General features: G+C 40.5%; 1 long non-coding RNA gene across 1 annotated transcript; it reads right to left on the reverse strand.

Annotated features, from left to right (window-relative positions):
• Nucleotides 1-22509: 22509 nt before the first annotated feature.
• On the reverse strand, nt 22510-32212 carry LOC122560057. Its single transcript, XR_006314629.1, has 3 exons — nt 32133-32212; nt 27537-27649; nt 22510-22767 (listed from the first exon to the last, which is right to left on the reverse strand). It is a non-coding gene; the product is annotated as an uncharacterized LOC122560057 (long non-coding RNA).
• Between the last annotated feature and the right edge of the window lie 39877 nt (nt 32213-72089).

Consider the following 72089-nt stretch of genomic DNA (forward strand, 5'->3'; position numbering starts at 1 on the left):
TGCCCCTCCCCCAAAAAAAACTGCAGTATATTCATTAAGGAAGATTTGCCTTTGATAAAATCTATGCTGATCTTGTCCAATCCCACTAATGGTTTCCAATGTTCTGTTATTGGATCTTTTATAATGTAATCTAACATTTTCCCTCACTTATGATGTCAGGTTAATTGGTCTGCATTTCCACATTTTCTGCCTCCACTCCCCCATCTTTTTCAGATAGTCAGTTAGACTACCCTCCAATCTTCAGGAACTACTCCCAAGTCTCCAGAATTATGGAAGATGACCACTAGTACATCCAATGTATTTAGGATTCTCAGGGACTTGACAGGACAGACACTGAAAGCTTGCTTCCCCTTGTGGAAGAGTCTAGGTCTAGATGGATTAGTCTCAGAATAAGGGGTTGCCCATTTAAGGCAGAGATAAGGAGGGATTTCTTGATTAGATTAGATTAGATTAGATTAGATTAGATTACTTACAGTGTGGAAACAGGCCCTTCGGCCCAACAAGTCCACACCGCCCCGCCGAAGCGCAACCCACCCATACCCCTACATTTACCCCTTACCTAACACTACGGACAATTTAGCATGGCCAATTCACCTGACCTACACATCTTTGGACTGTGGGAGGAAACTGGAGCACCCGGAAGAAACCCACGCAGACATGGGGAGAATGTGCAAACTCCACACAGTCAGTCGCCTGAGTCGGGAATTGAACCCGGGTCTTCTCTCAAAGAGTAGTGAATTTGTGGAATTCTTTACTACTGTGGGCTCTAGAGGCTGGGTCATTGAGATATATTCGAGGTTGAGATGGATTGATTTTTAATAAGCAAGCAAATAAAGATTGATGGTGAAAAGTCAGTGAAGTTCAATTGAAAATTGTTGGGTCAGCCATGATCTCATTGAATAGAGGAGCAGGTATGATGGTTGAATGGCCTCCTTCTGCTCCTAAATCTAATAAATCAATTAAAATTACTCATATAGCTATCCGACATCTTGTACAGCAAATCTGAAAAGTAAGATACATTCCGACATGCAAATAGTCATTGTTCGAAACAAAGAGAGGCACAGATGGTGTTAATGATAGGTCTAGCAGTGCAATTCGAATTGAAGCACCATTAATAGAAAAGGAGCATCTGTTTTAATTGGGAAGTTATCTGAAATCAATAAAACTTGAAGAATTCAACTCCCTTTTTGATTTAAAGTATTTCAGATAAAAAGATAGGGATTCATGCATTCTTGAGTGGAAATCCTAAGATATATTCATCAATTATAAACTCAGAATGGACTGGGAGCAGCATCTCATGCAGGAAACCCATGTATAATTTCAATATGTCTTCCTTTTTAATGCACACTCCTCATCATTTTACCTTTAGATGTCCCATCCATTCAGCAATAACAGGCATGATGCGGACTCTCATGACGCTATCTCAATTGCAGCATTTAAAGGAACAGTTCAAACATGAAGTTGAAAGAGTTCAATTTGGTGGTTGGATAATTGGAAGAGTTACAATGGAATGCAGATGAGTAAGCACTGTGTCCTGTTTCACCAATAGGTACCTGGATGTGTTGCTAGGGATTCTAAGGGAGATTCACTTCCTGAGCAACAGCAGGAAGTTGACGTTGGAGGCAGTGGAGGATTTCAACAACAGAAGCATGATACCACACCCCTGAATCTGGTGCAGAAAACAATGTAATACCAAAGCAGATGAATATCTTGTTCCCCAATATCTTGTTGTAGGCACACTCACACTCACATTCACAAATTCATGCTATCACATCACTCCTCATATAAAATTCCTTTACAGGAACACCCATCCTTTTGTTTCATTTCAAACACCCAGCTATCCATCCACTGCTTCGATTCAGCCTCATTCTCATGCTAAGTCTTACCTTTTCTTTCATTTCTTTCTCCCTTGGAAAAAAAATTTCTATTCATTGGATGGTTACGTGCTATCACACCCACTCTTTGGTATGTCTGTCCCTCCTTGCAAACAGGAAGACAACAGAATACTAGAGTGAGAGAGACAGAGAGACTGAAGCAAAGAGGGTCTTCCACAGATCATGTAACTCACTATTGAAGTGTTGTATAAGGTATCAGTGCTGCAAAGACTAATTTGCATGATGAAGATTGCATTAAACTCATGCATTCTGACAATATCATTGAATACTAAGTGGAGAAATCACCAGAATAGCATTGGATCTTGAAGGGGACAGAATTGTCATTTATGTTTCTAAATATTGTTAGCCCCAATAACTAATGTATCTTGCACTTATCTGCTATTGTGCAATAAAATTAATTTCATCAAGACAAGAGTCTTTCCTTGTTAAGACACCATGGCAGTTGTTCCTCTGTCACTGTTAGCCAGACAGGCTATTAGATCCAATAAAGGAAAGAGGAAGTGTGGCAGAATCCATCCAACATCAAATACAGCATGGTGATCAGTGGTGAGCATTATTGTTTGATAACACAAGGTGCAACAGTGAAACATCCATTGGACCCAGGAGAAAGACCTTCAAAGGACTGAAATCAATAGAGTTTGTGAGCAGATGCAAATACTGACAAAAAGAGTGAACTCTACCACCCACCTGATCTCTTTGAGGAATCATTAACTGAGGTCACATTGACAACAAAACAGTCTGCAGAGCAAGTTATTATTATAGATTTGAATTTGATGTTAGTGCATAAGAAAAAAATGTGTTCAAGGGGAACATTTTGATCCTTCATTTTCCAAAGCAGAATTCTCAGTTACAGTGACAGAGAGAATGCTAATTAAGCAGCAATCCTGCAGTACATTGACGGAAGATGAGAAACTATCTTGTGCGCCAGTAAAATAAAAGTGTGGGGGAAATGAAAACACCCAAACTAATCAAACAGTTGAAGCAAACAACTTACATGCTTCAACACAGATCTATTGGCAAATTGTGAATAAAGGTTTGCTGGCACAAAATTAAGATTGGCTTCCTACAACTCCATGGAAGTCAAACCAACATCCACAGATGCAAGATACAGCCAAAGAGAAGAAATTATCTGGCTCAAAAATCAAGAATGCTGCATTAAAAATGTTTGCTTCCATCAAGCAGTTGTCCTCCATGATGTATCATAGAATCATAGAATCCCTACAGTGTGAAAACAGGCCATTTGACCCAACAAGTCCACACCCACCCTCTGAAGTGTATCCCACCCAAGCCCATTCCCCTACCTCTTACTCTAGACATACCCTGACTAATGCACCTAGCCTACACATCCCTGAACACTATGGGCAATTTAACATGGCCAATTCATAACTTGCACATCTTTGGACAGTGGGAGGAAACTGGAGCACCTGGAGGAAACCATTTACACACAGGGAGAATGTGCAAACTCCAAATTCATGAGTTTCAATATCACCCAAATGATATGGGGAAAATAACTGAATTAGCAGCAAAGAGTTCGTTTGAAAAAGACAGGAAATTAAGGGCCTTCCAGATAAGTTAATCAACCAACCAGCTGGGTTGGCAAGAATAACGTCCCCACAAAGGACATCTGAGAAATAAAAGGTCCTCCATACATGGTCACGATCAGAATCAAGGGCAACATTACTCAAGCCAAAGACCTACCAATATTTCAAATCTGTACATTGGGGGAAATGAAGTTATGGTAAATTTTGTAATTTTGTATATGAATATAATAAATGGCAATGACAGGAAGGAAAAAGAACTTGGGAGGAGAACTTAGATAAATTAATGTTCTGAAAGGGTTAATGTTGGGGACTATGTTAAGTTCCACCAAATTTGATGTTGCCATATATTCTTGGGTGGGGAAATCAGATCAATAGGTATGGACCCTGAAGGGAACAAATGTGTCATTTATGCCTCCCATTACTTTTAATGACAATGTCTATCTAGCTGATATAAATTCTAGATATTCACTTCAATAAAATAAACTATACCTTGTTGAGACACAGAGTCTTGTTAAGATTGACAACTGAATATTCTTCTACCATTGTATATCAAATAGACTCTTAGACGCAGTAAGGGAACGAGGAATGTTAGCAAACTCCTTCTATCCCCAAATACCACATACTGAGGAGGAGATGTCACAAATAAGGGTTTTTATGGCATTCCTGATCATGACAGGAGGGAAAGCTCCCAACTATCCAATGAGGAAAAGAAAGAATGAATTAAAGAAACTCACATATCACATGAACTTCAATCATGTTCAGCTACTTTCAACAATGAGTAAACATTGGACATCTTGAGAACTCGAACATTCTTGCTCTGTTATGAGGCTCTGGCATTCATTGCCATCACATTACCAGTAAAGCTGTCATACATCGCAGGAATCTATCCCTACACTCCTTTTTCCTCATAACTGTCAAAAGAAATTTTTTCTATGAAAGTTTTTCTTCACTTGCATTACACAGTTCAATCGATTTCATAATCCTGCTTCCATTTCTCCCCCACCTTCACTTCCAACAGTAAGTGCAAAGATCTAAAATATTTCTTTGTCACTAAGATCAAGACCAGTAGATCAGCAATTCTGTTATATCCTTCTCTTCCACCAACCATTGTTCCAATCTTCCTTGAACTCAGTTCTTTCTCCTATCTGTCTGAGAGCTGAACTCAGATCCTTCTCTAGTTTCTCGCTATCTCTCATTGCATGCTTTCCAAGTTCATCTTACTCATGTAGACTACCTTCTGTGCCCTCAACTCTTTTTCCATTAAACTGCTAATTATCCAACTTGCTTTCTGCATCTCTATCTTGATTTCATCCTTTCAGACATTCCTGAAAACCTGTCTTTTTAATTAATCTGTCAGTCATCTGCTCTGCTTACATGGTTCACAATAATATTTTGTTTTAAAATTCTCCTGTAAAGTGCCTTGGTAGACCATAACACATGTAAGCTGCTAAAAAAAAATCATTTGCTTTTATCAGGTATAACCTCTTTCGAGTTATGCATTGCTTCAAGTTTCCTTTCTTTGACAGTTCTGTTCTTGAACTTAAGAACAAATCAAAATTTCAATATTTAAAGTCTTGTTTCTTCCACTTATTTCTTTTTCCTTTCCTCTAACTGAGCACAGACATATTGGTGAATTCAGATTTTTCAGCCTGAAGTTTTATTATTTAAGGAGAAAGTGAGGTCTGCAGATGCTGGAGATCAGAGCTGAAAATGTGTTGCTGGAAAAGCGCAGCAGGTCAGGCAGCATCCAAGGAACAGGAAAATCGACGTTTCGGGCATAAGCCCTTCTTCAGGATTCCTGAAGAAGGGCTTATGCCCGAAACATCGATTCTCCTGTTCCCTGGATGCTGCCTGACCTGCTGCGCTTTTCCAGCAACACATTTTCAGTTTTATTATTTAAGAATGATCTGACTCTCAACAAAAGAGATTGAATTTTCCTCTGGTCAAAATTGCCTTTTAATATTTTTGTTAAATTTGTTAAATGTTGTTTTAATGTTATTTTAAACATGAGAGTTGACAAATCTAAATTTAAACAGGTATTTTATCAACAGTCTTTTATAGTGATTCATACTTCAAAGATTGAAGTTAAATCATAAAATAAAGAAAACAATAATCAAATGGAAGAATAAACTAAAGCTGAGATTTACCGAGCATCTAATGTAGAATAAGAGCAGCATTTTTCCTCAGAATTATAGGATATTTGTCATGCTATTAACCGATATGAATGTAGAATATAAGTAGTTCTTCTGCAATATTAGCACACATTGCAGTGCAGCTGCTCCTCTCTCCCAGTTTGTTCCCTGCTCTTCTTGAAGTGCCAATCCATTCAGAGACACAGCTCCTAGGGTGCCAGCAACCATCTGGCACCCATTGCTAAGAATACTCTCACTGAGAAATGAGTGAATACATTTCCACAAATAGTAATGGAATCTCAAAGATGCCGGCAGGAGAGCAATTGTGTCAGAGCAGACCAGCCTTGAGAGTTGGACTGAATCATATTATGACTGCCAGCGCCCATTAGCTCTTAATAGGGGGGATGTAATGCTATCGCCCCTCTAAATATTGCCACTGCTTACATGTATCTTTACACATGCTAAACAGGTCTTATCTAACATTTAATGAAATATAATATATTAATGTTACTGAATAAATGAAATTGCATTTTTATTGAATGATATTCTGGCAGTCCTGGCAATATAATTTTAAATATTTCTGTTAATATTCATACTTCTGTAGAAAGCATACCCATATCCTTGTAAATCTAACAGCTCCATTTAATGTCTTTTTAAAGCATTAGACACATAGGAAGATGCTTCGGGATTTGAGAAATTACAGTAGTATAGAGTTACTGCGGCATCATGGGTCGAGTCTAAAAGCAGATGAACTGGGGAGAGACCAGTGTGGCTTCCTTCAGAAATGCCTGCCAAACTAGAAGCTAATCAAGCAGTGGCAGGGCCACTAGCATATCTTCACCTGGAATCAAGTTGCCAAGCACAGAGATCTTATCCACTCAGAGCTACCAGCAACAGAGGCTAGCAGATCTTGTGCTCAGCAGCACCACTGGGGACGGTAGCTGCAAGAATCCCCAGATCATGAAGCATCTTAGGCCATTGGTAATCAATGTGGGTAGCAGGGATTCATGAGTAAGAGTACAGGGAGAGGGGTGCAAAGGAAGATGTAAGGAAAGTGGCCAGCCCAATACTTTACCAGCTCAGGAACCCATTTGCCCAACTGGAGAGTCTGCCAAGATAGAAACTCCCCTTCATCAATCCCACCATAGTTTCTCCAACCTGATACATTACTGCCCCAACCCCAGGCTCCCGATCCTTCCCAATCAAAATCCCTTGTAATACCAGCAGCACCCACAACTGCATTCTGACACTGTTAGATCTATCAATATACCAACTATTCAGATAAGATGGAAGCTCTCAAAGGTCGGGCTTCCTGTCCCTGAGGTTTTGAACACCTGATGTTACTTTGTTAAGGTTACCCCGACATGTTGTTATTTCAGGGAAAGCCTTTAAAAAGTCTTTAGACTTGAGAGCAATTTTTCTCCTCGAGATGGGAGGAATATGCAGCCCAAATCCAGAAAATGTCTCCAAGGGAGTTGTTGTAAAGAGAAAGGTGGGGAAATGTATCCTGATTAACTTTGACCAGTTTGCAATAATCCTTTTTTCAATCAGACACGTTATATAGTGAGATAGACAAAGCAGACAGGAGTCAGGGAAGGGTCCAACACAACGTTATTGATCAATTAATCAAGAAAAAACAATACTTATCAGACTCTACCGTTGTACCTTAATTAAACTCTGTCAAACTATATCAATTTCTTCACAGGATTCTTCAGTAAATAGTCTTAAATCTCAAAGTAAATAGTCCGAAATGTACACTATCTATCTACTTCTGACTTGTGCTTCGAAGGATTCAAAGGACGCGTAAAAACGTTCTCTGACTTATCAATTAAAAGTCACAGCTTACAGCAGCTGCTGAAAGAAATATAAACCGATGTGCTTCATGCTTAAAGTGACTTACTGCAGGAAATGGAGAGAGGGCTCTTGGCTGGTGGAGATCTGATGGCTTCTCTGTATCTTCTTCCCAAGCTGTTCAGTTACCTGAGAACCAATCATGTGGTTGCTGCAAGGTAGGACGTCTTCGTCATGACTGGTCATTAGTCTTTAAGCCAAAAGTCTCTTGTTGCCAACCAAAAATCCATTTGTACACAACCCTTTGGCTCCAGTTCATCCACAAACATTGCTGTAACCCAAGCTACTCCACACTGAGTATCAAATGACTTGCTTTCATTACATGCAGCAATTCTTCATTGTTAAAACAGCTCTTTTCTCATTTCAGGCCTCATTCGAAAAGCACAAATATAAGTTTGATGTATAGAATTCCTACAGTGTAGGAACAGGCAAGTCCACACCGACCCTCTGAAGAGTAACCCAGCCAGACCTATTGCCCTATCCGATTTTTCTACATTTACGCCTGACTAAAACACCTTACCTCCACATCCCTGAACACTACGGGCAATTAGCATGGCCAATTCACCAAACCTGCACATCTTGGGATGGTCTTTACAGCAGTTTTTTCTCATACTCTAATTCGCCCTTCTTATTAATCTTTTTTGTTATTCTTTGCTGCCTTTTATATTCTGTATAATCTTTTGACCTACCACAATCTTTGCACAATGATATGATGTTTCTTCAAAAATAACATAACCTTTAACTTTTTTAGTTAAATAATGGAATGTGGTTTTCTCCTTGGATTTTTTGTTTCTTGTCAAAATGTATGTATTCTGTGTATTCTGAAATATCTCATGCCACTATCTGCCACTGCATATCTGCTGATACATCCCTTAGCTTTGTTGGCCAATTTATCTCAGCTACCTCGGCTTTTATGCTCTCAGTTAAGTTTAAAATATTAGACTTGGATCTACTTCACTGTTCTTCAAACTGAATGTAAAATACTACTATATTATATTGTAACCATAATTCAGTAAGTTTTAAGTTACTTATGCATGAAGATAAGACTTGTTTTCGGGTGAATAGACTAAATTGGAGGAAGGCCATAGAGTCATAGAGTCATAGAGATGTACATCATGGAAACAGACCATTCGGTCCAACTTGTCTATGTCGACCAGATATCCCAACCCAATCTAGTCCCACCTGGCAGCACCCGGCCCATATCTCTCCAAACCCTTCCTATTCATATACCCATCCAAATGCCTCTTAAATGTTGCAATTGCAGAGCACTTTAGGGAATATCTCTGGGACACTCGCACCAATGAACCACACCGCCCCGTGGCCCAACATTTCAACTCCCCCTCCCACTCTGCCGAGGACATGGAGGTCCTGGGCCTCCATCACCGCCGCTCCCTCACCACCAGACGCCTGGAGGAAGAAAGCCTCATTTTCCGCCTCGGAACACTTCAACCCCAGGGCATCAATATGGACTTCAACAGTTTCCTCATTTCCCCTTCCCCCACCTTACCCTAGTTCCAAACTTCCAGCTCAGCACTGTCCCCATAACTTGTCTGGACTTGTCTTACCTGCCTATCTCCTTTTCCACCCATCCACTCCACCCTCTCCTCCCTGATCTATCACCTTCATCCCCTCCCCCACTCACTTATTGTACTCTATGCTACTTTCTCCCCACCCCACCCTCCTCTAGCTTATCTCTCCACACTTCAGGCTCTCTGCCTTTATTCCTGACGAAGAGCTTTTGCCCGAAACGTCGATTTTGCTGCTCCTTGGATGCTGCCTGAACTGCTGTGCTCTTCCAGCACCACTAATCCAGAATCTGGTTTCCAGCATCTGCAGTCATTGTTTTTACCCCTTTGTGCATAGTCCTACTGAGCTGATCAGATACTTCATGGTGATAAGGCTTTTACACGTTACAAATACCAATACATTAACACTTAATACGTTTTACCAATAGAACAAAATGGTACCTAAAAACAAAGATCATCGTGCTTATTATAATTGTTATTATTTTAATAATTACCCAAGTTAAACTTTACTCATTTCGAAAAACATTAATGATTCCCTAGAAGAGTATAAAAGCAATAGGAGTATACTTAAGAGGCAAATCAGGAGGCCAAAAAGGGGATGTGAGATCGCCCTGGCATATAAAGTTAAGGAGAATCCAAAGGGATTCCACAAATGTGTTAAGGACAAAGGGGAAACTAAAGGAGAATAGGCCCCTTAAAGATCAGCAAGGTCACCTACGTGTGGAATGCAGGAGATGAGGGAAATACTAAACAAGTATTTTGCATCAGTGTTTACTGTGGAGAAGGGTATGAAAGGTAGAGAACGTGGGGAAATAAATAGCGACATCTTGAAAAATATCCTTATTACAGAGGAGGATGTGCTGGATGTCTTAAAACACATAAAGGTGGATAAATCCACAGGACTTGATCAGATGTACCTTAGATCTCTATGGGAAGGTAGGGAAGTGATTGCTGGGTCTTTGCTGAGATATTTGTAACACTGCCGTGGGTAAAGTGCCAGAAGACTGGAGGTTGGCTAACATGGTGCCAATATTTAAGAAAGGTGGTAAGGAAAAGCCAGGGAACCACAGACCGGTGAACCTGACATCTGTGGTGGGCAGGTTGTTAGAGGGAATCCTGAAGGACAGAGTTTACATGTATTTGGACAGACAAGGACTGATTGGGGTAGTCAACATGGCTTTGTGCATGGGAAAACATGTCTCACAAACTTGATTGAGTATGTTCGCCAAGCTGGGAATTTGTGTTGCAGACGTTTCGTCCCCTGTCTAGGTGACATCCTCAGTGTTTGGGAGCCTCCTGTGAAGCACTTCAGAGGAGGCTCCCAAGCACTGAGGATGTCACCCAGACAGGGGACGAAACGTCTGCAACACAAATTCCCAGCTCGGCTAACAGAACCACAACAACGAGCACCCGAGCTACAAATCTTCTCACAAACTTTGATTGAGTATTTTGAAGAAATAGCAAAGAGATTGATGACGGTGGACATCACCTATGTAGACCTAAGTAAGGCATTCGACAAAGTTCCTCATGGTAGACTGGTTAGCAAGATTAGATCACATGGAATACAGGGAGAACTGGCTCAAAGGTAGAAGACAGAGGATGGTGGTGGAGGGTTGTTTTTCAGACTGGAGGCCTGCGACCAGCATGTGCCTCAAGAATCGGTGCTAGGTCCACTGCCTTTCATCATTTTTATAAATGATTTGGATGTGAACATAGGAGGTATGGTTAGTAAGTTTGCAGATTACACCAAAATTGGAGGTGTAGTGGACAGTGAAGAAGGTTACCTCAGAGTACAACGGGATTTTCATCAGATAGGCCAAGTGGCAGGTGCAGTTTAATTTAGATAAATGTGAGGTGCTACAGTTTAGAAAGGCAAATCAAATCAGGACTTATACATTTAATGGTAAGGTCCTGGGGAGTGTTGTCGAACAAAGAGACCTAGGAATCCAGGCTAATAGTTCCTTGAAAGTGGAGTCACAGGTAGAGAAGATAGTGAAGAGGGAGTTGGTTATGCTTGCCTTCATTGATCAGTGCACTGAGTATAGGTATAGGAAGGTCATGTTGCAGCTGTACAGGACATTGTTTAAGCCACTTTTGGAATAATGCGTGCAATTCTGGTCTCCGTGTTATGGGAAGAAGGTTATAAAACTTGAAAGGGTTCAGAAAAGATTTACAAGGATGTTGCCATGGTTAAAGGGTTTGAGCTATGGGGAGAGGCTAAATAGACTGGGGCTATTTTCCATGGACCATCAGAGGCTAAGGGGTGACATTAGAGAGGTTTTTAAAATCATGAGGGACATGGATAGGATAAATAAATAATGTCTTTACCTCAGGCTGGGGTATTCCAAATCTAGATGCCACAGGTTTAAGTTGAGAGGAGGATTTAAAAGGGATCAAAAGGGCAACGTTTTCATGCAGAGGGTCGTGGGTGTATGAAATAAGCTGCCAGAGGAGGTACAATTACAACATTTTAAAGGCATCTGGATGGGTATATGAATAGGAAAGGTTTAGAGGGATATGAGCCAAATGCTGGCAATGTGACTAGATTTATTTAGGATATCTGGTCGGCATGGATGAGTTGGACTGAAAGGTCTGCTTCCGTACTGTATACCTCTATAATTTCTTTTTATCACCTTATTTTCTCTCTTTCTGAAAGTTTGAATAGATTCTCTACATTTGAACATGACAGGATGATAAACACCTGAAGAAGGGCTTATGCCCAAAACGTCGATTCTCCTGTTCCTTGGATGCCGCCTGACCTGCTGCGCTTTTCCAGCAACACATTTTCAGCTCTGATCTCCGGCATCTGCAGCCCTCACTTTCTCCAGGATGATAAACACCTCCAATTATGTGACTGAGACCAAAATGATTGAAACAAACGTCTGTTGATTTATTTTTTTTTTACTTAAAAGCTGCTACTCAGGGCTCATCACTCAACAAATCCCACACAATATTTGAATTTGATTCAAAAGAACCTTCCGCTAGCTGGCACAGGAAACATACTTTATTCAAAAAATAACATGGAACAATAAAGGATAAAGCCAGAAGCTTAACAAAGCTGCATCAAAAGCAGATGTCACTTTTAGCTTATTACTGCCTTCTGCTGCAGATCCTTAAAGAAAATGAGAATGGCAAAGTATCAATAGTGCAACGTAGTGATATTTCTTCAGACATCTGGACACTTCTCCATCTCCTCCACTTCAATGCCCTTGCATATGTTAAAAAGAACCAGCTTAAAACCACTGGTAGTCCTTCAGTGCCAACTCAGCAAAAAACCTGAGATAATTTTAGAATCAAGGCAAAGTCTTGATTTTTTTTGCCACCTTTATCTCATTCCTGCAGCACAAGGCAATGGCAAAGCATTTTTTACTGTCCTAGCAAGTATACTATATGCAATATAAAATGAAATATATAAACGGAATGGCTGCCAAGAACATGACAAATCTTTTCTGAGATGGGGGTAAATCAGCAACCAGGAGAAAGTGAGGTCTGCAGATGCTGGAGATCAGAGCTGAAAATGTGTTGCTGGAAAAGCGCAGCAGGTCAGGCAGCATCCAGGGAACAGGAGAATCGACGTTTCGGGCATAAGCCCTTCTTCAGGGTTCCTGAAGAAGGGCTTATGCCCGAAACGTCGATTCTCCTGTTCCCTGGATGCTGCCTGACCTGCTGCGCTTTTCCAGCAACACATTTTCAGCTCTAAATCAGCAACCAAGCTAGAGGGCAAATGATTGTGCTCCGCATGGGAAGTGGATTGATGAGACAGGTCAAGAGAGAATACAATTATGTGGCATAGGTTGGGAACATGGGGAAGTAGCAGATGAAAGCAACACAAGAATTTTGACAGGGTTGGCGCTATGGTGAACAATGCAACCTACCATGGAGATAGAAATCAAGACCCAAGAATTTCAGAAACCATGAGGAAAATGTTGCAGAGAGTGTGCATTATGTTCAGGACACTTGAAAAACATTAATGGTTATCCTGATAAATCTCACTGAAGCTGAATTATTTTGTTCTGAAGGCAAATTTTTAATATGTGTATCTTGACATTAACAGATTTCATCTTTAAGGACTGCATGTGCTCTGTGCATACAATATTGGAACTCTGCCTGAACAGACTGCTTTGGGTTTTCAAACTGCACACATAGAAATCAGTTAGTTCTGCTTAATGACTTGTAACATATTTTATTGCTTTCAATAAGCTAATCAATGAAGTCAATTTCTGGTAAGTGATGGATCGTCAAAGTATTATCATGACCTGACATGGTGGACAACAATGGAAAGTTCATGCTGTTGAGGCCTATCATGCTTGCATAGTCAGTAAGCAAAAAGTAAGTAAAAAATATGGTCAACAGTCTTAGATCAGGCTGAAGTGCATGAGACAACCTGTGATGTCTCCATTTGTCTCTGTGTCCGACAGTGGTGAAAATGTAACTTGCTGGTAAGCAGATAAGTCCTAATTGAGTGCCCAGTTTAACTCACTTGAGAAAGTAAAGCACTCAGGGTGCGTGCCGGATCAATGCAAACAAAGGAATGTTGAAAGTAGATTGTCTGAAACTGCATAAAATGTCCTAATTTTAATCGGGACATCAGAGATTTTCAAAGAAAATTTAACATATTTAAACAATGTACAAAGTTATTGTTTATAGCTTCAGGTGTGTCCAATGCAGATAGACAAGCCATTAAGAATTGCTTAGCAAATGGGGACAAAGGTCCTCACAGACTTAGAATATCAGGATCAATAGCTAAAGAGCTAAGAACTCTCCAAAAAATATGGACCAGATGAATAATTCAGAGACAGTTTAGTAGACTGTTATGATATAGTGGTAGCGTCCCTACCTCTGGACCAGATGGACTGGATTCAAGCCCTATCTGCTTTGAAGATGCTTCAAACTTGTCTGAACAAGTGATCAAAAAAAACTAAACTTCTGTATTCAGTAACTACAATTCATGTCATTTAGGCAGCAGCCCATAGAATCCATAAACAACTCCAGATGCAGAGTTCATTTTGTGATTTTAATGCTTGGCTGAAAAGGCCACTAATATTTTAAAACTCGTGAACTTCCATTTTTAAATTATTTTCCTTTGAACTATTATGCCATTTGGATGCTGCTTTCTAGCTAGAAAGGCCATGATTAGTCTTCCATGTTCAAAAGCACACCCACTATCCAATGGCCATTGTGTGAAATTCACGTTGAATGACTGTTTCTAAAATAACGCAAACTTCTAACATATATTTGAGACAAATAATGGGGTCCACAAGCTTTTAGGGACATTTTACCCTTAAAACTTGTTCTAACTGTGCAATTGGAGTGTTTTGAGTGGTTTAAAGCAGTGTCATAATTTCTTCTAGTTGTGTTACTTGAGGACTGATTGTTGGCTAGGAGTTTGGGACAATTCCCTGTGGATATTTTGTAGAAACATTGCAGGAGAAAGGCGAATATTGGCAGAAAGCATGACATCCCAACTCTTATACTCAAAGGTCCGAGAAATCAGTTTAGAAGTTTGAAGATTCTTTTCCTTTTGATTACGAAAAAACCCAAAGCTTAAAGAAAACCTTTTTGAGTTTTATTTGGTAGTTTTGAAATAGTCTTCGCTAAAGTGAGATGTGCAAACCAGTTGCTCCTGATGAAAGGAAATGATTTAGAATTTCACGAAATAGGTTACCTCAGTATAAGGGCTTAGTTTGAAAGTCTAAGCCAGAAGTGTTTGGTTAAAACCCTGAAGCTGAGAAAATATAAGCACATTAACATGAAGGTTCACACAGGAGGCTACCAGATTCTCCTGTTTGCAATTGAAGTTACAATTAAATTAAAGCAAATAGATAGAACATAGAACATAAAAATGTACAGGACAGGAATGGGCCCTTGAGCCCATGATGTTGTGCTGAATATGAAGCCAAATTAAACTAATCCCTTCTGCCTGCCTATGGTCCATATCCCTCCATTCCTTGCATATTCATCTGCTTATCTAAAAGTCCCTTAAATGCCACTATTGCATCTGCCTCCACCACAGCACATTCCACACTCCCACCACTCTTTGTGTAAAAAATCTGTTCTTCACATCTCCTTTAAACTTTCTCCCTCACCTTAAGTGCATGTCCCCTAGTATTAGCCATTTCAACTCTGAGAAAATGATCCTGACCATCAACTCCATCTAGGCATGTCATAATTTTATAGACTTCAATCAAGATATCCCTCAGTCTCCACCACTCCAGAGAAAATAACCAGAGTTTTCTAGCCTCTCCTTTTAGCTAATACTCTCTAATCCAGGCAGCACCCTGCTAAACCTCTTCTGCAGCCTCTCCAGAGCCTCCACATCCTTCCTGTAATGTGGCATCCATAATTGAACGCAATATTCTAAGTGTGGCCAATCAAAGTCTAATAATGCTGCAACATGACGTCCTGACTCTTGTATTCAATAGATGTCAAAGAGAAGGGGAATTTTCTCTGGTATGAGTACCGTAAAGGATATTTTGGGATTGATTGGATTGTATTTACAGTTTTTTAAATTAATTTGTGTAATATGGAAACATTTTGGCTTATTACGTTTTATTTATAATTTGTGCACAACAAACTTTCATTTTGTTGCTAAAACAAAATCTGCAGCATTCTGTGCTTGTGTTTCGGTGAAAGACCACCTCATTAAAAGCAAAAAATAGGATCCAGCTAGCTAGATTTCTGTCTGGGTTCTGACTTGTTCACTATTAACATCAGCTGCGATCACTTCCCTACTTTGAAAGGACTGAAGGGGAGTAAACATAATCTAAGTACAGTAAGTGTCAATAATTGATCAAACTTTAACACATTCTAAACAATCATCCTAACAGAGCTGGCATTGTCCTTCTATGTAAATACACCCATTCTGAATGAAAATTCAGTACACCGTTTTTATCTTTTCCCATGCAAAATGTTGTAATACAACAAAGAACAAAGATAATACAGCACAGGAACAGATCTTTCAGGCCTCCAAGCCTGCACTGACACATTTTGCTCTTACATATTAAAACTGTCTTCACTTACAAGATCCATATCCCTCTATTTGCTTCCCATTTGTGTATTTGCCTGGGTACTTCTAAAATGCTGCTATTGTGTCTGCTTTCACCACCTCCTCTGGCAATATGTTTCAGGCACTCACTACCTTTTGTGTGAAAGACTTGCCTTGCACATTTCTTTTAAACTTCCCCTCCTCACACCTTGAACCTGTATCCCTTAGTAATTGGCCCCTCCATCCTGGAAAAAAGCCTCATACCTTCCACTCTCTCTATGCCATTCACAATCTTATAAACTTCTATCAGGTCGTCCCTCAATCTCCTACATTCAGTGAAAACAAGCCCAGTCTACCCAACCTTTCTTCACTGCTAAATCCCCCATACCAGGCAACATCCTGGTAAACTTTTCATGTCTCCTTTCCAAACCATCCACATCCTTCTGGTCGTGTGGTGACCAGAACTACATGCAATATTCTAAGTGTGGCCTAACTAACGTTCTATAAAACTGCAGCACAACTTGTCTATCCATATACTCAATGCCCCTTTCAATTAAGACAAGCATGGCATAGGCCTTTTTTTACTACATTATCTACCTTCGCTGGTATCTTCAGTGATCTGTGGACCTGCACACCCAGATCTCTCTGCAAATCAATACTTTTAAGGGTTCTACCATTCACTGCATAATTTTCACCTGTGCGTGACCATCCAAAATGCATCATCTCACATTTGTCCTGATTAAACTCCATCTGCCATTTTTCCACCCATGCCTCCAACTGATCTGTATCCTGTTGTATCCTCTGACAATCCTCCTTATTATCCACAACTCCACCAATCTTTGTATCATCTGCAAACTTACTAATTAGATTGGTTACATTTTCCTCCAAATTCATGACTAAACCAGTTTTGTATCCATCTTGCCTACTCACCCAATACCATGTGACTTCACCTTTTGTACCAGTCTGCCATAAGGGACCTTATCAAAAGCTTTACTAAAGTCCATGTAGACATCATCAACCACTTTTCCCTCATCAATCATCTTCATCACCTCCTCAAAAAACTCGATCAAGTTAGTGAGGCACTACCTCCCCCGTAAAAAGACTATGCTATTTATCACAATTTGCTTCTAAATGCTTATAGATCTTGTCCCTGAGAAGCTTTTCCAATAATTTCCTGACCACTGCTGTGAGATTCACGGGCCTGTAATTTCCTGGATTATCCCTGTTTTCCTTTTTTTAAACAATGAGACAACATTAGCATGGGAACCCAGATTGTAGCTTCAGGGTGCAGGGCCTGGAGTGTAGGGAGGTTAGGAACATGGCATCAATTTCCAAGGAGGGTGTCTGTAAACAGGAAAGTGGCTTGAAGTGTGTATACTTCAATGCAAGAAGTATACGAAATAAGGTAGGTGAACTTGCAGCGTGGGGTGGTACCTGGGACTTCGATGTTGTGGCTATTACGGAGACATGGGTAGAACAGGGACAGGATTGGCTGTTGCAGGTCCCAGGGTTTAAATGTTTTAGTAGGGTCAGAGGTGGAGGTAAAAGAGGGGGAGGTGTGGCATTGCTTGTCAAAGATAATATTACAGTGGTGGAAAGGACGATGAATGAGGACTTGCCATCTGAGGTAGTTTGGGCTGAGATTAGGAATAGGAAAGGTGAGCTCACCCTGTTAGGAGTTTTTTTACAGGCCTCCTAATAGTCCTAGAATCATTGAAGAAAGGATAGGGAAGGTGATGCAGGAGATGAGTGACAGTAATAGGGTGGTTGTTATGGGGGACTTTAACTTTCCTGATATTGATTGGGAAAGCTATAGCTCAAGTTCGTTAGATGGGTCAGTGTTTGTTCAATGTGTGCAGGAGAGTTTCCTGACACAATATGTAGACAGGCCAACAAGAGGTGAGGCCATACTGGATTTGGTTCTGGGTAACGAACCAGGCCAGGTGTAAGAATTAGAGGTAGGTGAGCACTTTGGGGATAGTGACCATAATTCGGTGATTTTTACACTCATGATGGAGAGGGATAAGTGTGTACTACAGGGCAAGAATTATAGCTGGGGTAAGGGAAATTATGATGCGGTGAGGCATGACTTAGGATGTGTGGCTTGGAAAAGTAGACTCCAAGGCAAGAGTGTAAATGATATGTGGAACTTGTTCAAGGGGCAACTATTGAGTGTCCTTGATAATTATGTACCTGTCAGGCAAGTAGGAAAGGGTCGTGCGAGGGAGCCGTGGTTTAATAAGGAATTGGAATCCCTTGTTAAATGGAAGAGGGCGGCCTACCTCAAGATGAGACGTGAAGGTCCAATTGGGGCGATTGAGAGTGAAAGGGTAGGCAGGAAGGACCTGAAGAGAGAGCTAAAAGCAGCAAGGAGGGGACATGAAAGGTCCTTAGTAGATAGGATTAGGGAAAACCCTAAGGCTTTCTATAGGTATGTTAGGAATAAAAGAATGACTAGGGTAGGAATAGGTCCAGTCAAGGATAGTAGGGGGAAGTTGCGTGTGGAGGCGGAAGAGATTGGGGAGACACTGAATGAATACTTTTCTTCAGTATTTACTCAGGAACAGGGCATTGTCGTCGATGTGAATACTGAGTCACAAACCAGTAGAATGGATGGCTTTGAGGTATGTAGAGAAGAGGTGTTGGAAATCCTGGAAAAGGTGAAAATAGATAAGTCCCCTGAGCCTGATGGCATTTATCCTAGGATTCTCTGGGAAGCAAGGGAGGAGATTGCAGAGCCATTGGCCTTGATTTTTATGTCCTCTTTGTCTACAGGAGTAGTCCCAGAAGACTGGAGGATAGCAAATGTGGTTCCCTTGTTCAAAAAGGGGAGTAGGGATAACCCTAGTAACTATAGGCCGGTGAGTCTCACTTCTGTTGTGGGCAAAGTCTTAGAGAGAATTGTAAGGGATAGGATTTATGCACATCTGGATAGGAATAATGTGATCAAGGATAGTCAGCATGGTTTTGTGAAGGGCAAGTCGTGCCTCACAAACCTTATTGAATTCTTTGAAAAGGTGACAAAGGAGGTTGATGAGGGGAAAGCGGTAGACGTGGTATATATGGATTTTAGTAAGGCGTTCGATAAGGTCCCCCATGGTAGGCTACTGCAGAAAATACGGAGATATGGCATTGAGGGTGAGTTGGAGGTTTGGATTAGGAATTGGCTGGATGGAAGAAGACAGAGGGTAGTAGTTGATGGCAAAGTTTCTTCATGGAGTGCCGTCACTAGCGGTGTTCCGCAAGGATCTGTTTTGGGACCATTGCTGTTTGTCATTTTTATAAATGACCTGGAAGAGGGGTTAGAAGGTTGGGTGAGCAAGTTTGCGGATGACACAAAAGTCGGAGGAGTTGTTGACAGTGAGGAAGCATGTGGCAGGTTACAGCAGGATATAGAGAAGCTGCAGAGCTGGGCAGAAAGGTGGCAAATGGAATACAATGTAGCTAAGTGTGAGGTGATTCACTTTGGGAAGAATAACAAAAAGATGGGGTACTGGGCTAATGATCGGATACTTGGTAGTGTGGATGAGCAGAGGGATCTTGGTGTCCATGTACACAGATCTCTGAAAGTTGCCACCCAGGTAAATAGTGCGGTGAGGAAGGCATATGGCGTACTGGCTTTTATTGGTAGAGGAATTGAGTTCCGGAGTCCTGAGGTCAGTGAGGAAGGATGTGGTAGGTTACAGCAGGATATAGAGAAGCTGCAGAGCTGGGCAGAAAGGTGGCAGATGGAATTCAATGTAGCTAAGTGCGAGGTGTTTCACTTTGGGAAGAATAACAAAAAGATGGGGTACTGGGTTAATGGTCGGATACTTGGTAGTGTGGATGAGCAGAGGGATCTTGGTGTCCATGTACACAGATCTCTGAAAGTTGCCACCCAGGTAGATAGTGCGGTGAGGAAGGCATATGGCGTACTGGCTTTTATTGGTAGAGGAATTGAGTTCCGGAGTCCTGAGGTCATGATGCAGTTGTATAAGATTCTGGTGCGGCCGCATCTGGAATATTGTGTGCAGTTTTGGTCGCCATACTATAGGAAGGATGTGGTGGCACTGGAACGGGTGCAGAGGAGGTTTACCAGGATGTTGCCTGGTATGGTAGGAAGATCGTATGAGGAAAGATTGAGACACTTGGGGCTGTTTTCATTAGAGAAAAGAAGGTTTAGGGGTGACTTGATTGAGGTGTACAAGATGATTAGGGGGTTAGATAGGGTTGACAGTGTGAACCTTTTCCCGCGTATGGAGTCGGGTATTACAAGGGGGCATAGCTTTAAATTAAGGGGGGGTAGATATAGGACTGAAGTTAGGGGTAGGTTCTTCACTCAGCGAGTCGTAAGTTCATGGAATGCCCTGCCAGCAGCAGTGGTGGACTCTCCCTCTTTATGGGCATTTAAGCGGGCATTGGATAGGTATATGGAGGATAGTGGGTTAGTATAGGTTAGGTGGGCTTGGATCGGCGCAACATCGAGGGCCAAAGGGCCTGTACTGCGCTGTATTCTTCTATGTTCTATTCTCCAGGCCTCTGGGACCTCACGTGTGGCCAAAGAGGATACAAAGATGTCTGTTAATGCTCCAGCAATTTGTTCTCTTGCCTCCCTCCATATTCTGGGATAGATCCCATCAGGACATGGGACTTATCTATCTTAGTACTTTTTAAGATACACCACACTTCTTCCTTTTTAATAGCAACTTGGCTTAGAAATTTGACATTCCCTTCCTGAGATCATCCTCCACCAAGTCCTTCTGTTTGGTGAATACTAATAAAAATTATTCGTCCAAGACCTCACCTACCTCTTCTGGCTCCACACATACATTCCCTCCTTTGTCCTTGAATGGGCCAACCTATTCCCTGGCTACCCTCTTGCTTTTTACATACATATATTTAAAAAGCTTGGGATTCTCCTTAATCATGTGAAAACCTATAAAGATTTTAAACCATGTTTTCCCATCTCTATATTATACAGTGCAAAACCAAGGTCATGGCAATATGAAAGCCACATCTATTACCGTTTTTATTACCAGTTTAATTCTGTGTTTTTTTTTAATGACCATCAACATTTGGAGGAAATGTACAATTAATTTCAAAATTCCTTCTGGGTCACTGACTGCAGTTATCTTTCCATAGCCAACATTGCCAGATGTCATTTTATCTTAACATCTGTGTATTTGTCAAATTTGCAGTTTAATGGGACTAATTTTCTAATTTGTCAATTTGCCATATTCCAAAACCTCATTATCAGAAAGATAATTGTGAATCAATAGTGAAGAGTTCAAAAATATTCTGCAAGCATTGTGGCAAAATAATGGTGAGTTTCATGGTGCTCATTATTCTTGTTGTGTTATTCATCCAGCAACTTGTGCACAGAAAGAGCTATGCCATAAATTATACACTGCCACAACTTTTGGATGGTTTACCTTACTACCCATTAATCTTACAAAAACAATAACTTGTCCTCCAGCTCCCTGCAAATTTGAATAAATTGCCATATTTACATGTTAATTTCCTGTTGAGGTTATCACAGAGAGAAGAGATTAACATGCCTACAATGCAGCTTAAAATGCTCAACTCAAAAAGTAACAATCGAAACTTTGGAGTCTAATTCTTCTGTGCATTAATTCTTGTAAGATTTTTCAAACAAATTCTTACTTTCATATCATTTCTTTATTCATTCTCTTGAAATTGATCCTTGCTTCCATCTAGTCAGAATTTTCAACTGATAATTCCTGGCTAAATGGTGAAACCATTACTGAGTTGGGAAACTGTTAGAATCTTCTGTGGGCTTTGCTGACCACAGTGATTGCATCCCATCTTGGAGATCCCCGTCCATTCTGGAAAGGAGTACGTTGGGGTGTGGTGGTGGCTAGGGTGGGAGGGGGAGTTGAGTGGGGGCAATGACAAACTGGATTTGTCAGAGGAGGATTTTAATGATGCCGGCATTGTCAGAACACTGATCTATACATGTTTTGTTTGAGGTAACCACAGTAATGAAGAAGAGAGCTGGGAGGGCTTCCTAAAGTCCTGCTGTGCGACCTGAGGGGCTGGACTGAGTCGATCTTTCTCAAGGATTGGAGGAAGGGGATAACATCTTCAACGAAAGGCACTGATGGAAGTATCACATGTCTCCCCACCTCCCTCTCCCACAACCTGGAAACAGCATATCACAAGGATCAAGGATCGCAGGAGGTTGGGAAGGATGAATGAACCAACACCTTTGATGGATAATCCTCACATTCTAACTCTTCCACCATCCTCCTATGCAGCATTCCTCAGAATAACACACCTTGCAACTCGACATGAGACACCTCCCATCCCTATTTCAACAATTGGCAATCATGCTTTCCCTCACACAATGTCTTCATTTACACTCATGCCTTAAAGTCACCTTCACAGCGGTGTCCTTCCTTCCTCTCCCCACAGACCATTTCTAATAATTACATGTCTCTACTTTTCTTCTGAAGGAAAAGGAGACCACTATTATTGAGAAGAGCCAGAGCCCTGTGAGGTTGGCCTCCAATTGCAGGCATCTCAGAGGGCACTGGCAGTGCATACCCAGCTGCTCCACACGGAGTAGGTCTTGCTGCAGGAGGCTGCAGATGTCAGCAGTGATCTACTGTGAGAGTCTGTACCTCCTGAGGCTTTGGAGCTTCTCAATATTAAGTGAGTTGATCCTTTACCCCAGATACTGTGTTGGAGGCCTCACCTTCTTTGTACCGGATCTCGAGTTCCTCTCCTTTGCCCCTTAAAGTGGCATTTGGCTCAGGAGAATGCAGCTGATACTAGTGTTCTGCTGGTGTTGGTGGTCCTGTTCCTTTTGGTCTTCATATGAGGTACAAGTTGGAGCTGTATAACAAAAAAAAGCATAATCTCTCTCAATGCTTCCCAATTCTTCTTGCCCTCTCTTTCACCCGACTCCTTTGATCAATAGTTTTAATGAGTTACAGTAATAAGGTTCAACCATATTTCAATATAATTTAGAAGCAGATAACGCAAGTCCGTGCTCAGATAGCTTATTTCCTTTAATGCAATTTTTATAAAACAATTCTGATAGCAAACATATTATTTTTATAAAGAACAAAGTATAACCGTTGCAGAAGAGAGGAAAGGGCTATTAATATCATAATTCCATTAAGTATGATCTGTACCTGAGCAGATAATTGCAACGTGAATGCATAACTGTATAGAGTAGAATCTGTAGAGATGTTTACTTTTGGCAGTAATTTTATAAAAACAGAAATCTTCTAATCATTTGAGGTTAGAATTTCTACAGTCCCTCTTCAAGAGCAAGATGTACATGGCAGAACCTACACCATTCATTTTGATCTTGTTGAGATAGGGTCATTTAGATTTTCAAATTGGATGTCTTCCCAACGAATTTGGATTTGTACCTGAGGTTCTCATAAATCTGAAGATTAAATGCCAGAAAAATATCTCAATTCCTTGTAGAGAACAGAAAAAGCTCATGATTTCAGCAATTCGATGCTAAGTGTGCATAAAGATAACATTTGTGCTTCTCATCAAGTACTAAACTACAATGGAATTTATATTCGGATATTAAATGGAACTCTTTGAAATTTCCAATTCAAAATGTGTTTCACCTTGCAATTGCAGTTAGGTGCTTTTTGGTTGGGCCCTGATGGGGATTTTAAATCACTTTCCTTATGCTTTAGGCTAGTCTACAATAAAGATTTGGTGATTCAATATTAGTTCACTCTGAATGTTGCAAAAGTCTTTACATCTTTTATAAACGTTCATCACCTACGCTATGTGTTATGACTTTTGCACTTCTGCAGCCACCATCATCACAACCACTTCCGCCCCCACTGATGCCACTCACCTGAACATCGCCAACAAGCCCCCTGTGGATCCCACAGTCACCACCTCCGCCCCCCTGATGCCCAGGCTGTGTGTCACTTCCATTAATGATGTCACCCCTGTTCCCCCCACTTCCACACCCACTCCAGTTACAGTGTCCTCCCCAAGTCTCAGCTCCAGCCCAAAACAATGTCCTAGCTCCCAGCCCTGCCGAGTTTCCACCAGCTCCCCAGACCTCCCAGTTCACTGAGGACAAACGATCACTCCTCAGGAAAGGCCTTACCGTCATCCCTCTCTACTCCCAGATCAATGAATTCAACGCACGTTGTGACATCAAACACTTCTTCCGCCGCCTCCGCCTCCGAACGTACTTTTTCCATCCAGACTCCCGCCCACCTTCTGAGGATCCCTTCGCCCACCTCCAACACACACCATCCACACCTCCAACATCCCGTGCCTGTCTGTTACCCGCCCTCAATCTCTTTATTTCCAAATGTCGCCGGGACATTGACCACCTCAACCTGTCCACTCCTATCACCCACTCCAACCTCTCACCCTCACAACGCGCAGCCCTCCACTCCCTCCGCTCCAACCTCAACCTCACCATCAAACCAGAGGACAAGGGGGATGCACTGGTAGTTTTGCGCAATGACCTCTACACTGCTGAAGCCAGGCGCCAACTTGAAGTCACCTTTTCCTACCACCCCTCGACCACGACCTCACCTCCTATCACCAAACCATCATCTCCCAGACCATACACAACTTTATTAAGTCAGGGGATCTCCCACCCACAGCTTCCAACCTCATAGTTCAGGAACCCCGCACTGCCCGGTTCGACCTCCTATGCAAGATCCATAAGTCTGACTGCCCCAGCCGACCCGTTGTCTCAGCCTGCTCCTGCCCCAACCAAACTCATCTCCACATACCTCGATACTATTCTATCCCCCAGGTCTAGGAACTCTCCACATACGTTCAGGACACCACTCATGCTCTCCACCTCCTCCAAGACTTTAGTTTCCCTGGGACCCAGCGCCTCATCTTCACCATGGATATCCAGTCCCTGTACATCTCCATCCACCATGACCAGGGCCTCCAAGCCCTCTGTTTCTTCCTCTCCTGATGTCCCAACCAGTATCCTTCCACTGAAACTCTCATAAGCTTGGCTGAACTGGTCCTCACTCTCAATAATTTCTCCTTTGAATCCTCCCACTTCCTCCAGATGAAAGGGATAGCCATGGACACCCGCATGGAACCAGCTATGCTTGTGTCTTTGTTGGCTACGTGGAACAGTCTATCTTCCACAGTTACACCGGCACCATGCCCCACCTTTTCCTCCTTTACATTGATGACTGCATCGGCGCTACCTCGTGCTCCCATGAAGAGGTTGAACAGTTTATCAAATTCACCAATACATTCTATTCCAACCTTAAATTTACCTGGACCATCTCAGACAACTCTCTCCCATTCCTGGACCTCTCCATCTCCATCAACGGCGACCGACTCAACATTGACATTTTCTACAAACCCACCGACTCCCACAACTACCTGGATTACACCTCCTCCTACTCTGTCTCCTGTAAAAGTGCTATCCTTATTCCCAAATCCTCCACCTCCGCCGCATCTGCTCCCAGGAAGACCAGTTCTACCACAGAACACACCATACGGCCTCCTTCTTTAAAGACTGCAATTTCACCTCCCACTTGGTTGATGTTGCACCTCCACCCTCAAACTCCACCCCTCCAACTGCAACAAGGACAGAATGCCCCCGTCTTCACCTTCCAGCCCCACCAACCTTCATATATATCGCATCATACTCTGCCATTTCTGCCAACTACAAACAGACCTCACCACCAGAGATATATTTCCTTCCCCACCCCAACCGCTTTCCACAAAGACCATTCCCTCCGCAACTACCTCATCAGGTCCAAGGCCCCCACAACCCACCCTCCACGTCCGGGATCTTCCCCTGCCACTGCAGGAATTGCAAAACTAGTGCCCACACCTCCTCTCTCACTTCCTTCAAAGGCCCCAAAGGAGTCTTCCACATCCATCAAAGTTTCATCTGCACTTCCACACGTCATTTACTATATCCGTTGCTCCTAACGCGGTCTCCTCTACACTGGGGAGACAGGATGCCTACTCGCAAAGCGCTTCAGAGAACATCTCCAGGATCCCTGCACAAACCAACCCCACCACCCCGTGGCTGAACACTTCAACTCTCCCTCTCACTCTGCCGAAAACATGCAGGTCCTGGGCCTCCTCCATCGCCGCTCCCTCACCACCTGACACCTGGAGGAAGAAAGCCTCATTTTTGCCTTGGGACCTTCTAACCCCATAACATCAATGTGGATTTCACCAGTTTCCTCATTTCCCATCCCCCCACCTTAAACCAGTTCCAATCTTCCAGCTCAGCACTGCCCTCATGACCCATTCTATCTGTCCATCTTCCTTCCCACCCATCCGCTCCACCCTCCCCTCCAACCTATCGCCTTTACCCCCACCTCCATCCACCTATCGCACTCTCAGCTACCTTCCCCCCCAGCCCCACCCCCTCCCATTTATCTCTCCACCCCCGAGGCTCCCAGCCTCATTCCTGATGAAGGGCTTTTACCCAAAATGTTAATTTTCCTGCTCCTTGGATGCTGCCTTTTCAGTACCACACTTTCGACAAAAATCTTTACATGCTATGACATTGTGAAGTTTAAGTATGTTAATCATTATAAATGCAACTCTTCAGGTGTCTGAAAAGTCTTCTGAAAAAAGACAAGTTGTCATAGATAGCACACTTGCTCATTACTCTTCATTTTTGTGTAAGAAATAGCGTCACTTTTCCAAACTTTACAAATGTTCGCAAGAACAAAGAAAGAAAGAACATATAATAATGCAACAACTTTCATCATCTTGAGATGTCCAAAGCTCCTCAGAAATAGGTAGGTACCTTTGAAGGATAGTCCTTGTTGTATGCATAGACATTCCACATTTCAACAAAAGATAAAGCACCCAATGTGAATAGTCAGATCAATACAATACCAATGTAATCATAAGTCAGAACCTGCACCAATAACCAGAAAGAATCAAGGCATTAGCTAACATTTCTATTCTGGTCTCTAGCTTTTATCTATGCCCAAATAACACCTCATTAAGTGGCAGTTTTCTTCAACATTCACTTTCATGTATAAATGGGCTCTCATATGCAGAAAAGTAGTGAAACAATAGAATGCTGATGAATAACTGCCTTGCTCTTCTCCACATCGCTGGGATATTATCGTGCAATGACCTTTTGAACCTTCTTTCAACAGCAATGCAATTATCCTGGTGGCTTCTCTGAACAAATAGCTGGATTGAAGCAGTTTATCAACTCAACGTGAATAGAAATGCTATCTTTGTCAGCGATCTGCCAATGTGAGAGGATTCTCATAGTATATATATATTATTAGCCCAGAATGTCTCATCAAACTTTCCCAGCATTTCACTATATTACCTTTCAGGCACAGTTGAAAGTAAGCCTGTTTAATGGAGTCATGCAACCTTCCTTGATTTTTATCTGGAGTAGCCTGTACCTGCTGTAGCTATGGAAAAGACTGTTATGACTGTCATCATAGCTAAAAGAGAAAGGATAGAGATTTGTATAAGCAGCTTTAACAATCCCAATTACTTCTCCACTTTTGAAATTTTGTAATTGTTATTAGATAAACACAATTTGCAATTGCACAAAGCACATCCCACAAAAAAAGATAAGTAACCAGATGTTCTGTTTGTTGGTTTTAGTTCTTCAAAATCTTTAAAAGTCCACTCACGTAGCTGTTTGTTAGGTTTTTTTTCTCATCTTGACTTCCCGTGTCAGATACGTATTGTGAAACCATGAGATGACAAACCACAAATTACTGCTTACAGATGCAGATGAAAATCTCTGAAAGATAAACATGCATCGTTTGATTAACACCATAGGGAGAAAAATGATTCCTGATAGAGACATGGTAGGGCTAATTCACTTTCATTTCCTGCAATTATAGATAATTTAATCAAAGAAATTTGCAGATCAACTGACATTCCTGATCATGATATCCAACAAAGCATGAATTAATTTTGACACATTTGGAAACTTTACTGTTCACGTCCACTACAAATGGATTCCAGAGACTGTAATGGAATTAGTTTAATTGTATATGTATCTATTATTTCTATTAGTATTTTCTCCCCACTCCAATTTTTTCCTATAACACTGATTCCTTGCTGGAGTGTGGTTTAACAGCTGTTAAACACTCTCCAGTGTCTCTTAAGTGTATTTTTCAAGACTGAATAAAGGAACACATTTGATATGTTAAAAATGATGTCTGAAATCCTATGTACTATGATAAACATCACAGAGCAGGAATATCTGAATGCCAATGCTGCCAGTCTTGTCCCTGCCTCTTCACGACTGCCATTAGCCTATCCTGTCAGCCAGGAAGCCCAGACGGCCGAACACCATGCTAAGAGGCCATTGCAACTGATAACCTTTCAAAGGCTGCATAGTGGGACAACTCATGGAATCATAGAATTCCTGCAGTGCAGAAAAGGCTATTTGGCCCTTGCATTTGTACCAAACCTCCTAAGACCATCTCACCCAGATTTATGTATGTTCCCATGGTGTTCCCATGGAATTTCTGTCTGCCATAAAAGACAAAACCGTGCCTTATAGGGTGTGGTAAAAATGTTACGCTCTCTCAACACTGCAATTATCAGTCTTGATACTTCATAGGTACTCATGTTAGGACTAGATAGCAGGGTTTAAACCATGACCTTTTGACTGGAAGAGAAAGCTGAGCGTCACAGCTTGTAGCAAAGTTCACTAAATGTAACACTGGACAATGTGTTTCTGTTTTACTCCCTTTTCATTTTTGAAGGACTGAAATCAATTGTAACATTTCAGATAGACGAATTAACTCAGGACTGACCAGTGACTGAGGTATTTTTATGGGATTGGAAGAATTAGCTAATGTCCTACTCATGATTGGAATTTATGACAGAACTTTATCTCTTAGCTTGTTTAAACACAGTTGGTAGTATTCTAAAATCCAAAAGGTAAATAGTTTGTAATCACTGGTGAGTGATTGTCCTTCCATTATCCTATTGACATGCAATACAACAATTCATTGGTAATATAAACAAGATTTAACATTGCAAAAGAGAAAAATACAATTATTTTGAGAAATGGTTTCCATCTGACACCTTAACTTTTTTCCCAACAACTCACAGGTCAACTGCATTTGTTTGTAATTTTGAGTTCTATCTTATATACCTGGGTAAAAGTCATACTACACTCATTCCCCATCTACCTCTGCGCCACCTGCCCCCTCCTCCCATTTTACTTTTGGCCGAAAGGTTAGTCTTAAAACTCGACTTTTACACAAGTGACATTTTAGAGAGGTTGAAATGCATCCTTTTCCCTCAACTTGATACCACAGAGCTGACAGATTGGAGACTATTCCTGCCAAACCTTACCCAAACATAGAGCAAATAGAGCCAAAGGTATGTGCACAGACACAAGGAGCTGAACAATTACCTTCAAAGGTACAGTGTTTTACGATTCTTTTCAGTAGGTTTACAAAAGGACAAAATGATACTGGGTGGTAAGTACATAGATTTTGCAGTTTTTTAATTAAAAGTCAAGGGACAAGTTAGGCTTTCACATGAGATTAACCGTTACTTGAATATTAGCAGTAATTTAAAAGTAGAAGTCCTGGTGTCAAGCTAGTTTATGTAGAAACTATAGGAGTCAAACATCAATAATATGTAAAATATAACATTTAATTATTTTAATTCTGCAGTAATCATTATACACTGGTATACTTTGAGACAGGCAATGATTAAACACAATGGGTTGTATTACATAGATTTGGCTGAGATCAGTAGGATATATATTGTAACAACTGTTTTAGGTGCTTAGGTGTGAATACATGATTTGTTCCTATGGGTTGAATGTTGACTAGTCTTAGAGACAGAAAAGGAACCACATTTCAGCGCACATTAATGAAACTGTTCAGTGCAAAGGATATATTAAAGTTTTGTGATACTGCATAATAAGTATGAGTGATTGAAAATTCAATAACCCTACATCTGCCAGAACAAAGAAAAGGTAAAATTGGGTGAACCCTTACAGGAGAAAGTGAGGTCTGCAGATGCTGGAGATCAGAGCTGAAAATGTGTTGCTGGAAAAGCGCAGCAGGTCAGGCAGCATCCAGGGAACAGGAGAATTGACGTTTCGGGCATAAGCCCTTCTTCAGGAATGAGGAAAGTTTGCCTGACCTGCTGCGCTTTTCCAGCAACACATTTTCAGCTCTGAACCCTTACAGGACCAAGCTAATGGAATTTTGAATCCCACATCTAAGAATTAATAATTCTGAAAATGATTTCAAAAGGGTTACTTTCAATTTCCAACTTGTACAAGACTCAAGATTTACCATAAAATCAAATCCTTCATCTGTTGCATTGACCAATGCTCCTGTCAACGAATTGGCAACTAATTTCAATGTGAAAACCAGATCATTATCCTAACAAATAGGCTGTTTTTCCTCTGTCTTTTGAAACTGAATAACCTCTGAATCAATATTGTATACAGCCTGTGAAAAGCAAAATCATTACTGGAATGATAATGCCCTTCTCCTCAGTTGAATAACCAAGTTAATTCGCCAGCACGTTTGGTATATGACCTAATTATAAAACAAAAAGCTATAACAACAATCCAAGATAAAGTGACTCCAAATTGTTTCAATATAGTCGAGATTCTTATATACCTGATACACCACACAATTGAAATCAATGCAAAACAATTTTAATTTTGATCTAATCTGTGTCATGTAAATCATGAAAACAAATCAAATTTGAGAAAGCAGTTCATTTTTACCTTCACCTTTGCACAAGCACAAGCTGAGGTATAATTCTATCTTCACATTTGGACAAAGATCCATGAATGGCACGGCCTGGTTTTGGACATCAATGTTGGCTTTAGATACATATGAGCACACAAATGCAGAACTATTTCTGTTGGCCGGTAGTTAGTGTCAATAGTGTCAGTAGTGAAACTGGAATCTTATGTCCCTGTGCCTCTCTGAGCAGATATCAATGTCAACTGATACCAGCAGTCTGTTTTGCACAAGTTATTAAGTTAAGATGAAAGCTATTGTCAGAATTTTTTTATGTGAGCTGCTGCTTAATGGAAAAGCCTGTGAACAGCATCTGTGATGACAATAAGTATCTTATATGAGTCCATGTGGAATGTACTTAAGGGCAAATTACTTATCAGCATTTATGAGCAAAAACAAATCAAGCAACTGAAGGGTTTGAAAGGTATGTTACTTCAATCATCACTAATTTTAAATATTTCTATTACTTGAGAAATTGAACTTGTTCATGCTTGTTTTCTTTGGGTATGATTAGTACCATTAGGCCTTCAGACAGTATGACAGCAGAGGATCAAGAGTAGGCTATTCAGCCCCTTGATGTCATTTGTATCCATAATTCTATCAATCTCTATTCCAAGCAATCTCAAAATCTGTGTTTCCACAGCCCTCTGGGTAGACAATTCCAAGACTGACTATGTCTAAGTAAAGAAATCCTTTGCCCTGCCTGCAACAGTAGTAGACTCACCAACTTTAAGGCACTTAAATGGTCATTAGATAAATATATGGATGAAAATGCAATAGTGTAGGTTAGATAGGCTTCAGATTTGCTCCACAGATTGGCGCAACATCAAGGGCTGAAGGACTTGTACAGTGCTGTAATATTCTATGTTCTATGTTCCTCGTGTCAGACTTAAAATGACAGGAAACAGCCCTTCTGCAACTATTTTCTTAAAATATGCTGTTATTTTTAATCAAATCACATCTAATACTTCTAAATTGTAAATAACACAGTGCTCAATCACGCCTTATGAAACAGTCACAGCATTCTGAGAATTAGTCTGATGAATCCCACTGCACTCTCTGCCAAAATTATACTCTTGCCCCTTGTAAGGGGACAAAAGCTGCACATAACTCTGCAAGTACAATGTCACAAGATTCAATAATGTAGAGTTATAGTATAGCGTTTTAGGGTAAATGCATATTGTTGCCTCTACTAGGGCACCACAAGGAGTGTCTGTTAGCAGTCTACAGAGCAAACAGATTAAGATGTCAACCCACATCAGTGGAACACTAAGCTCCAGCCACGACCATTTCTTAATTATTCACAATTCAACACACATTCAACAACAGAAAGATCCCTTCACCAGTTCTCTTCAAAGGGATAAGCAACTAGTACAGCTTAGTTGCTGATTGATTTCTACTGCTTGCATTCGCTGCTCTCCACAGTTGATTCAGTTTACAAAGTATGTAGGGAGTAGTGTGACAAGTGCTGAAGGATATTTTGCTGACCTTCAAGGCTTCTTCAGAGACCAGTTACTCCCAAACATTAGCAGGCATTCTCCTGGAATATCGTATGATTTGAAAAATGATTAGAGACCCACGCAGCGAATGTTGAGCTGATGGAGGGATAAGAGAGTGAGAAAGGAAAATGAGAAGACGTTATCCACAATTCAGACTTTCAGGGAGCAATTCTTCTAGCTGAGCATCATCTCAGAATACCATGTGCAGTGGCTGCATGTCAGTTAAAGATATTACCTGCTAGTTTCTGCAGCCACAATTGTAGTCTCAGAGCAAAGCAATGGCCTCATTGCCAATGGCTGGAAAGGGGATTGTGCCAATCAACTTTTACATGTTGGGCATCTTCCAGGCTGGAGCTGCAGATTGTTGTACCATAGTTCTGAAAGGTTTAATGTTGGACACCATATTAAAGTTCACCCATTGTGAGGTATCGTACGGGTTTGTGGAGGGATAAGACAAAACAATTTATGACCTCGTGGAGTGCAAACCTATATACATACGTCTTCATGTAGTCTTACTGATGATGTTTATTTTTACGAATGTAACTTGTACCCGATTGCTATCATGCAATAAACCACATCTTGTTTAAGGAACTTTTTATTCTCTCATGGAATGTGGTGTTACTGACAATGGCAGTATTTTATTTTCAACCAACCTGACATACCTCTGGAGCTGGTGGGATTTGAGCCCAGACCTGCTAGCCCCAGAGGTAGGGTCACTTCCACTACACTATAAGAGCCCCCAGGTAACACTTGTTGTCTATCCCTATTTTCCCTCGCCTTGAATGACTTCCTAAATCAGAGGGCAGATTGAATCAACCACAATGCTGCTGGTCAAAATCACATCTAGACCAGACCAAACCAGGTAAGGACTGTAAATTTTCTTCCCTAAAAGACATTAGTGAATCAAATAAATGTTTGCAAAAATCAATGAGAGTTTCATGGTTATCAATACTGATATTAGCGTTTTAGATTCCAGATTTTTTTGTTAAATTTAAATTCCACCAGCTGCCATTGCGGGATTTAAGCACTTAGCCTCAGACCATCAGTTTGAGCGTAGTGGCAATACCGTTATGCCAATATCTTGTTAGGACTCAGTTGGTGGTATCAAATTACCCGAGCCACAAGCTGCTAATGGCTGGTATCACAAAACCAAATATGACAAAGATAGTTGGAATTGAAAGTAAAATACAGCAGGTTCTGGAAATCCGAAATATAACTAACAAATGCAGCAGGTGTGCCAGTATCCACTTGAGTCTGATATAATTCTTCAAACTAGTTGGAAAATTGTGGTTTCTATGCTGTTATAAAAGGGAAGGAGGAGCAAGCGGAACAGTTGGCGAGGGAGTCCAGACTAAACGACATAAGGGTTGATAACTGTGGTGAAAGAGTAATAGAGATGTAAAATGGGTATAAATGAAAGTGTGAAAAGGAGAAATAATTCAAATGAAGTACAAACTTAGCTCTTTATTTACAAACATTCTCATTCACAAGTTCTGACGAAGAGTCATACCAGATTTGAAATGTAAACTCTGTTTCTCTCTCTACAGCTGCTGACAGACTTGCTGAATTTCTCTGGCATTCTATGGTTTGATTCTTATTTATTACCTTCTCTTTGTCACTGACCATTACAACATCACATTGTTACAAAGCAAATGTAAAAACTGGAAACAAAATACCATTCCAAAACAAACTTACCAATGAATTACATACAAAAGTCAACTCATCACGATTCTGCAATTCCTTTGTGCCTATCTTCCATTAGATTTACCTAATCTAGTGCCCCTATTTTGTGCTATCTCAGTAGCTACAGCTGGTGAATCATCATGTTTATTGACCAGTCTGTAGATGGTCTTCCAAGACACCCTTGAGTAATTCCATGCTAGAAAGGTCATCTCTAAACTGCACCATCTCAGAAAAGGCAGCAGCAGTCTGGGATGATTGATTGTCAGATGCAGCTAGGACACTGCATGGCAGTACAAAAAGGAGTATGAATATTGTCTTCCTGAAGGAAAGCAGGATTGTGATCCAAAGGCATGGCCACTCCCCTAAGATGGCATCTCAGAACTATCAGTAGCCATTTGGCAGACAGATTACAGGATTGATGTGCACTCTGCAAGCTCTTTTGTGTTCACTAATCTACAGTCACAACAGCAGTAGTCTAACATGGTATGGTAGTAACCGAAATTTACTTCAGTCTGAGTATCCATTGAAGCAGCCAGATATTGGGTAGAAACCACCTGTGCTGCACTGGAAACTACAATAATGCTTATCAAACACTATTATCATATATTGATCGAAACGTCTGCTGCTGGTAATCATCAACACTGCCATACCTGAAAAGACGAGCTCCAAACTTTGTCCATAGTTCAATATTTCTCTTTGCTCTTTGAATTTCGAGTAAGCTTCTCAATGCTTCAAGCATTTCATTATGCAGAACCATCAGTGTTCTTTAGTGGGTTGCCTCAATGAATCACAGATCTGGAAGATGCGCACACTGCTACATCTGCACTTCTGCAATCCCTCTGAACTAAACTTGCTTGATACACACAGCATCAGTGTCTGAGCTTGTGGAGGCAAGTGTGAAGTCAAGCACTGTATCTTCATTGTCACTCTCTGGTTAGCCTCCCTGAACAGGGTGGACAAGTCCTCCTTGTTTACATGTGCATAGTGCACTGGCCTGAGTCAGTCCTGATTGGCCCAGGTTAACAATCCCAATCCAGAATCTCATAGTCAATGAGAGCCGCCTGGTTCCAATCACTACATCCTTCCCCCATTAAGTCCGGGGATGTAGGCCTGGTCTTTAGCTTGATATTTGATATTCGATTTTGCTTTTCCTTTGATATTTTCACCCCAGGTCCAGTTGCTCTGACTTGGGCTCCGACACAGGCGGTGTGGACTGGACCGTATTCCGTCTTTTGCGTCCAGAGCGTCTCAGGAGAGTTTCCTCCTCTTCTTCTGGTATTCAGGCTGCATCCATCTTGGACTCTGAGGTTTCCTCAACATTAGACATAGCGGAGAACCCATGGTTTCTGACAGACCTTCTGGCTGTTCTGAGGGGCCGGACAGGTTTTGCTCCTGCCCAATTTGCAAAGTAGCAGCTTTCAGGTGATCCACATGTTTGTTCAGGACCACCTTATTACCCAAACTTTGTAAGTCAAAGGACCTGACCTCACATCAACCTCGCTACTTCCATGATTCCAGCACCAAACTTTGTCCCCTGAAATAACTGCACAGAAGCCGATATCCCATCACCAAGTCACCCTTTATTTACATGTGCACAATATACTGGCTGACTCGGAGTCAGTCCCTGAACTGAGGAAATTCTGAATCCTCTGTTGTATTGGTCAGCCGGGACTTCCTGGCCCAGGTTAACAACCCAAATCAAGGATCGCATAGTCAATAAGATCCACTTGGTTCCAATCACTATATTACTGTTCAGAAGGTGCAATGTAACACTTGAAGTTTAGTTCACTGACCTTCACTAATCATATAAGGTTACCTCTGTCCAAGGCCCCAAAGGAGCCTTCCACATCCATCAAAGTTTCACCTGCACTTCCACACATGTCATTTATTGTATCCGTTGCTCCTGATGTGGTCTCTTCTACATTGGGGAGACTGAACGCCTTCTTACAGAGCGCTTTAGAGAACACCTCTGGGACACCCGCACCAACCAACCCCACTGCCCCGTGGCTGAACATTTCAACTCCCCCTCCCACTCCGCTGAAATATGCAGGGCCTGGGTCTCCTCCATCCCCACTCCCTCACCACCTGATGCCTGGAGGAGGAACACCTCATCTTCTGCCTTGGAACCCTTCAACATCAGGGCATCAGTGTGGACTTCACTAGTTTCCTCATTTCCCCTCCCCCCACATTACCCCAGTTCCAATCTTCCAGCTCAGCACCGCCCTCAGGACATGTCCCACCTGTCAATCTTCCTTCCCACCTATCCACTCCACCCTCCTTTCTGACCTATCACCTTTACCTGCCCTCCGTCCACCTATCGCACTCTCAGCTACCTTCTCCCCAGCCTCATCCCTCTCCCATTTATCTCTCCACCCCCAAGGCTCCAGCCTCATTCCTGATGAAGGGCTTTTGCCCAAAATGTCAACTCTCCTGCGCCTTGGATGCTGTGCTTTTCCAGCAAAACACTCTCAACTCTGATCTCCAGCATCTGCAGTCCTCACCGCTTCCTGCCTTTAGGCCTCACCTAGACCCTCACAGCTATCTATCTTGCTGCCTTTGGATTGTGAATCCATCCCTCTTGCTTATATGAGACATTTTCTTACCACCTCTATCATCAAAACCTCCAGAACATGTACTCAAAAAAAAATGAGTGCCATTTGTCATAAAGGCCAGGTTCCAATATATTCTCAATCCTAGAAATTAAAATAAAAAGTGGACAGGAAAGATGTTCAACTTGGAGAAGATAATAAGAACATCAGGTCTTGAGAGCAGAGATATCCCTAAATAACTGAAGCTATTCAACTTCAGTATTTTTAGCTGTCAGAATAACGCAGGATAAGAAAGGCTTTTGCTTTTCTGACCTACATGTTGTAACACATGACAAAACTAAGTTAATCACTTTTGAAAAGTGACTGTTTTCATGTGCTTCTCAAAAGAAATAGACAGTTTAATTGTTTTAAACTTATCAATAATCCTTGAATGATATCTTCAAATAAAGATAAAAATCACACAACACCAGATTATAGTCCAACAGGTTTAATTGGAAGCCCACTAGTTTTTGGAGAGCCGCTCTTTCAGCGACGCTCCGAAAGCTAGTGTGCTTCCAATTAAACCTGTTGGACTATAACTTGGTGTTGTGTGATTTTTAACTTTGTACACCCCAGTCCAACACTGGCAACTCCAAATTCAAAAAAAGAATGTGTCACAATATTTTTATATATTGGTATATCTGCAAACAAAAGATCTTTGGCTTCATTAATAGAAGAATTGAGCATAAAAGAAAGGAAGTTACGTTAAATCATTAAAGCACTATGGCAATATGCTGGCTCAGTGGTTAGTATTGTTGCCTCATAGTGCCAGGTTTCTAATTCCAGCATCAGGCAACTGTCTATGTGGAGTGTGTACATTTTCCCCATGTCTGCATGGGTTTCATCTGGGTGTTCTGGTTTCCTCCCACAGTCCAAAGATGTGCAGGTTAGGTGGACTGGCCTTGTTAAATTGCCCATAATGTCCAGGGATGTGGAGGCTAGGTGGGTTAGCTATGAGAAATGGAGGATTACAGGGATAGGGTAGGGGGGTTGGGTCACTTTCCAGAGTGTAGGTGTGGACTCGAGGGGCCAAATGGTCTGATTTTATAGGGATTCCATGATTCAATGGTTGGACCGCAACTATTCTGCTCACTTTGGGCCATCACATTTGAGGAAGGATGTCAAGGACTTGGAGAGGGTGCCAAAGAGATTCATTAAAATGGTACAAGGGGTAAGAAGCTACAATCACTTAGAGTGATTAAAGAAGCTGAGGTTGTTTTACTGAGAGCAGAGAAGTTTGAGAAGATTTTTGATAGAAGTGCTAAATTGCCCGTAGTGTTAGGTGCATTAGTCAGGGGTAGATATAGGGGAATGGTTCTGGTTGGGTTGCTCGTCGGAGGGTCAGTGTGAACTTGTTGGGCCGAAGGGCCTATTTTCACACTGTATGGAATCTAATCTAATCTAATCTAATCGAAATCTTGAATGGTTTTGATACAGTAAGTGAAAAGAAACTGTTTCCAGTGACATAAGGATTAGCAGGAAGGGACAGATTTAAGATGATTGGCAAAATAACAAGAGGTAACTTGGAGTCACAGAGTCATAGAGATGTACAGCATGGAAACAGACTCTTCGGTCCAACCCATCTATGCCAACCAGATACTCCAACCCAGTCTAGTCCCATCTGCCAGCAACTGGCCCATATCACTTGAAACTCTTCTTATTCATATACTCATGTTGCATTTGTACCAGCCTCCACCACTTCCTCTGGCAGCTCATTCCAGTCTAGTCCCATCTGCCAGCAACTGGCCCATATCACTTGAAACTCTTCTTATTCATATACTCATGTTGCATTTGTACCAGCTCCACCACTTCCTCTGGCAGCTCATTCCATACATGTACCACCCTCTGTGTGAAAAGGTTGGCCCTTAGGTCCCTTTTATATCTTTCCCCTCTCACCCGAAACCTATGCCCTCTAGTTCTGGACTTGCCCACCCTAGGGAAAAGACTTTGTCTATTTATCCCATCCATGACCCTCATATTTTGTAAACGTCTATAAGGTCACCCCTCAGGGAAAACAGCCCCAGACTTTAGATTAGATTAGATTACATTAGATTACATTAGATTACATTACAGTCCACACAGTCAGTCGCCTGAGGCGGGAATTGAACCCGGGTCTCAGGCGCTGTGAGGCAGCAGTGCTAACCACTGTGCCACCGCTATAGGGTGGCCTGTTCAGCCTCTCCCTATGGCTCAAATCCTCCAACCCTGGCAACATCCTTGTAAATCTCTTCTGAACCCTTTCACGTTTCACATCTTTCCGATAGGAAGGAGACCAGAATTGCATGCAATATTCCAACAGTGGCCTAACCAATGTCCTGTACAGCTGCAACATGACCTCCCAACTCCTGTACTCAATACTCTGACCAATAAAGGAAAGCATACTAAATGCCTTCTTCACTGTCCTATCTACCTGCGACTCCACTTGCAAGGAGCTATGAACCTACATTCCAAGGTCTCTTTGTGCAGCAACAATCCCTAGAACCTTACCATTACATGTATAAATCTCGCTAAGATTTGCTTTCCCAAAATGCAGCACCTCACATTTATCTAAATTAAACTCCATCTGCCACTTCTCAGCCCATTGGCCCATCTAGTCAAGATCCTGTTCTAAACTAAGGTAACTTCTTTGAGCTTCTTCCATTTTTCTTGGGGTCGCCACAATACCAGTTGATCATCTTGTCCTATTGGTCTCCTGTTCCTCGTCCAATACTGCTACATTTAAATTTCCCACCACTACATTAATCTTAGGCCTTCCTCTTTTTTGTAGCAGCTTTTTCCCAACTCGCCATATTTCTTCTTTCACTCTGTGACAGATGGCCATATGATTTCAATTTCTTCAGCTATTTTCTTCAATGTTCCCACAACTTTCACTGACCCCAAAATACACTGATTTTGTCCTTTCTTTGTTAATCCATACATCTAGCTCAGTATCTGCATCCTAACAGAGTCCAGTCACTGACCCTCCCTCCTTGATGTTGCTCAAGTACAATTAAAGATAACTTCAGGAAACAATTTGTTGCATAGCAAGTTGTAATCTGGAATGCATTACCTGCAAAGGGGGATTGTTGAAATTACAATAGCAACTTTCAAAGGGAACAATTGAAAGGAAAAGAATTACAGGGCTATAGTGATACAGCAAGGGACTTCCAATATCCAGCAGTTGAAGATAAATTCTACATTACAGTTCTTTGTGATAAGGTGGCATAATCACTACTGATTTTTTTTATAGCAGTTAGATTTGTTTTAAAAGTATACAATTATGTGACATGGCAGACTATGTTTGCATGGAGACAATGGAATTAAATTGATGTATTTTTCTAAATAGCTTAAATAATGTGCTTGAACTATTGTTACATTTCCACTAAAAAGGTTTTATTACTTAATTACAATGACTTTGTATTCCTTCTTAATTTAAAAAAAGGTGACTTTCCTTTAATAACCAACCTAATTTATTACAGCAAAAGCAAGTGAATTAGTTGATTGAACAGTACACTGTAAATGTGTTTAATTTTTGGTACCCTTTTGCACTCTATCATTCTGGAGACTAAAAATACTAATAGCTGTAGTTATTTTCAGAAGTCTGCCCTTAGAATACCCTTGTTCTCTTCCCTAGTTGGGCACCATATCTGTCAAATGCCTCTCTTAGAAATTAGGTCAAGCTTTATGAAGTGTTATCATACAGCTTCAACCCTGTTATTTTCTTTTTTCCCTCTGCATCATGAACCATTTTTCATCTGAGGAAGTTAGCAAGCAATCTTCCATCCTTCTGCCAATTCTACAGTAACCAGTTGCTAAGTAACCCAGAGTGCACCCTTGCCGGAACTTGCTTAGCAACTTGTTGTCAAACTTTAATTCCTCACCTTTGCTCTCTACCTCCCCCTAATGGTATATCTGAGAACTAGAACAAAACTAAAGCAAATAAAATACAAAAGAACTGTGGATGCTGTAAATCAGTAACAAAAACTGAGGTTGCTGGGAAAGTTCAGCAGGTCTGGCAGCATCTGTGAAGAGAAATCAAAGTTAACGTTTCAGGTCTGGTGACCCTTCCCCAGAACTGGTGGTAGCTACTTTTCCTAGGAAGGATCACCAGACCTGAAATATTAACTTTTTGATTTCTCTTCACAGATGCTGCCAGACCTGCTGAGCTTTTCCAGCAACTTCTGTTTTTGTTAAAGCAGAAATAAATGATCTGATAAGAGTTGAAAGTTCATGCTGTATTCTGCGTGAAAGGCCAATTCAATGCTAATACGTGCGATGTGGCAGACTTTAACACTCGATTATAAAAGTCATTCAAGGAACTTCTACATGATTAGCAGCTTGAAAAATACAGATGCAGAAATCTTCCTTAGGCCTTGAATTGCTCTGTCCTCCCCTAAAGCTTAAGGCTCCTAGTGGGGGTCCAATCCTTAAAGCCTAGCAATTAAGCAGCTGCAGAGAGTACACCAACGTGGCTTCAGGAATTAGACATGTTATAATAATATCTTTTCTTTACACTCTGATTATCGTCTGGTTTGAAAATTGATCCCTGCAGGTGTCTCTTTTTAATAACAGTTGCTGAACATTAAGAATTGTAGGGAGGACAAGGGTGTACAAAGTGTGCACAGTGATGACAAACAGGAAATTGGGAAGGAAGCGAATGCTGTCAACTTCATTTTCTTTTGCCAGTAACCACTGCCAAGTAAAAATTCTGTGCCTTCTTTGTCGGAAATCTAATTATCAGAGGATGTAGCTGCAGGCAAATGTTGTACTATATTCATGGTCAAGCAGCATTGAGCAGCTGCTATGTACTTATTGTTAATTAATTCTCCTGAATTTACTTTCATTGATCCTTATTAATTTATACACCAGTCACAAGAATATGAAATCTTTAAATTTCACTACACAGAGAGAAACAATAGACTAGAAATGGCAAAAAATATTAATGATTCTCCAAATTTGTAATAACTAACATGGTAATGGACTTGAAGAAAAGCACCTTATAAATCAATGATCTACATAAGCTGTATTTTTCTGCAAAATCCAAAATCACGTGATAAGAATGTTTTAATGTACAATAATAAGTTGAACTTATATAATGCCTTTGACTTAATAGAATGGCTCAAGGTGCATCAATATTTTATCTGCCCTCAGTCCATCACTGTGCTCTCTGATCTTTGGTCAAAACTAAATTTAAAATTCTAATCCATGTAATCAAATCTCCTTAGGAATTAACCACTTCTTATCTCTGTTAAACTTCCCAGTCACATAATTCAGGTACCTAGGTCCTAAACTCTGGGATTCACAACCAAACCTATCCACAGATCTCCATTTAATCTATCTATTTTGACTAAGCATTTACTCGAGTCCTAATGTCTCCTTTCATTTGGAATGTTTTTTTAAAATCAAGTTTATGTTCTTATGAAGTTTCTTGGTGGCAGCTCCAAAGAATCAAAGGGAAATAGAGCAACGTTGATTCAAGGAGCACATCCATTCTTTCCCATTAGGATCACATGTGCTGTGTTGAAAATTCTCTGAGCAAGGATAAGACCAGCGAGATTTGGATGAATTCAAGTTTATGGTGAAGCCTTGGTTCCATGGCACACTCACGCCATATTCCTCTCTGAATTTTTTTTAATATCAGTTCATTTAAATCAATTTTTCATGCATAGTGTCTGCTGTTTCTGGAATTATGTTGATTATTATGGAATTATACAACTTAATGCTACAGATTTCTGAGTGAGCACCCTGTGATGTTGAGTATGTACATAAGCTATGGTCATTCAAGACATTCAATACTTTTAATATTCTGTAGTTTGTTTCATTGTGAAAGAGAGTTGGATCATATCCCTGAACTGTAACAAAGCTCCTAGTAAATGTGATTTCACATTGTGAAAGGTTCTAATTCCAGTTAGAGAGGCAAGTACTGGCAGCAAGCTCCAAGCAACAAATGCACCTTCGACCAAGCACCTCTGTGGAATGCCTTTTTTTTCATAGTGTGTTATTACTGGCAGCTGTATTCTTTCTTTCCCTTGACTTATGTCCTCACCCAACAATCCCTTCATTGCCAAATCTATATCATGTTGAATCATCTTACTCTCAGGGGTCAGTGCCAAAAGTTTCCTTAAAGCTGAGATAGCTTGGGAATAATATCCTTGACAGATTAATATTGGAGACTGGTAGTGACTGCGGAGCCCATGAGGCAGCAGTGGAGAAGACTTTGCGGAGACCCCAGTTCCTGAAATGTCACCCACATTTCTTCTTGTTTAAATGCAGATCTGCCTTACTTGCTTGACTTCATAATGAGACCTGATCCCTTTGCTTGCATTGAGTACACTCCAGTTAAACAGCAGTTACCAATGTTGTGTGACTCCTATTAAATGTTCCATCAATGATATTTTAAGTTTCAAAGTAAGGAGCACTAAGTTATGAGGTAGTTTGGTATGCATCATAACAATATTTCTCACAGGCCTGATTATAAATTAATTTCACTAAGTGTCCAGTTTGTGAAGTTTCTTTTACTACATATTACAAACTTGCCCTTTGTTGCCTACCTATCCTGCCCCTTTGGCACTCTTGTGTCTGTCTAGCACAATTCTACCACCTTCCACACCCGCCACAACTCGCCACTGCCAGGAATCCCCAGGATGGTTCAACATTCCTAGTGCCAGCATCATCTTTAAAATCCCCATGTGCACCCAGACAAGCGCTGTCAATTTGTAGCTGCCCTGTGTGGCTCCTGGCATTCATTCCAGACATGACAGAGGAAGGAAAATTGGTCCCTTTGTGAACAGGGACCTAAAGGCACTTCTGGCAGAGTGCTGCACAAGCAGATCATACTTTTCCCTTAAAAACAGCAGTGGAGGTGCCAGCTTAAGTGCCACCTTCTTCTCTCTGATACCTCATGCTCACTTTATCTCTGCCTCGGTGCCAACTTCCCAGCAAGGCTTATGTTCTACCATTCTCATTATTGCCTGCAACATTGTTCCTCACTCTCTATCACCCTCCCTAACACTGACAGTATTAACCCAGCATGCCCTCAATGCTGCCTGCCCCCTTGGGACACCTCCCATGTGCATCAAAAGTATTAGCTGTGCCACCTGCTTTTATCTCCCTTAAAACCTGCCTCACTCTCCTTCCAAAAAGAAGCAGTTTACCATAAGGCAGAAATAGTCAAAAGGAGAAGCCTAACATTCAGCTTCTCAGCCCTTATATGAACAGCCTGAGGGGGCTGACTGACTAGACCCAAGCTGCTGGACTCCTGTCAGACACTGGTTCAAACTTGCTGTACCCAGGAGCATCTGACTGAGAGCTATCTCTCTTGACATCACTGAGAACTGCTGACAACCATGGCAAGCTCCAGGTCTTGAGTCTGTACTAAACAGTTTGATAATACAGGGATAAATGTGAGTCTCGTATCCTTGACTGAGGGGCAAGGTGCAAAAAATCAAGGCAAGCTAGGGATGCCATGAGCACTGAGTTAGGCTCAAAGTGAGTGAGTAATAAGAGAGCCAGCAAACTGCCCTGTAATGCAACATGGACAATTCCATGAGCTGGGTGTGTGCTCGTGAGAGCAAAGTGTCCTTGCTGCAGCATTATAATGGAAGTTACCAGTGCAGCCTAAGGTTCAGCACTGATGTGCAGTATGTAATTTGGAGACGTGCCATGAGGTTTCTTAGAGGCTGGCAATGTCAGCTGACAATGCCTGTAGATGTGAGGTGCATGTTGATCATTACCCATGGAGCGTGCGCTGAGATGTTGGGGTCTGGTGACCAACATGGAGTTTCTTTGCAACGTGCGGTGAGCGGAGTCACCAGGCACCTACTCTGACTTCCACATAGAGACTTGTTACCATCCAGTTTGCTCACAGAGAGAAAGCTATTAATACAATGGAAAGCTATTAATAGGTATTAATGTGGCACAACTTACAGTTAATAAAGTCATTAAAAAGCAGTAATCCTACTTAATATACAACATGCTGCTGCCTAGTGAGACTTTCATTTCAACGTTGGGAACTTAATTTAAAAAATACAAAGAGTTTCTCGCAATGCCAAGAACAGCTTTATTAGATTTCTTGCACAAGTCTACCAGATTTCTCACCATACTTTGTTCAGGACCATATAAGATTTCACCCTCTCTTTCTCATTTTGTGTTTCCATAGTGTTGCAAATGTCACACCTTAAAATAACCAATTAAATGTAACTTTAATTATACAGAAATTGTTTTATTTTAATGTGGTGATACATATACACTGCTATTCCACAAAGCATGAGACTAATATCCATTACTAATGATTTTGCTATAAGCAGCATTGGCATAACTTTAAGACCGGACCATATACATATTTTACAGCAACAAGTCATTTGCACAAATCAATCTTGTAATGTTCTTTATCTTATTTAAAAATGCTTTTTTATCATCTCTGAAATTTACAGCTGAAACTTAAAGATTCGCTACTGCTGCCCAATTTAGTAATTAATATTAACATGGAAAGCAAACATATCCCAAAGTACTCAGTGATCATACCCGGGGGAAGTTGTAACTTGGGGAAATGGTGTAAAACATACTATCTAACCAGTCACAGATACGTTGCATCTGATTAGTTATTGCATGAAAGGGAAACTCAGATGGGCAAGCAGAGGAAGGAAGTTAGTAGGAGGTTTAAGGTCAATACCATCACATCAAGAGGATGGGATATTGAAGTGCAATGAAACTCTACCCATTGATTGTATGACAGGCACCAGGCCAACTCCCTGCTGCATGCAGCTTTGAACAGTTACAGCATCCGGCCAGTGCTGGTCCCACCACTGATTAACTGGGAGCTGTTATAAGCAGGTGTTACCAGGCCCAGTTACAGCTGGCTGTACTGCTTAAAGGAGACATGCTTTGTGACTGGAAAGAATCATTCTGAAATAAATTGGGCCTGTAAGCAAAGCACAGGGGAGAGTTTACAATTTTCAAGGACAGGGCACTTGTGACACTGATAGTGCCCCTACACCTGGATATGAATGTTCAGATTCAAGTCTCATCTACATCAAATATGTGTCAGAACATGTTCAAACATGTTGATTAAAATAACTATAATTTCCAAGATTAGCAGATGCTGTACTAGGAACCTTGCCTGAAGTGATGGAAAGGAAATATGTCTGTGTCCACAGAGTCCTTCCAGTCAAATACTCAAAAACAATGTGGGCAGATGGAGAGGGCCAATGACAGCAGCCCCCAAGGATCTAGGTGCAGCACCACATTGGTTCAATAACCTCACAAGGTCAGTGGATGCACCCTCAAATGTCTGAAATAACCATCTAGAACACAAAGCTCGGAAATTGTTTAATTCTTGCCACAGTCCATTCATTTACCCACCAGCAATCCTCATCTTTTAAGACTCAGACCAAGCATTCATAGGCTTTACCTTGTTATACACTAAAATTTATATGTCTTAGAATAGAGTCCAAATGCACATTTTTATTATGGGGAGATTGCCAGCCAGTCCTGAGTATCATAGAGGAGACGGATTGGCCATTATTGGGACATCCACTGCTGATATCATGGAGACAAAAGCTAAAATCATATAGATAATAGTATACTTATGTTTAATATACATTCTCATTTTCTACGCCCTCACTGTGAAGGCACATCATCACTCGATTTCCCAGTCACAGCCAACAGTTAAATTATTGACATTGCATTAATTTAGAGAATAGATTAAAGGCAGGATCTGCACGTGGTGGGACAACAGACATGAGTGGCACACACAAAAGACAAGCGACAAGGATGTCCCTGTCAACATGTCCTACAGCCAGGTCACAGATGAGTTCTGCAGTAGAGGATTCGGATGAAGACCATGGTGTGGCAGACAAGAGAAGAACACTGTTGAAAATGCATGGCTCAGTACTTTTCCCTTTGGGAAACTGTCAGAAAGTCTGTGGTTGGTGTTTATTAGCATGGAGGAATCCAAGTATATGTACAAATCTGGAAGCCCATGCTCTTCAGCATAATAATGGCAGTCAACTCCATCCCCTCACCTGCAAATCCAGCCGTGATGTGGCATCTGATGGCCAGAGTCATGTCACACAAGCAGCTTCACCATAGTCCTGAGTATAGAAAGTTGCGATGGTCAATGACAAAGAAAAGGAGCTGGACCAAAATAAATGGAAAATTGGAGCAACAGTTATCAGTATCACACTCTGATAAGAATTTCATGAACAGAAAGGGTATGTTTTCTTCTCTCCTTTTTGCTCCATGTGTTCCAGCTGCTCAAAGGTACCCCACAATGTTGCTGGCAAGGGCTAACCCCTCATGGATATGAAGTCTAAGATTTGTGTCCCTGGTCGAGACCTGCAGGATTCCTGCAGCATAATCATGGCAGTACAAAGTAATCTTGCTGCACGCTAATAGTGCTCTATCACAGTTTGTTTGAAAGTGTTACATTTGTTATAATCATATAGTGGGTCACCAGCCATGTGGTCAATGGATATCCCTTGTTGCCCAACAGTCACCCTTTCCTGGTGTTGCTCAAATGCAGCCAGCACAGTGGACTACTGCAGAATGAAGAAATCATCAGATGCTGCCAGTATACAGTATACAGTATGTGGACTGTATGATTTGCTGCATATAGCCTGGAACCTGAAAGAATGAAAGTATTTTCAGTTCTAATGGAGGATGGAGTTGATACATGGAATCTGCAAAATGATGTCCAAGCAGTCAATTGCACCCCACACAGTTGGGAAACTTGTAATCTCACCAAGTTGTGTGCTTTCTCTAGCTGCTTCTTTCTGACAAGACAAAATGAAATGTAGCAATCGTCAATGAATGCAAAGCATGAGATACCCCTCTGATGCAACTGTAGACAACTATGAGGTGCTGCAAATATCTCCAAGGCCTGCAAGAGGCCTATTCATATAAGTTCATCAGTGCCACATCTGTTGGCGATGCTGTTCTTCCCCACCTCAGAGTTCAGCAGTGTGACTACAACAATTGACCAATTTTAAGAAGCACCTCTTTATTGAAAAGTAAATATTATATATACTGTTCCTCTCTGATGTTCAGAATCGAGAATTGCTCCTTGAATACCCTGGGAGGGCATGGCTTCCTGCTGAGAGCCTTTCTCTCCCCTCCACTTCCCACTTCGAAAAGCTTGTGGTGCTGTTTATTCTCCAGGTTACACTGCATTTCCAGGAGAACGGTTACTAATGCACTCATATCAGGTTTGATGCAGAAGCACTGTTATAAGCAAAAAATCCTTAAAGCTCTGCTGCACCACGTCTTGTGCACTTTTGCAATTCAAAGCACACAGGGATGCATCAAACAGTTGTGGGATTGAAGAAACAACCAGAGTGATTCAATCAGCAGCTAATCTGAAAGTAGTTAACCATCTCTTTAAATGGTTTGGTGGGGTATCCTATCTGAATGCATGTTCAAATGTCTGAGATAAAGTGAAGATAGGTATTAGCCGGAGCTTTGAGCTCCAAAATGGCAATGCTGGTGTGAAATCAGAGTCCATACTGATTGATGGCATGATCTGCTGACTCTGCATACTACCAGCAATTATTTACACCACTCTCACACACTCACTAATGTGGTGTCCTCTGTGACTTGATCTAAATATTTTGGACACAATTTTGGACACAAAACAGCACTTGTACTGCCCAAATAATTTTGCTGTCAATCTGATTTCACACTCTAAATAAGGGGTCTTTATTTAGACATTTCCTGTTTCACTCCATTGAGCAAAGTTTCAACTCTCCTTTGTCTTTAATAAACTGTTCCGTGTTTTGTTTACCTGTGCTGTATTTCAAATTGGTCGATATTTTGAAAAGTAAATTCCAATCCCAAATAAAACAAAAGGAAAATGAAATGCAATAGATTTACTTCATTGGAAATGAAAGTATTTCCTTTTCCCCAAGATCTAAGTGTATGGACATACAGAACAATGTAATTCCTGAGAAATTATTCAGAAATTTCAGTAGCTGAAGACTGTGATTGTAAAATGTCCCTCTTGGATAGGGAAGTTATTCAATGAAGAAATTGTATTTATATAGATATTGTTGTATGATGAGACTAACACTTACTCTTTGGAAAGTTCAGTGTTCCCAAAGACATCTTAATAGTCAAAAATGTCGTGAAATATAAGTCCTTACCATGCTAAACTAATAACCTATTAGTCTGCAGGCCTGATTTGGAATTTCAGTCCATTGGTCCCTGCCCCAAATCACTAATACTTTGTGGAATAAATCAATCAGTCAAACAATTAATCACTCAGGGGAAATGCTTAAAATCCTTAATCATCAGAACAAAACTCATACCAACATATGGTCTCCTATCTTTAACATTCCCTTACCAGCTTCTGTTCTAATTATTTTGTATTAGAGATTTTTGTTTAACGTGATAAAATCAGTTTTGGTTGTGATTCAGATTATGAAGGTCATCATCTGTCAGTATTTTTACATGAAAGCATTGGTAAAATATACAAGTCATTTATCCAAAAGCTCTGCCATCATTGAAATACCCTTGGGGATGTTACTTTGAATTACAAAGGCAGCGATTATTATAGTTATTATTTGTGCTGCACAGAAGGAGGCCATTCAGCTCAGCATCTCTGACATCTGCTGCCTCACAATACCAGAGACCCGGGTTCAATTCCCGCCTCAGGCAACTGTCTGTGTGGAGTTTGCACATTCCCCCCGTGTCTGCGTGGGTTTCCTCCGGGTGCTCCGGTTTCCTCCCACAGTTCAAACATGTGCAGATTAGGTGAATTGACCATGCTAAATTGCCAGTAGTGTTAGGCGTAGGGGAATGGGTCCGGGTGGGTTGTGTTTCAGCAGGTCGGTGTGGACTGGTTGGGCCGAAGGGCCTGTTTCCACACTGTAAGTAATCTAATCTAATCAACTCAGCTGGTCTAACTTCCCAGCTTTCTCCTGATAGTTCTGCAAAACCTTTCTCTTCAGATAATTATCCAATTCCTTTTTTTAAAGCTTATCACTAAATCTGCCTCCACCAACCCTGAGACAGTGAGTTCCAAATCCCAATCATTCTCTATGTAAAGACAGTTTTGCCTCATGTTGCCTCTGGTGCATTTGCGCAAATCACCTCAGGAGACATTGTCCAGTATTCAGTCCATATTTGTTTTTTCAGCTGTGCAAATTAAATTGCCTCAGCAGCTATCCTGGTTGTGAATATCCATTTATGATATTAAAATCCAAATGCAACGAATAAATATTTAATTTGGAAAGGCAGCTTGTAAAACATCACTTCTGCAGGGATATACTGAGTGATTTCATTCAGCTGTACAACATAAACAATACTACTGATGTTTATTTATTCAAGTTACAAAAATTACTTCAAAAATTTGATAATTCTGTGTTTAAATTATTTTCCTCAAGAATAAACTTTTATGTGCTCATAGCTAAAAATTAGTTGCTGCCTGTTTAACAGGGATTTGTGCCAGTCTTGTGTACATTTTCTTCGTCTGTGCCACAGAATTGTTTTTGTAAATGCTTCATTGATGACACTTCAGTTCTTCACTGGCACATTCTATTCCTTAGTTTCGAGCAAGATACACTTCAGTGGCAACGACTTTGATTCTTAGATGCAGCAAAGATTATTTGTAATCCAGAAGCAAAAACAGTTGTGAGAAACAGGTTGGGATGGCATACTAAGAATACAATGTAAGACAGTCACTCATGGAAATGAAAATCAGCTGCACTGGGGAGTTGAGAACTCTATTAATACCAATGGTATTGTCTGTCACTTAGTTCAGTTGCATAATCTGCTGCTGGCTTCAATCCAAAATGGACCTCAAGAAGGTAACTACAAGGCTAGTCACAGTTTTCTATGCGGAGAAAGTGAGGACTGCAGATGCTGGAGATCAGAGCTGAAAATGTGTTGTTGGAAAAGCGCAGCAGGTCAGGCAGCATCCAAGGAACAGGAGAATCGACGTTTCGGGCATAAGCCCTTCTTCAGGAATGAGGAAAGTGTGCCCAGCAGGCTAAGATAAAAGGTAGGGAGGAGGGACTTGGGGGAGGGGCGTTGGAAATGCGATAGGTGGAAGGAGGTCAAGGTGAGGGTGATAGGCCGGAATGGGGTGGGGGCGGAGAGGTCAGGAAGAAGATTGCAGGTTAGGAAGGTGGTGCTGAGTTCGAGGGATTTGACTGAGACAAGGTGGGGGGAGGGGAAATGAGGAAACTGGAGAAATCTGTTTTCTCTCCTAATTCATATGTTTGTATACATGTTCGAATGTCCCTTGGGAGAAACTTGACCAATTTTTGCCAATGAAATTGCCATGCATTGGTCTGGCCTACATGTGACTCTAGATCCACAAGAACAGAGTTAACACTCCACTGCCCTCTGAAATGCTCTGGATAGCCATTCGATTGTCTCCGCTGCTAGAAAGGAGAAAACAAATGAAATTGGACGTGTCTCCTGGCATTGTCTAAGGCATTGGAAATGACAATGGCAAAAACAGCTCAATCGAGCCTGCAAAGTCCTCCTTACCAACATCTAAGGGCTAGTGCCAACACAGAGAAACATCACACAGACTAATCAAACAACAGCTTGACCTAGTCATACTCACAAGATCATATTTTAAACAAATATTCCAGACACTATCATCACCATCTAAGACTATGTCCTGCTCTGTTGGCAGGATGTGGTGGTACAGTGGTATACAGGCAGGAAGAGCAGCCCTGGGAGTCCTCAACATTGACTCCATAAAGTCTGATGGCATCAGCTCAAAAAGGAGTAAGGGAATCTCCTCCTGATTACCACGTTGCACTATCATGTCCCAGCATGCCCCTTGCCCTGGCCAATGTTGAACAGCATTTGGAGGGTACCAAGAACAGAGAATGTACTCTGACCATCCACCATCCACCATCAAAAGTGGCTCAGCAGCAGCATTCGTGATTGGGCCGGTCGGGTCCTAAAGGACATTGCTGCTAGCCTGGGTTTGTGGCAATGCTGGGAAAGCCAATGAGAAGGAAAAACACACTTGACCTCATCTTCATCAATCTGCCTGCTGCAGATTCATCTGTCCATGACAGTACCAGTAAGAGTGACCACCACACAGTCCTGGAAAGTGGAGACAAAGTCTCACTTTCTCATTACTAACACCTTATATCATGTCGTGGGGCACCGTGCTAAATGGGGGCAAACTGTGAAGAGAGCTAGCAGTTCTAGACTGGACATCCATGAGATGCGCTGGGCCATCAACAGCAACAAAATTTTATTCCAACCTGCAATCTCATGGCCTGTCATAACCTTAGCTCTACTTTGCCATCAAGCCAGAAAATCAACTTTTGTTTAATGAAGAGTGCAGGCAGACAAAACAGGAACAGCATCAGGCTTATATAAAACTAAGGTGTCAACCTGATGAAACTACAAAATGAAATTACTTAGATGCCAAATGGCAGCAAGTGCTAAACAGAGTTAAGCAATTTCACAATCAGCTGATCAGATGTAAGCTCTGCATTCCAGCCATATTAAGTCTTAAACGCTTAAACAACTCACAGGAGGAGGAGGCTCCACAACTATCCCATCCTCAATGATGGGGGAGCCCAGCACGTCAGTGTGAAAGATAAAACTGAAATATTCACAACAATCTTCAGTCAGAAGTATTTATCATGATCGCTCCAGCGGTCCCCAGCATCACAGATTCCAGTCTGTAGCCATTTCAATTCATTCCACGGGATATCAGGAAATGGTTGGAGGTGTTGGATACTAAAAGGCTGTGGGCCAAGACAACATTCCAGCAATAATGTGAAAGATTTGTGCTCCATCACTCATCACACCCTTAGCCAAGATGTTTCAGTACAGCCATAACACTAGTATTTGCCTGGCAAAAATGCAGGCCAAAACCAACCTGGACAATTACTGGCCCATCAATTATCAGTAAAGCAATGGAAAATGTCATCAATAATGCTATCAAACAGCATTTGCTTTGCAATAATATGTTCACTGATGCTCAATTTGGATTCTGCTCGGGCCACTCAGCTCCTGACCTCATTACAACCTTGTTCAAACATGGACAAAACAACTGAATTTCAGAGGTGAGAGTGACCTTGACAACAAAGCCACATTTGACCGTATTTAGTATCAAGGAGCCCTGGTAAAAGTAGAGTCACGTGGGAATCAGGGGAAAGCTTTCAGCAGGTTGCAGTTATACCTGGTACAAAGGAAGGTGTTGTGGTTGTTGGAGTTCAGTCTCTTGAGCTCCAGAACATCTCTGCAGGAGTTCCTCACAAATTTTGTCCTTGACCCAACTATCTTCAACTCGTCATCTCACTCAAAACACCAGACACCATTCAGCAGCCTAATTGTTTGGCATCACATCCACAAACATCCACCAGCAATGCTCAATAGCAGCAGTTTGTACCACTTACAAGATGCACTTCCAGAAGTTTCCAACCATTCCCATCTAGAAGAACAAGGGCATCAAAAACATGGGAACACCAACACCTTAAAGTTTCCTTCCAAGCCACTCACCATCCTGACTTAGAAATATATTGCTGTTCATTCAATATTACTGGGACTGGATCTCTGTCCCTAATGGCATTATGGGTCTACATTCAGCAAATGGACTGCAGCGGTTCAAGAAGACTTTCTCAAGGGCAACTAAGGATGGGCAGTAAATGCTGGCAGCCAGCCAGCGATGCTCACATCCTATGAATGAATTGATAACAAAAAGGTTTAGTATCAAAAACTGGTGGCTAGTCTTCCCAGGCTTTGGTGGATTAAATGTGCAGACTGAGACTAACACCACTACCTCCTCCCTCCGTTCCCTGACCATCATGATCTGTCTGATTCCTCCCCTCAATGGCCATATGACTTTCTGACCATAACAAGACACCTCCCTACCACCTTCCAGCCTAGATCAAGATCTGGCTTTTCTTCCAGGATTGGAACCTTCTGAATCTTGTAATCATGATCTTCGAACATCCCATCCTTATAAATGGGTCTCTACCTTTGCGATCACAAATGTCCCCTCCACTAACACAATCTCCTTAACTCCCCCAATGCACATAACTGCTATTGTCAGCTTTGGCCCTGTGATTCATCTCTAGAAGAAGAATTGCAGATCTTATTTTTCTGTTCCCATGGAAGCAAATATAAGAGTGAACAAAAGTGTGTTATTAGCAGACACAAATAGTTCATTCTTGACTTGTTCTGTTCTGACTGCAAGTTGATAATTTGAAAAGAACATATCTAACCTTTTTTCAGCAATTACCTTTAATTTGTGTCCTCTGGTTACATGACTTTCTGCCAGTTGGAACAGTTTTGCCTTACACTATCTGAATGTATTCTGGTTTTGAGCATCTCTAAAGAGTCCCTTAATATTCTCTGCTCTAAAAACAATAAACCTAGAATATTAAGTCTCTACATAAAATCTAGTCAATCTCCAATGCATGCTGTCTGGGGCCTTGGCAAATTGATGTCCAATGCTGGACACAACATTCCAGCTAAGGCTATACCAGTGCGGTTTAGGATCTTGTTCATTTTTGTACTGTATGTTCCATTAAAAAGGAAAGGATTTCATAAAGTATTTTGACAGCCTTACCAGCTTGTCCTCTCACCTTCAAATCTGTAAACACATACAACATTCTGTCCCTGGACCCTATTCAAAATTATACCATTTAGTAATGCCTCACTCATTCTTCCTTCCAAAATGTATCACTTCACACTTTTCTGCATCAAATTTCATCTGCCACGTACTACCCATTTTATTAGTCTGTCTATATCCTTCTGAAATCCTTTTATTTTCCTTCTTTTATTGTTATTTGAATATTACATCATCCAAGAAATAATGCCCAAAAATCTAGGTTGCTAATGTATGTTAAAATGCATTACCTATATTGGTAATTGATTGAAAGTTCATAATATTTGTTTACATAAAAGCAACTTGTTTTCTTTAGTTACATATGTGAATACTGAAATTGGAATGATTAAATTCCATTGAATTTGTTAAACTTAGCATCTGTCTCAAAGCTTTTGTCAGCTCTAACTGCCTGATAGAAATGTTATCTAACACTAATCATAAATCATGTTAATTCTTTCAAAATTCCATGACTCATGGGTCAATCAGACATTGCATCCATGACCTTATGTGCACCTTGGTCAACTCTTATTCAGGGAATCCTACATGACAATGCACTTTAAATCCCAAGGTATACCATTGTTTTGCCCAACAGATGTTCCAAGTAAAATCAAAATATTGCGGATGTTGGAAGTATGAAGCAAACACAGATTGCTGGAGAAGCTGGCCCTCTATGGAGAAAGGAACAGAATTAACATTTTGAGTGATGTATGACGTCTTGGAACTCTTTTGTGCTTTGCTGTGATCTCCCATTGCCGCCACTGTGGAGATATTCTGAACATGCTCAAACTTCTACTGCTATTCCATTACTAACTCCCTCTTTTTTTATGAAGGCACCAGCAGCACCATCACAGCCTCATCTCAAAAAGGCCAGCCCCTTAGTCCTTCAACTTCTCATCCACCTCCGAGGAAGGAACCACAGACCCCTCGAGAGCATGCACTGCCAAGGCTTTTTCCTGCTTAGAGACTTCCACCTCACTGGGTACATTATCTAGATTAGTTGAGAGCACAATCTAGTCAGAAGATCACGGGCACATGTCCACAACTGGCTATGGAAGAAGTGACCAAGTTACTGGCACTCAGGGAACATTGGAGGGCAGGCATCTGCTCTGCCTTAGGCAGGAGAGGACTACATTGAATTGTACAATCTGACACTCGAGCTACAGGTTCGAGATATACTGGGGAAACTGGAGTGAAGGGTTGAGGAGCCAAAAATGTTATCAGTACTGTGCTAGCTCCAGCATGCATGCATCTGTCTGTCTGGATGGTCAGATTGATTGCTGCTGCTATGAAGAACCAAATCCAGCAGAACACTCAATGGGTGCAGGAAATACACACAGAATCGCATGTTATTGTTTCAGCCATTGGTGCTCATAGTACATTTTGCCCTTGCCACCCTCAGTGCTTCCTCCAAGTTTTGCACAACATGGAGGATTACTGATTCATTACCTGAGGTAGGACAGTGTCTAGTTATCAGCAGGAAATTTAATTGTCCATGTTTAACCTGAAGCCATGAGACGTTATGGGAGTCAATATTGAGTTCTCCCAGTGCAACTCCCTTCCGACCGTATTCCATTGAGCCATCAGCTCTGCTGTGTCTGTCCTGCCGGCAGGACAGGACATATCCAGGGATGGTGATGGGGGTGTCTGGGACATTGTCTGTCAGATATGATTCCATGAGTATGACTATGTCAGGCTACTGCTTGAGACAGCTCTCCCAATTGTGTCCCAGATGTCAGTAAGGAAAGTTGGTTCATCTAGTTTCATTTGTTTGTTGAGATCTCATAGCAAATGATACAACTGAGTGGCTTGCTAGGATATTCTGGGGACAGAATTACAACCACATTACTCTAGATCTGGAGTCATATGTAGGCCAGACCAGGTAAGGATGGCAGATTTCCTTCCTTGAAGGACATTAGTGAACCGGATGACTTTTTCTGACAAGCGTTTCATGTTTGTCAGTAGACTCTTAATTCCAGAATTCAAATTCCACCATCTGCTGTGGCAGTATTTGAACCCACAACCCAAAGCATTAGTAGGGTTTCTAGATTAATAGTCTAGCCTTAATATCACTAGGATATCACCTCCCCTTTACATTGTCCTGCACTAAGTTTCAGTTTGCGTATAAATTGACATGCAGAATGGAACCAGTTCACATCCCGGGGATTGCCTGTATACTTGAATATTTTATATTATTTGCTTAGCAATCAAACTTTCAATTTAATTGTCATTTTAAACAGAAGTTAAATTAGTTTCAATAGCAAATGTGTACTTCTTCCACAGCTGACCTAATTAGAAGATTATGTTTAACAAGTAGATTTTAAACTATTTGACTATAAAATAAATATCTTTGCTGTTTTCAACATTTTACAGTCATAAGGCAGCTGTTAATTACTTCGAGTGTCATGTTCAAAATGATTCAATACATAGTACACTGACTTCAAGTTGCAGGCTGGAACAGTTCTTTATTTCCCCTGAGCAATAGACAAGCTGTTGAATTCATAATTGTAATTCTTTGCAGTGTCTCAATACTGCCCAAGACAACCCACTCAGAGGTTTAAATTAAAGAGTTGATTGTTATGATTTGATGTTCAGCTAATTAAAATTGTTTCTTTACATATGTTGGGAATACTTACTGATGCAACAAGAAAGCCATTTCCTTAGATAGCTGCTGTTAGTACCATGGACTCAAAATTAGGATAAGTGAAAAGCGACTGTCATAACAAAATAAAGTTAATAAGCTGTATGTTCTATGAAAGATGTAAAGTACATATTGCTGGATACCAGGTGTTGATGGCAAACATTTTGCTAAAGAAAGCATTTGCGTTATCACGGATACATTCCTATAATTAAATAAAAACTAATTGGCAATTTATTTTGATGAGATGAAAAGTCTTGACTGCACCTGCTAAAAATTATCCATCTTGCAACAATTTTATGTGAATATTTTGTAGAAAACATATTATCTAGGAACATTTGGAAATTAATACATAGAACAATTGTGTTTTTTTTATTTTTCAAAACATACTAATTATGGTTCAAGCAGTACAACTGTTAACTTGCAAAAATTTGTTTATTGGGCAAGTTAGAACAATGAACTAAAAAGACAGGATAATTCTGATTTGTCACAAATGAAAATGACCCTTTCACCAGGCTAACAAATCGCTCTTCTTTTCCAGTGAGACTTGGTGAAATATTTATATGCTGTACACTATGCTTTCATTTTGTAAAAGTGAGTAGCAATGTGGATATAGGCTGAACACAAAATGAGCATTTGTTGAGACCTGTGTACAAAAGATATTTCATGACAGAAACTGTACCTTGTTTTGCCTCATAGTGGGTTGTAAAATGAATATAATGAGGCCCAATTTTGGGGAAATACTCCATATCCTAAAGACACTTGAAGGACACATGACCCAAAATGAGCCTCTCATTTACACACATAAGGCTAAATGCCTGCAGGGTCTTCTGATATATTAGCTGTGTGATGAGTTGTCCAGCAGGGGTTACAATTAAAAAAAACTAAATTTAACCCTGTAGGTAGAGACCTTAACCAGGTCTCTACAATTGGCCTTGACCACCTTTAGAGGAGGAAATATTAGTTTGCTCTCAATCATCACACAATGACTGTTGTTTGGAAGTGCATGTTCTGGAATCATAGAATCCCTGTGATGTGGAAGCAGGCCATTCAGCTCATCAAGTCCACACCAACCCTCCAAGTAGCATCTCACCTGGACCAACTCCCCCTACCCTATCCTTGTAACCCCATTTCCCATGGCTAATCCACCAAACCCACACATCCCTGGATACTAACATGTACATCTTTGGAGGAAACCAAAGTATCCAGAGGAAACCCACATAGACATGGGAGAATGTGCAAACTCCACACAGACAGTCACCCAACCTTGGAATCAAACCCTGGTGTTGTAAGGCAGCAGTGCTAAGCACTGAGCCACCATGCTGCCCCATGCATGTTTGTGGTCATAGGTAGAGTCATTAACAAGCAAAAAAACTTTTGAATAAAACTGTCAAATTGTTGATCAATGTTCAAAATGCAATTTGTGCATAAACGGCAAATCTCAGTTCACTTGCAAAGTTATGATTTCCTGTCAAACCTAAAGTCTATGGGAGAGTCACCAGTACATATTAACTCTGAAGTCTAAACAACCAATGATTCATTGTAGGAGTTAATCCACCTAATGCTAATGTATTGCTGTTCACAAATAAGTTTTCGTGGCCTGTTAATGACAATATTCAATGCAATTAATACTTGCAAGAAACTTTCTTCTTTCAGCTTGTACAGTTCACATAATGTATTTTTCTTTTTCCATTAGGTTTCTCATTATTAAGAAATCTTAAGAATATTAACATTAGAACATTCTGTGTTTGAATACACTTTACATCACTAAAATGCATTGTCAGTGTAGGTGTAAAATTTACTAGTAGTATTATTTTCTGCTCTCAGAATTTAGGTTTTCAGTTGTTGCTTTACTTGGCAATATCCTTGGTTGCTGGAATTTATAATCCCCCCACACTTATACTAAGTGGCCAAAATTTTGAATTGGTAATTTTGGTGAAACCATCAGTGTCAACTATCATTACTCCAGCAAAGCTAACAGCAACAGCAAAGGTGCCCGCCAATGCACAGAACTCCAAATATTGCTGCCTGGGATTCTACGCTTTTACATAAGCTAAGTTGTTGACATACTCCCAGATTGCGATCACTGAGAAATCAATAAAATTGATGAGAATTTCAACTCTTAGTATGTGAAAAGAGTTAGTTAGCCCAAGTGTAACTGGTTTTAATTGTACAAAATTTATAGCTGCTATTTTAAAAGGAACAGGGAGCCTCGCATTTATATACCATCTCCTAACCACTAGGCATTTCAGAGTGCTTTACACAAAATAAAGTCCTTTTGAAGTGCAGACTCTGTTGTAATATCAGAACCACAGCTGCCAGTTTGCCCACAGCAAATTCCCACAAAGATCAATAGCATGATTATGGCCAGATTATCCATTCTTGAGATGTTGATTGGGTGATAAATATTGGCCTGGATATTAAGGATAACTAGTCTCTGGTTCCATGGGTTTTTATGTGCATCTAAGAAAGCAGACATGTCTCAGTTTAACATCTCATCCAAGAGACTACACCTCCAACATTGTAGCACTCCCTCAGCAACGTACTGAAGTTTGTGCTCAGGTCTCTTGGGGAGTGAAACTCTGAACCCCAACCTTGTGAATCAGATGAAAGGATTACTATCTGATCACAGCCAATATTCCTGAGAATCCAATTTCATGCCGATGAAGTTACATTTCTGCATTATGGACATTTTTAAAAGCCACATATGTTTGAAAATTCTTTCTTAATAGTGTTCATCTTCATTTCAGCTTCCATTTTAGCCTATTTATTTTGCTACCTGAAAATTTGGATAAAAAGTGCTTTTAACTGAATACTTTTCTGTGTAAAATGCTTCAATATAATGTTATTCAGCTGGTTGCTGATATTATTGCTGAAACCTCGTGACGTGACAAATACAAACAGCCATCTGGAAAGGTCAAAACAACACCACAAAGAAATCTTTGTGGGCTTCTTTCTTCAAGATCACCATCAAATGCCAACGACTGAAAAACTGATCCTAATAATTTTACTCTGGAGTTTGGTAGCAATTGTGAATATTCAAAAGCCTCCATTTAAAGTACTAATATGTATTGGCCAGGTAATGGAATACATTAGATGATAGATGGTATAATATTTCTATCATATTGATTAATTATGTTACTAGCAAATGAATAAAAGTATCTTTGTGTAGAGTTACTCAAGGCAATTATTTTTCGTCACAATTGATGAATAAAAACAATTTGTCAAAAAAAAGATAGCTTAAACAAAGGTGGCTTAAAGAAGAATGTTTGTTCACTAAAGTATAGCTGCTGTGTGGACCATTGGCTGATTAATAATGATTTTATTCATGTCCTATTTTTGTACTGAAATTAAATAAAATCTTGTAATTACAGGCTTAACAATGTTCATAGCACATTCGAGTCAATAAAGTACTTTTGATGTGCAGTTACTGAGGTATCTCAGAAAACACCACAGTCAATTTGAATTTAGATGATTGACGAGAAGCACCAGACAATTCTGTTTAGTAATGCTGATTGAGGGATAAGTATTGCTTCAGACCCCAAATGAAAATCCCTTGTCTTTGTTTGAAGTAATACCATCACATTGACCTGAGAGATCAGACAGAGCCTTGGCTGAAACAACTTGTCAGAAAAATGGTGCCTTTGACAGTGCACCACTTCCTCAGTACTGCACTGGTGTAACAACTAGATGTTTTTGCTCAAGTCTCTGGAATGGGACAAGAACGTACAACCTCATGAGTCAGAGTGCTACTAGCTGAATCACAGCTGATGCAGTCAGTATAAAAGTAACACTGTGGTCTGAGGTTCTATTCAAGTGCATTGTTGTTTTTCCCTGATGCCAGTATAACTTGCACAAAAGATTGCGGAATTTTAAGCACAAGTTGTGTAAGCACAAGCTCAAGTTTGTGTGATCTTTAAATCTATCATGATGGAGGAAGTTGTTCCCCTACAAAATTTACTAGTGAAACTATGTCAAGAGTGTGGTGCTGGAAAAGCACAGCAGGTCAGGCAGCAACTGAGGAGCAGGAGAATCAATGTATCGGGCATAAGCCCTTCATCAGGAATCAAGTGAAACTAACCAAACTGTACTTGGCTAACTAGAAAATACTTTTGTGTCTTTTTAAAATATCATCTTCAGGAATTTAAAATTGGTTTACTCACAAGTCATTGGCTCTAATATCTCTTGAATGTCGCTTCATGTCAAACCTTGTTTAACAATCATCTGTGTCAAAACAAAACTTCAGAAATTTAAAATCTGTTACTGAGTAACTCAGATAGTAAATTGACACTGTGATTTAAATACTTATTTTTTTTGCTGGTTTAATCAAACATACCAATTTGCTGCATTTAGAGATCTCAAGAAATAATCTTGAAACAAAATTCTATTTTTATAGTATATTGCTAAATGCTGTCTGCATCCTCCATAGTTAATTTTGTGATGTGACTGCACTTGCGTATAAACTCAGGAGAAATAAAAGCTCATTTCAATTTGCATTCTTTTCACTGATTGCCAGCAAAGCAGAAACTTTGATCACAGTTACTGATATGCCTGCACTTAATAAATAGTTCCCAGACATTATTAGTCAGGTAAAAAGGCTTAAATTTCAGTTGAAAAGCCAATTCAGCCACTTGTCCAGCAATGTTTCACACTAAACACTACAGCCTACCCTAAATCCTTAGGTCATTTTATCATGCACTTCACATAATGTCTGCATCAGACTGAGTCACACTGAAATTATAGTCAAAGTATTTTTACAAGGATTAAATACTTTTATATTCCATCTCTGATTTAGAGATCACTGCATTTAATTTACACTTATTATCACCTAGCTATGGAAAGATGATGATTGAGGGTGAGCTCTAGGTTTTTAATGAGTCTCTTTCTTTTGTATATTATATCATTTGTGATTTTTTTTCATTGTAGATCCTTTTTATAATGCCTAATAAGGGTAGAATAATTCATTTGATTCTATTTAAGGATAATTCTCCAGCAAATGTATCAGTGATTGAATTTATGAGTCATAAACTGTGTCTAAGATAACAAAATAAATCTAAATCAAAGAGTTTGAACAATATTAAATCACTTGGAAATTAATAACAAATTAGCAGATAGATTTGTTATTAGATTTTCATCAAACATAACAGAATTGTTCCAATTGACTTATGAACACAACAAAGATCACAAGAAGCAGGCTCATTTAATAATGAAACTTTGATTACTCTGCATTACATGTACTACTGATGCAAAGTGAAGGGACTCATATACAGTAAATTAAAATATAGTGCAAAATCCTACTCATCATTCAGCTGAATTACAGAACTAATGTTGCAATGTCAAATGGCATCCTTTAGCTAAGAATCAAAATCATAGCCATGTTTGCCTATCAATTTAGAAGTAAGAAAAATCAATTTGAAGAAGAGCAGGAGAAGTTTCCCAATGCCTATCACCACCAATCCTGAGTTAAGGATTAAATCAAGACAAAATCAAGACCACCAAAGCAAATTAACTCTTTGTTTACCTAATTGTTATTTATGGGTGTTGACCTACAAATTGAATTTCAATTAATAACTTCAGTAGTTAATTTGGCCTTTCAATTGTAGTCCATATAGTCAAGTTATCACTGAAAATATACACTTACTTACTTCCAGCTAATGGCTTCTAAATGTCCATTAGAAGTAGAATTATTACTGATATTTACCCCCTTGTGTAAATCACACTCCCCATTCCATTCATCAACCCTCCAAATTAAGGCCATGTAAAGTCAACGGTAAAGACTACACAGATTTTATTTGCACATACAAAATGGAAAATGACAGTTTGGATTATTTGTTACTCTTTTTTCACATCTCAAAGGAAAAGTGGAACTGTATGGTCACTTAATGGTTACAATGGCACAACCACCTGATGAAGGAGCAGCGCTCCAAAAGTTAGTGTGTTTCCAATTAAACCTGTTGGATTATAACCTGGTGTTGTGTGAATTTTAACTTAATGGTTACACAATATATAACTTTACTGGAAGCTAGATCAAGATATTTTTGTGGGAGACACTAACATCAAGTGTCTTTGGGGATAAAAATGTAACTGACCAGCAACATGTGTCTGTGTTTGGATTTAAAGAGGTTATAGTTTAAGTTTACATATTAATAATTAGTAATCTGTTTCTGCTGCATGTTACTGAACGGGTTTGTTTTAATTAGTAAGTTTTTGCTTTCTTATTTACTAATGGAGTCTTGTGTGAGTTTCTTTTATCTTAGATAGCAGTCAGAGTTAAGCACCAACCTTTCTCATGATTGAATTGTTCGTATGTTACATGTGAAAATATATGGAATATTGGGGCTTGATTTCCAGTGCACTATTCCCACCAGAGGTATGACACAATTAACACAAAGAAACAAGCACACAACAACTTCTAATCTACAAGGTTTATGAAGTGAAGGTTCAGTGTTTGGGTAATGTGTCATTCTAATAGGTTGAGAATTGAACTTGTTTATGGCTAAATGTGTAATTTGTGGGAAGAGACTATGACAGTTGACCATAAGTTCAGCACTGAATTCTCCAGTCAAGTCACAGGACAGTCAATTTCCCTCTAATTTGCAATTTTTTTTTGCTCTTTTGTAGGTGGTTCAGGGTGCTTTGACTTCCAATACTTTTGCTTGGCAATTTCTCTGTTTGTCTATAATGTAACCACCAATGCAAACCAACGATTAGTATAATACACTTCAGCAGCAGAAAAATCAATATAGTACCATACCAACCAAGGGCTAAAATTTCCTTGAAGTCATTCTCATTTTGTCACCAAAATTCTACTGCAAGTTAACCATATTTCTACTGTACTTCCTGTGAAGTTACGACCACAAAAGGAGAAATTCAAAGAAAACAAATGCAAGTTATACATTAATTAATAAGGTATTGGAGATTGCCTGAAGCAATAAAGTACACAGCAGCAAGTGTTGCTTTATCAAATCCAATTGAATCAGGTTAGGGCAGACCAGCAGGTGCCAGACCCTGTTTTGTGTCATATTTTCTTTCCTGAGGATTAAGGTTTATTGGTAATCTTAATAACATGAGTGAGCTCTCTGTGTATTAGAAGTTCTAGGTTCAAATCCCACCTCAGGATTTGATGGCCAAGGTAGGTGCATCGATAATGAAGTCAAGCAAGTTGATTATCAACCTGTGAATCCTTCTAACACATGCAGGAGAATCTCCTGGCCAGCAATGTGATGGAAAGAAAGTTGAAGTATCTAGCATCATATCCAACACACATGCACATGTTACCACAGCAACTGAAACTTCCTGAATCATCTGTAACACACCACCACAGGTCATATGATGCAGATACAAGTGAGACTGAGCTAAGGTTGCCTGCTGTTGAATCACCCAATGATGTACATGTGAATAGTCATCACTGACGGAAGGTCCAGAAATATAGTGCCCATGGAACTATATTTTATCAAGAAGTCAGTGGGGAGAGAACAGAATAAATTGAAAAAGAAAAGAATCTTTAAAATGTTTTAAAATCTAAATTGTTCAAAATATGTTGTGATTCCCAGAAGTATTTGGAACTGCAATATTTCCTTCTGTATTTGCTTCATTACATTCTAGCTGTTGTAGCATGTGTATAATCTAATTGTGGGGCAATGGGTCTGATTGATGTTTCACCTATAAGTATATACAGAATATACAGGTCACTGTACAATGCATGTATTTTGCACTAATGTCGGGAAATTGGTTCCCATCATGCCTTTTTTGAGTGGTAAATTGAACTTAAAAAGACCAGTATTCAAGGACGGTCTCTTACACCTGGCCTTCCCCAGTGTAAAGCAACCGTCAAATTGGAATCCAGCAATTTTCAAATTTCCAGGGCAGATTCCACTTGAAGCAGATGGTAGGCTGATGAAGGTGCTGATTCGGGTCCTACTCACAGTGTTAGGATTACTCTCTAAAATTTAGTGCAAGAGGACAGAGTATTAATGTCTACGGTGTCCTAATCAGTAACTGTTAGAAACTGCCAACATAAAGTATATTTACTCTTTTTTTAACCTTACCTTTAAGTGGGCCAGAAGCAGCAGAAGGCTTAAGAATGCTCCTTCTGGCTAATCCTGATTCTAACAGGGCATTGTTAAAAAGATATTTACTCATAGGATGTACATCTTTCTGCTTAGGCTAATACTTATTGCCCCTTTTTAACTGCTTCTTATTCTACTGCAATCCATGTGGTTAATTTTGTAAATGGATTTAAAAGGCTGTGAAACAGTTAATATTTGATTAAATCTAGTAAGCACCATGATAATGTCACAAGGATTTGGTCAGGGTAAAGAAGGGCCTGGTAAGAGACACACCTAAGGTAAGGGTGTTCCCAACAGTTTCTCTGTAGTCATTTATGTCATATTCACGTTATCAGCAAATTGTTGCAGTAATGTAATAAATATCCACCATTTACTCAAACAGATTCTTGTAGTTAGACCAGAAGGGTGGCTATCCTTATCCACAATACCACTTTCACCTTAAAGCTACCCTCACACACAACAGCAGAGTCACCTCTAGCATTCGATTATGGTGGAAGTTGCAGGATTTTGACCTACCTGGTAAGGAAGAGACAGTGCTATTGTTCCTTGCGGGGACTATATGACTCAGAAGGGAACATGATGGTGGTGTTTCCACTCACCTGCCTTCATTGACCTTATAGGTGATCAAGGGTGTGGGTTTGGCGAGATGCTGTAAAAGAAGCCTCTGTGAGTTGTTGCAATGCATCTTGTTGATGTGCTGTTGCCATTTTGGACTGAGGGAGAATGAAAATCTAATGTTGTGGATGGTGCAGGCTGCTAACGCTGATTTTAATTCTGTATGCTACATTCACCGGCATCATGGATTTACTTAGGTGCTCGCCCCACATTGGAGCCTGCTGTTATGAACTACGAAAGCAACAACCCCAACACACACAAAGAAGTTGCATCAAGACACTATTCAAAAGGGCCACAACACACTGCAGTACACCAGAACTGCAAAAAGAGGAAGAAGAACACCTATGCAATGTATTCGCCAAAACTGATACCCGCACAATTTCATCAACAGATGCCTAAGGGAAAGACAACGGAACGAGGACATGCCACAACCCAAAGGACTAGCCACACTAACATACATCAAGAGCATTTCCGAACTGACAGCCAGACTACTGCGACCACTAGGACTCATAACAGCACACAAACCAACATTGCCACTCTCAGACAACAACTCACCAGAACGAAGGACCTGATACCCAGCATGAGCAAAACCAATGTAGTGTACAAAATCCCATGCAAGGACTGCACATAATACTACATAGGACAAACAGGAAGACAGCTAATGATCCGCATTCATGAACACCAACTAGCCACGAAACGACACGACCAGCTATCCTTAGTAGCCACACACTCAGATGACAAGCAACATGAATTCGACTTGGACAACACTACTATTATAGGACAAGCCAAACAGAGAACAGCCAGGGAATTCCTAGAGGCATGGCATTCATCCACGGATTCAATCAATAAGCACATCGACCTGGACCCAATATACCGGCCACTACAGCGGACAGCTGGAACTGACAACCGGAAGCGGCAGGTACAAATCACTATAAATGCCGGAGGAAACATCACAGAAGCCCTTCACAGGAGACTCCCAAGCACTGAGGATGTCACCCAGACAGGGACGAAACGTCTGCAACACAAATTCCCAGTTCAGCGAACAGAACCACAACAACGAGCACCCGAGCTACAAATCTTCTCACAAACTTTGAACAAAGTAGAAAAATAAAGAAAGAAAGTTATAATATTAGCATTATATTCTTTCTTTAACCATGGGTCTGCAGATGATCCACGCTGGGCTTTCCCCACGAGGGCTCACACTCCCCGTGATGACTCGATGTCTCACCCATGCTGTCGTCTTGCCAACCACTGCCAGAGTCCCGCCCAGACCCAGCTGCTCTGCCACCGACTGTCATCCAGGCTCACCAGCCAGAATGCCACCAATCGCTTGAATTCCACCCACCTCACCAGCCACCTCATCGCCAAGCGCCAAAGTCCCCATTTAGACCTCAGTCATTGTCACATTCCAGACCCCAATATGAATATACCTCCATGACTGAACTCTCACCAGAAGGTAAACTTTAAAGAAAGCTGAAAAAAAACTCGAAAAAAAACGAGAAAAGAAGAGAAAGAAAAGAGAGAAAAGGAACAGAATGGATGAGCCCCGCACTCAGAGACCGGAGTCTGCCTACTCTGCTGCCACCATCTTGCTATATACAAAATACACATCTCCTAAACTGTTAGCAGCAACATAGGGTGTCTGTTTTTGTGACTGCACTAATTGGCACAGCGAAGCACAGCAGAGAAAAGATGCTATGATCATACAGGTAGTGAGTAAGAGCAAGTGTACAACCTGAAGATGAAGCCGAGCCCAGCTTGTGAGCTGAGCGGTTGTCCATTTCCAAAGAGTGTCCCTGCTTCAGCTTTTCAATGCTGATCGCATGCAAGTCTGTACCAGTGGTACTGTGACACTGCCAGTGAATAGTGGAAATGGTTGTGAAGGGTTGGTAAATTCTGCCATGCATTTCACCATGGATCACCTTGCGCAGACCCCTATAAATTTCCAATCTTTGCAACCTTGCAAATAATTAGTATTGTAAATAAGCTCAAGGCACAACTTAACTATCTGTGATCCATGTTACATGGGATGTAATATAAAAGAAAATGTCAAACAGTGTCACCACTGTCCCAGAAGGTTCTAAAAATATGAATGGGAAAGAGATTAGAGAACTCACAACGTGTTCTTTGAGTATCTGGAATCTGGTGATAAGCAAGTGAAAGCAGAAGAATCCGTCATCACAGAGCAGTAGAAGAGAAAGCAAGATAAGAAAATAGAATAAAGGAAAAAGGTGTGATCAAAGGTAGCTAATTTGTTGGATTTGTGGACTGTCACAAAAAGTTTTTCCCAGTTTGTGATCAGAGTGTAAACCTTTTCACAAGCTCATTTCTGTAGGAATGAAGTGGTATTGAAAACAGAACATGAGGTAGGTTGCAGATAAATCAAAAAAAGCTAACAACAGCTCAACATGCTCTGATGGTCTTTAACTCAACAGAGATTTGCAACTGAAAGGCAAATATCTTGGTCTGATCAAGCATTCACCACAGAATGATACTCCTCAGGGAAGGAACATCATGGCAAGAAAGAGCAGACAGCAGGAAAACTGACAGCCAAGAACTTGCATGCATGTCATTAAAAGACCCAGATACTTTGGAGATAATAGATTAAATGCATGGTCAGGGACAAATGAAAGTGGGACAGACTTGAATTATCATAGATCCTTCACGAATGATAATTTGTCTTTGTTGATCCTGTATATTGGATAACCTGGCCAACTGTAACTGCAAATGATAACACATACAAACTTCTTTTTATGAAAAGGGAAACATTTGAAAAAATGCATTTGTACATACAATACAAGCTAGTATGTGGTAGTCATGTGATTTCTATGTCTGTTGTAATTCTTCAGTTTGTGCTGGCCATTAAACACATTACTTGTAAAGTGATCCTCCTATTCTGGCTACTTTTATATACAAACCCTACTTCATCTTCATCCACCAGTGATTGCTGAATCATTGATCATTGGATCTTAGGCTCTGAAAATCCCTCCCCAACCCTCTGCCTCTCTAATTCCCTCTTCTTGTTTCAAAACCTCCCTTAATACTCCCACTTTGACCAATTTGTTGCTCATCCAACCTAAAGTTTTCTTGGCTGGATATCCTGGTCTCAGTTCTTTGAAGTACTTTGTATACAGATAGTATATTACTGCAGGTTGTAATTTCTCTTTGTGCTAAGTAATGTATGGAACCCCCTTGACTCTTATTACACTACAGTTCTAAAATTCTATTCTTAAACAAATATTAGTGCAGTTTCTTGAAGATATTCATTAAGCTAACAGTTTATAAGTTACTTGGAATATGATATTGTGTTTATTCTGTTCCCCTGTCATTTGTTATCTCTGTTGTGATAATTTATTTGCTGGGGAAAACATTTTGTGCTTGTTGCTAATGGTACTGCTGTTCTGAACTGATTTCATTTTGTGGGTATATTACAGATCATTTCATGTATGTAAACTAACTGGATACATGTATAGGCACAATAATGAATTCTTTCGGTCACATATCTACTGACAATTGCAAGCTGCTTTCATTCCTTGCTAAACATCACTTTGAACAAACCATTATGGAATTTCAAAGACCAAATTGCCCTTTCAACTCAATACACTCCCGTCATCCCCACATCTTGTCCTATAACAATGCCACTGAGATTGTGAACGTGGCAGGCTGAAAATAAGCCTGCAGCACTTGTGACTCAAGGTTAACATCCTACTGTGCTCTATTTTTAGTTTGCTAGAATTACTGAATTGAAATAGTGCCCACAGTAATGTGTCAAACAGTGCATGAGAAATGCTGAACAGGATGAAATCATTCCTTTTCAAGATTTCTGTAAAATCTGAAGAAAATTCACTCTGTAAAGTTACACTATTCAAAATAAAAACAAAATTTAAAAGCAGAGACTAGCATTATGTTCTATACTGAATTGAAAATTCACAGCAATTACCAAGTAACAGTTAACTTGTCCAATATCGGGTAAAAAAAAAAGTGGCTTTAATCAAACTCAGTGGTGTTAGAAACTGAGCAATAGTGATCCCTTAAAAATGCAGTCTGTCCCACAGGACTTTATTTAAGGCTCCTAAACATCATGTATTTTTGAAGAAATCAATAAGTCAAAGGCTTGTAATAGTGTCAACAAGCATTCATGCTCAACAACAAGAAAAATCAGCTCGGTCAAAGTTGCTCACATTTAATTTCACATTTCATCTGCTCACTGAGGACTTAAAGAGCAGGCTAGTACCCAGCTGCTACAATGACCAGCTTGGCCTTCCTTGCAATGTACAAAGCCCAATGAAATTTAATAGCACTACACTTTCTAGTTATATATATATATACAGTGGCATAGGAGGCAAGATAAGTGCACACCTTTGATTTTTGCTCTGTGGTGAACTGGCAAAACAAAATTGATATTAGAAGCTTTGTTTGCATTTCTTTACTGATTCTCACTGTGATCTAGTATAGGTACTTTGCCTGATTTTACATGGATGAGCCCAAACCATATTTAGTTTTTTCTCTTTGTTACTTCATATAACATATTGGCAATAAATATGGCCAAGCAATGTAAGTCTTAATGTTCACCTCCCCTATGATCATCCCATGTGTTTCTTCTTAACTCATCTATTAACCTAGTCCATTTTTATCATCTTTAACTATTCTAAGATAGATTCCCCATGGTAACAATTGGGTACCAGATTGTCTTGTCTTTTTGTGCAGGAAAACAGGAGAGAAGCTGTTAAGGGGGTGGGGAAGCTGGAGTTAGAGTAATACTCACTCTTGGCCAGAGGCAAGACTTATCAGACCCATCTTGTGAATGGCTCCAGGGTAATTTTCAACTTGCTGACCAAGTGTAAGACTCGCACTGAAGATCAATCACCTGAAAAAGAAACTGATACCTTATTTTCATTAAAATCTGATCAGAAAACAACTGTTTTATCCTCAGCTGGCAATTTGAAAATCTATGCCTTCATGTTCTGGCTCTCCTTGAACTAACCCATGGAACTTAATTTTAGAATAAATCTATAATTAAAGAAGGCTGGAAGGTTTGAGTTATTGGGAGAATCATTGAGTCATGGAGTCATAGAGTTGTACAGTATGGAAACAGAGCCTTCAGTGCAACTCATCCATGCCAACCAGATATCCCAAATTAATCTAGTCCCATTTGCCAGCATTTGAGCCATATCCCTATAAACCCTTCCCATCCAAATGCCTTTTGAATGTTGTAATTGTAGCAGGCTCCAAGACCTCTTCTGGCAGTTTATTCCATACACGCACCACCCTCTGCATGGAAAAGTTGGCCCTAAGGCCTAATTTAAGTCTTTCCCTTCTCATCTTAAACCTATGACCTCTAGTTTTGGACTCCCCCATTCCAAGGTCTCTTAGTTCGGCAACGCACCCCAGGACCTTACCATTAAGGTGTATACATCTTGCCCTGATTTGCCTTTCTAAAATGCAGCACCTCACATTTATCTAAATTAAACTCTATCTGCCACTCTTCAGCCCATTGGCCTGTCTGATAAAGATCCAGTTGTACTCTGAGGTAACCTTCTTTCCTCTCCACTGCACCTCCGATACTGCCATCATTTGCCAACTTACTAACCATACCTCCTATATTCACATCCAAATCATTTATATAAATGACAAATAGCAGTGGACCCAGCATCGATCCTTGCAGCACCTCACTGGTCACAGGCCTCCAGTCTGAAAAGTAATGTTCCACCACCACATTCTGTCTTCCACCTTCAAGCCAGTTCTGTATGCAAATGTCTAGTTTTCCCCATATTCCATGTGATCTAATCTAGCTAACCATTCTACCATGAGGAACCTTGTTGAACGCTTTATTGAAGTCCATATAGATCAGGTCCACTGCTCTGCTCTCATCAATCCTCTTCATTCCTTCTTCAAAAAACTCAAAGAAGTTAGTGAGACATGTGAGACAAGTTAATGAAAAATACCTATACACCGTATTCAAGAACAACGGGTACCCAACAAACACAGTCCGCCAATTCTTAAACAGCAAACCAAAACAAGAAGACACAACACACCCAGAAACCATAACCACACTATGATACATCAAAGAGATCACGGAGATGACTACCAGACTACTCTGATTCCATGGCACCATAGTAGCCCACAAACCTACCAACACACTGAAACAGCTACTGATGAACCTAAAGGACCCTGTATCAATAACCAGCCAAACAAATATCATATACAAAATATTCTGTAAGGACTGCAACAAACACTACATTGGATAAACATGCAAGAAGTGACCAGCTATCACTAGTATCCTTATACAGAGACAAAGAAGGACACCACTTTGACTGGGACAACACATCCATCCCATGACAGACTAAACAGAGACCTGCGCAGGAATTCATAGACACCTGGCATTCAATCCGCATCAATAAACACATCGATTTGGAACCCATTTACCAACTTCTGAGAAAAAGAACCAGAAATTATATCACCCACCTCAACTGACTAAGACACATAAATCGAAAGTGGGACATAACACCAGCTCTTCACCAAAGGCTCACTGATGATGTTACCTAGCATGGTGATGAAACATCTGAAAACAAACCTTCCAGCTCAGGGAGCAAACTTACAACCTGAACCTTAACCTGAGCTACAAATCTTCTCAAAAATTGCATGAGTTCTCATGCACAAAACCAAGTTGACTATCCCTAATCAGTCCTTGCCTTTCCAAATACATGTAAATCCTGTCCCTCAAGATTCCCTCCAACAACTTGCCCATCACTAATGTCAAGCTCCCTGGCTTTTCCTTACCACCTTTCTT

Source organism: Chiloscyllium plagiosum, chromosome 20, assembly GCF_004010195.1.
Source record: "Chiloscyllium plagiosum isolate BGI_BamShark_2017 chromosome 20, ASM401019v2, whole genome shotgun sequence".
Taxonomy (NCBI): Eukaryota; Metazoa; Chordata; class Chondrichthyes; order Orectolobiformes; family Hemiscylliidae; genus Chiloscyllium; species Chiloscyllium plagiosum.